A 72,089-nucleotide genomic window follows, 5' to 3' on the forward strand; every position below is an offset into this window, starting at 1 on the left:
ACACACACACACACACACACACACACACACACACACACACACACACACACACACACACACACACACACACACACACACACACACACTTCCACACACACACCACCGCACTGGAGAGGTGTTAAATAAAAGGTATACTGTACATGCATACCTTTTATGCCTACGGTGTTCCTCAGAGATGAGGCATAGTCGATGCCTCTCTCTCTCTCTCTCTCTCTCTCTCTCTCTCTCTCTCTCTCTCTCCCCTCTCTCCTCTCCTCTCTCCCCCTCTCTCTCTCTCTCTCTCTCTCTCTCTCTCTCTCCCTGCTCTCCCCCTCTCTCCTCTCTCTCTCTCCGCTCCCTCTCTCTCTCTCTCTCTCTCTCTCTCTCTCTCTCTCTCTCTCTCTCTCCGCTCCCTCTCTCTCTCTCTCTCTCTCTCTCTCTCTCTCTCTCTCTCTCTCTCTCCTGCTCTCCCCCTCTCTCCTCTCTCCCCCCTCTCTCTATCTCCCTCTTCCTCTCTTTCTTACCAGCTATCTATATTTGATATTATTTTCTTCTTTCTTCCCTTCTTCACCCCTCCGGTAGAATTATTCTCATTACCACTGAATAATAACTGCGTTCCTCCACTGCTGGGTATGTCCTTGTGCTGTAAGGACAGGGGACAAGCTAGTAGGGTGCACAGTCACCCACAGGTGGGTTACCAAGCGTTAGGGAGAGGTGGGAAGGGAGTAGTGGAGAGGGGAGGGAGGGTGGAATGGAGAGGAGTGGGTGAGTGCTACAGAGGGGATCCAGTGGCAGAGAGAGGGAGTACGGAGGATGTGGGGGATTCATTATTCCATACAGTACAGCAGGGCATATACTGTAAGGGCCCCACAGTACAGGTTCATCTCCCAATGTGGCCTGGTACTATATATCACCAGGTCGTTTTGCTGGTCGGCCACACAGTGCAAAGCCAGGAGAGGGATCAGAGCAGGCCAGGGGAAATCTATCAACACGGGGGAAATAAAGTGTTGACAGTCAAATACAGGAGTCAAGTGCAGAGACTTTACAGTAGCTGCACCATAGAGTACTGTGCCTCTGTAAAGCACATGGGAAAGGCATGAGCATGCATTCATTAGCTCTGATTACGTATTTTTGGTTTGCTTTATGCATCAACATGGGCTAAAACGGTCTCTCATAGCAGGATATGAATGCCCACGCCTGGCGAGACCGGTCAGAATGAGGGGGATCTAACTGTAAACAAAACAAAAATAAGGGCCGTCCTGCTCTCCTCCTCTCTGCCTATATTTCCCTCGCGGTCCCTTCAGTTTCCGTTGAGTCTCGTTAGTTTGGCTGTTCAGCCCTACCTTAGTTATCCCTCACCCATCGCAGCCCTTCCCAACCAATCACAGTACTTGGAAAGTCGGGAATAAACACCGCACCCACCCACTCAGGTCAGTGTTACCGTTGTCCAAAGAAAGAAGACACACATGTCTGAGGACTGTTATCGTGGACCACAATTCACTCAGAGTAACACAAGTACTCCCCCACCCATTCCATTCCACCCAGTCCACCCACTCCCAGTCAAAATGAATGTTACGTGACCAAAAGGGTGTGTGTGCATAATTAAGGTGTGTTGGTGAAGAGGAATTAAAAACCCTGAAAGGAGAAGCATCAGCATTGCTCTTACAGGATATCCTGTGGAGGGGCAGAACCCAAATCACAGTCAGCATAATTGTAATAGCGAGTGGGGGCATCCGACCGCTCAGACGGGGGAGGGCATACCAGCCAACTGTTTTTGTACCAACAGTATTGATGACTGAAGTATCTTACTGTTTAATGTGAACAGAGCAGGAGGTCATCTACAGCTCTATTACCTGTTGTGTGTGCACATTATTTAGGACTAACATATACACATGCGGGGGGGGGGATTGCATGTGTGTGTGTGTGTGTGTGTGTGTGTGTGTGTGTGTGTGTGTGTGCATACTCAAGTTGCGTGCACCTGTGTGTTGTATTTGTCAGGGGCAGGGTGATCTGATGTACTCGCTGAGCGATGTAATGGTGGCTGTTTTGCGGTTGTGTGCCCCTGTCATCCTACATTACCCATAATTACACCTAAACAAAGACAGCACTCAGACCGGGCTGAGTCTCTTGGGACATGGAGGCAGTGTTTAAAAATGCGGCCTGTGTAGATCTCCTAATTTCCCTTCTTCTCTTCCAGTCTCTCTCTCTCTCTCTCTCTCTCTGTCTCTCTCTCTCTTCTCTCTCATCTCTCCTCCATCTCTCTCTCCTCTCTCTCGTGCTCTCCCCTCTCTCTTTATCTCTCTCCTCTCTCTTCTCTCTCTCTCTCTCGTGCTCTCCCCTCTCTCTCCTCTCTCTCTGTCTGTCTCCTCTCTCTTTCGTGCTCCCCCCTCTCTCTCCCTTCTCTCTCTCTCTGTCTCCCTCCTCTCTCTCTCGTGCTCTCCCCTCTCTCTCTCTCGTGCTCTCCCCTCTCTCTCTCTCTCCACTCTCTCTCTCGTGCTCTCCCCTCTCTCTCCCCTCTCTCTCTCTCTCCTCTCTCTCTCGTGCTCTCCCCTCTCTCTCTGTCTCTCTCCACTCTCTCTCTCGTGCTCTCCCCTCTCTATCTCTCTCCTCTCTCTCTCTCTCTCTCTCTCTCTCTCGTGCTCTCCCCTCTCTCCCTCTCTCTCTCTCTCTGTCTCTCTCCTCTCTCTCTCTTGATCTCTCCCCTCTCTCTGCCTCTCTCCACTCTCTCTCTCGTGCTCTCCCCTCTCCCCTCTCTATCTCTCTCCTCTCTCTCGTGCTCTCCCCTCTCTCTCCCCTCTCTCTCTCTGTCTCTCTCTCTTCTCTCACTCTCGTGCTCTCCCCTCTCTCTCTGCCTCTCTCTCCTCTCTCTCTCGTGCTCTCTCCTCTCTCTCTCTCTCTCTGTATATCCATTTGGTGCTTTATCTTGTTCATTTTTTTGTATTAAGAAAATTGTAACAGTTTATTCCAACCTCAATTCCAAGGCAACCGAAGAGGTCTGTGTTTGTCCAGTGTTTGTGCAGACAGAAAGTGTTGGACACAAAGGTCTGTAATGTCCCATGGCAATACAAACACACTCTTATTTGTTGGTACTATAAAGAAAAAAAATACAGTCTTTTTTCTAGAAAAAGTTCTAGAAAAAAATTATGAATAACACGACATCATACAGATAGATGGTGATTATTCAACGATGATGTGCTTTACAAGACACCATACAGATTGTGACAACGATGATGTGCTGAAACAAATCCTCATACAGATTGTGCCGACGAGGATGTGCTTAACAAGACATCGTACAGATTGTGACAGCAAATGATGCGTTTCTTCAGAGTCTCATCCTCAGTCTGGCACTCTTGAGTTACTGCCTTGTCTGACCATGTGCCGTACGGTTGCTCCAGCGAACTGTGTCGCTAACCTCATTCGGTTGATAGTGGTCCAGCCACACATTCACGGGGCTCTTCGGAGGTGCTTATCGCATTTGCAAATATGATTACTATTACAGTATCCTTGTCCGTACGAGCGTATGTCGCTTTTAGACTTATTAAAAGGCGAGTCTAGGCAAGCCGCTGCCTCGTCATTTGAAATGAAATGTTGTAATAAATCCAACGCTTGTGTTTGAATCAGAGGGGCCAAATGTAAGTGAAAATGGCTATCCTTTGAGTGAAAGTATTTTTTTTGGCCCCTCTGTGATTCCGCATACAAATGATTGCTTAGCACGAACCGGAGCATAAACTCATACAACTCCCCCTTTCAACGTTGGAAATAGATTGCCGTGCAGTTGACAACAGCCAGAGAGGGGGGCCTAATCTCACACACCTGATGGATTCAATTTATTTAGGGCACTGCGTTTAATACACAGTCTTTTCTTTCATTCGGGGATTCAAAGGCACTTTACAATTACTGGGCGGGTTATTAAAAACTCACGGATATGCAGAACGCAGAATCCTACAGTATAGCTGGGTGACGAAAAGAGACCACATTGCACCATTATGCTCCATCATACAGTATTTTGGTACAGAGCAGAGGGTTCAGTGCCAATTTGGCCTGGCCTATTTTCGATACACGTCACAAGACCGCGGTGTCTCTGTGCACTCCGTTGGCCTCTATCAGAACCTTGGATATGCCTCAGTTTTTTTTGTTGGTCTGGCAGTCTGCACTCCTCAATTCAGCTTTTGATTTCAAAGAGGTGAACAAAGAAATACATGACAGTCAGGTCAGGGGCTAAGAAATCACCAGGGAGAAAAAACAGCTGAAAGCTGCAATGGTCGGCTGCGGCACTATCTCTCTCTCTCTGTCTATATCTCTCCAGTAGTGGTGTGTGGGAAACATAACAGAGGAAGCCAAGCCAGTAAAAAAAAATCCATATTGCAACCTACGATGTGATATACAGTATGGCCGTGACAACAAAAAGACAAGTCACGCGATGGGGGAATCATTTCCAACTGCACATACGTTTGTCTCATCAGAAACCATTGAGCAACGTCTGTCCGATTTGAAATCTATTGCATGTACCAAGCAGTTATAGGACCTGCTGCATGGTCGAGCAAGGTAATGTTTTCAACATTTTACTAAACAACTACTGATTTAGAACAGCAAGTCAACAACAGGAGCGCCGCCTCCGCTATTCCTGCGCCATTTCAACGTCGACCTTTGAACATCAGCGAATCAACAAGGCTATATACTGTATGCTTAATTTAATACACTGAAAGCATCGTTCGTGTTGGCAAAACAGTATATGGCTCTGTTTTTGTTGTCATAGGCAACCTAGCTAAAAGGCTTGCTAGCCTAACTTCCTCACATAAGGCAACAATTAACCAACTAAGTTAGCTAGCTAGTTAATGGGATCCTACCAGGCTACATCTAAGCTACATATTGAACTTTAATTGTCTCAGGCCAGTGGCACAAAATGTGAGTTTATAGTTAGATCAGAATCGCCTTCATAATCATTGGCACATATAGAGAATTAAGTCAAAACCACAAGTCCAAATCCCCATCTCCATCCATGGCTTAGGAAAGGGCTGATTTAGCAAGCTATCTACTGCTTGACATCAATACAAGCAGACCAGAAACAATGATGACGTTTTGCTTAGGATGTGATTTGATTGGTGTGAAGCCAAATCTAAACTGGCCTCCCTTGAGGACCGTTTTGCTGCGCCAGGACAAGCCTCAGGTGAGCTCAGGTCAACGCTGATTGGCTAATTACTTTCAAAAACATTTTATCAAGGGGGGACAAACGCTTGCTGGCATCAATCAATCAAATGCTACGGTGACAATATGTCATAATCTTTTGTTCCAGACAGCATCAGATGCATGGGCTTCACATACATAGACAGTGGGGCGTCCTCGTTCAGAGGATTTCTCCTGTGACATTCAGCCACTTGCAAATCGACGGAAAATTACGAAAACACATAGAGACGAAAGAGATATTATTTTCTAACAGTTATTTTTTTTTATTGGTTAAATATTTGGGGAAGCCCAGCTTCCCTTGGCATCCATGAATACACACCACAGTATCTCTCTCTCTCTCTCTCTCTCTCTCTCTCTCTCTCTCTCGTTATTACTCAAGGCCGGAGCACACCCTCTATTTCCCATTCTATCTCCTGCTACGACTTGTAGCCTGTTTCAAGAGAAGGGAAACATGCCCTGACACCAGCACTGTCCAGGATAAAGACGGCTTCTGCAAGGCGCCCTCATCATGGGGGAGGAAGGGAGGAAGGGGGGAGGATGGGCAGAGGAAAGGAGGAAGATGGATGAAAGGCTGGGTGTAATATGATGAAGAGTGGTGAGGGGAAGATAAGCGAGAGACAGAAGATAGTTCTTTCTCAGTTTGATGAACAGTAGCAGCGGGGGGCCTGGAGAAAAAGAGAAAGAATAGACAGAAGAGAACAATTGGATGGAGCGGAGGAGGAGAGGTGAAATGAACACCCCTCGTAGAACAACAAATGGGCTGTTGAAGGGATGGAGGTGAAGAAAGGGTTGAAATTTAAAAGGCAAAGGGGATCTGCAGTTGAAAAGGTCACATTGAGGTGGTTTGTTTATGTGGCAGGCAGCTTGAATGATGATGTACTCTGCAAACATGAGGAAATGTTGCGCCTTGAGGTGCTGCCTGAATTGATCAGCCCTCTGCAAATGTCTCTGATGGACCACAACTGTCGGACAGCACCTTCAGTCACTAGGAGTAAAGGACGGTCAAGTAAATAATGACTTATTCAGTGTATTATGTATCATAGATCCAGCCACTTTATTTGCCTGAGCCAGAATACCCTACAGTTGTTTGGACAGCACTACCACATATTGTCTGGTGTTTATACTTCTCACGCCTGTTGCTAATGGAACACATGTGGTCTATACACAATATTGCCAGTCAAACGACTGGCTTTATATCTGCATGTTGATTAAACAACTTCAGTTGATTTAAACTGCTCTGCACATAAAACCGACACCAGTGTGGTAGTTTAGCAGCATTAGCTTCCTCCCTCTCTGAGTACAACTCAAGGTAAACTGTCAACACCACGGCTTGAACCCGGGGCCCTCTGCCTTGCTATCATATGACCGCCCGCTTGATCCAATTCTGCATTTCGAGCTAACTGTGTCGTAATCTTACTGCACTTTCTTGTCTCCGTTACACACACTGTGACAGAGTTTGATCATCTACATCCATTATTATCCATGTGCCGTGCGTCATATCTATGTGCATAATAAACAGTCTTTCCAACATAGGCAATTATTCCCTTGGTTTTTCTCAGCGTACGACTGACAAAGACAAAAACAGGGATCTTGTATTTATGGTTTTGCATATAATTAATGAATTCAAGCTGTTCTGTGGTGACTGCGCTAAAACAGAACTTTGAATCATTCTGAATTGTGTCAAGATTTCCCGACAATACTTTCTGAATTGCATGTTTGGGTTAATTTAAGGTTCATTTGAGGTGGTGAAAATAGTTGTTGTTATGGTTACCACTGGTTTAGTTGATACTGGATTCGTCAATGTACTTTTTTTTTTTTTTTCCTGTAAGCGCCTGTCTCTTTGAGACTGTATCAATGTGTCAATACTGTGTAACATCACATTTTTCATTGGGAACATTCTGCAAATACGATTATTGCACTATAGATTCCTGGAGTGTTTAACTACTACCATTCCTCTATACCTCAGATTGTCTAGTCTGCTAAACAAAGGTTGATGAGTCCTATGGAATTCCATCAGTTGACAGAACCATACCGTTTTGGGGGGATTTTGATACGTCCCCCCCTCCTTGTTTTTTCTCTCCTTGTGTGTCGTGTCAAACAGAGAAGCAACCCACAAACTGGTTCAATCATTGTCGTTTCCACGTTGTAAAACATTTCAAAAGTCAACGTGGAAATCTGATTGGAGATACAAAAACCTAAATCCAATGACACGCTTCAAATTCCTGTTGATTTGATGTTGAATTCCCGTTAGTCGACAACTCAATCAAATGTAAATCGAAGCATGACGTTGAAATGACGTCAGTGCCTTGTGGGAAAACGCTTTCTCAAGATGCCCATTTTTGTGTGGTCTGGCTATTTATTAGGAAGATGTCTTGACAATGGAACTAATACTTTGTACAATTTAAAGGTCCTTTTCAACTATCGGCATGTCTACCCTTTCATTCTCCCTCAGCTCGTTAGCGTTTCCTCTCCCACGATGTAATGAACTTAAAGTTCTCTTCAAGCTGTTTTCCCCTATTCTTGATTTCTTCTTGGGCCATAATAACTTTGTTGAGAATAATAATAAGAACAGCATGAGCAGCACAATGTTCTGGAGCTCGAAGGGGGTCATCCTTATCCTTATTCTGCAACTGTCGCCTTCGGTCTACAGTGGCTTTCACTCATATGCTCAGAGCTCTGTAGGACTGGACCTAGATCACAGAGATTCAGGAAAAACAACCGATAAACAAACCTCTCCCTTTAAGCGTCGTTGGCAAATCAAGGAGATTCGGGTCTAATTAGGCAACTCTCTTTGTCTGTGATCTTGCAGCGTTACCCATTCGGTAGACACGCTTGTGAAAGCAGCCCAAGGGTTAGCCACAAGTAGCTGTGTGTTTTTAAGGGGTACGTACGCAAGTCCACGTGATGATTTCATAAGAGCCCTCTCTTGTGAGATCTGTTTGCGGTTCTCTCCCGGTTCTCTCGGTTCGCTGAACTGTACGGCAGGATTTTAAAAGTAGAGCATTGATAGTGTTTTGTTTTTCACTCTAGAAGGTTTAGCCTTATTACGAGCTTACAGTACAGTAAGTATGTGCAGAGCAGCTTACAGTACAGTAAGTATGTGCAGAGCAGCTTACAGTACAGTAAGTATGTGCAGAGCAGCTTACAGTACAGTAAGTATGTGCAGAGCAGCTTACAGTACAGAGCAGCTACAGTACAGTAAGTATGCAGAGCAGCTTACAGTACAGTAAGTATGTGCAGAGCAGCTTACAGTACAGTAAGTACAGTACAGTAAGTATGTGCAGAGCAGCTTACAGTACAGTAAGTATGTGCAGAGCAGCTTACAGTACAGTAAGTATGTGCAGAGCAGCTTACAGTACAGTAAGTATGTGCAGAGCAGCTTACAGTACAGTAAGTATGTGCAGAGCAGCTTACAGTACAGTAAGTATGTGCAGAGCAGCTTACAGTGCAGTACAGAGCAGCTTACAGTACAGTAAGTATGTGCAGAGCAGCTTACAGTACAAGTAAGTATGTGCAGAGCAGCTTACAGTACAGTAAGTATGTGCAGAGCAGCTGACAGTGTGTTACAGTAGTACAGTTGGCCAACTGTACTATTCACATGTACTCCTTTGGTCGTGGTTATCTGTGGGGAAAGCCATTCTGTCTGTGAGTAGCTACATGTGCAACCCTAATTGGGGCATTAGGACCGCTCTGTTCAGAATACCAGCATATTCCCTGTTTGTTTTGTAAGTGTCCAGAGCTCTCTGGCCTCTGCTGTAGAGACACACAAAGAGACACCCAGCCAGAGACCTAGAATCAGAACCATAAACCAGAAGCCCCCGCCAAAACCAATAGAACTAAGCCAAGTCTATCCTCTGTTTACGGTATTTGTTGCATACCAACGAGTTTAAATCAGCCAACACAATGAACACTCCCTCTGTGTTGTTACATCATTGGAATGAGACTTCTATTATAGAGAGGATAATGCCATGCAGTCCTTTATTTTCACTTAGGAGGGAGAGGGTGAGAGGAGAATAATTGTGTCTGAGATGCTTTTGTTGTCCAAAAGTTAGTTGGGTTGTGATAGATTGCTAACTAAATACTCTGTTTTTTTTTACATACTCTATATCCAACTGTTTCAGAAAAACGAAATCACATTGAAGAATGTGCAATGCAATGCATTTCATTCATGAGCTATTACTAAATCGTTTCTGACTGTCAAAGCCACGTGGTCATCGACTCGTACACCGAACGCCAACGATTTGTAGTCGCTGAGAATGGCCCGAACGCTAATCCAAGTCGAAGGCCTCATCTGCTCGAGCTCCCGGTTCCTGAAGATGCTCAACTCGAGTTGCTGGTGTGTCAGGCCCTGCACGGCATCCCACATCTGACCAGGAGGCAGCGGCATGGCCAGGTAAAGACCATCTGTGTGAATGACCTGCCAAACATGGCAGGTGTCAGCATCATCAGTCAGCTGGAGAGGAGAGAAGTCAGTGTGGGTGACACCTGACCACCATTCGTCTGTCCATCTGTTTTCTCCCAGGCCCAGCCCGGGCCCCTCTCTCTCACACTCTCTCTCTCTCTCACACTCTCGCTCTCTCTCTCTCACACTCTCTTGCTCTCTCTCTCTCACACTCTCGCTCTCTCTCTCTCACACTCTCGCTCTCTCTCTTTCTCACTCTCTCTCTCACTCTCACTCTCTCTCTCTCTCTCTCGCGCTCTCTTGCTCTCTCGCTCTCTCGTCTCGCTCTCTCTCTCACACTCTCGCTCTCTCTCTCTCTCTCACACACTCTCGCTCTCTCTCTCTCTCTCTCTCTCTCTGTCAGATGGCTGAGCTGATTCTCTCATCATGTCAGTGAGGCCTTGTAGCATTGCCTTCTACAGTACTTCTTCGTTTTGGCTTGAAAACGTAGGACTATGCTTCTGTACTACATGTCCTTGTTGTTGTCGTTAAATGGCAGAGGGAATGTTTATAATAGGTAGAGGAGCCTCTGACCTCATTGTAAGTACCATTTCAGTACATGTTCTTACTGAAGGGACTTCATAGTTATTTCATGAAAAAGACACTACCTAAAAACAAACATGCTCAGGAGTTCAACTACATTTACAAAAGGCTCAATCGCCTTGTTCCGATTAGTCCCTTGTGATATACGCCCTGGTCTTCTATTAGGGAAAAGCTCATGAAAAAAAACAACTTCCTCTCTTCCTTCCACTCGTCCAAAACAATATTTTGATTGATTAACATCAAAGCAAGGCGTCATCAGATTGGTAAAATCTCAGCACGTTTCCCTATAGTACGACTAGGAGGCAGTGAATTTAGCAGCGTCTTTAGCGAGACACAGATCTGCTCCCACAATCAGCTGATTCCTCTGCTTGGCTTGGGAGATGCATCATTAAGGAAGGAGGAGGGTCACAGAGGTTCATAGAGCTACACAGGTTTATCATCTTCGCCCATCGCCCCCATCTTGCCTGACAGTTAATTTGTATAATTTACCTCCGTTCGGTCTCTCCCTTAAAGCACCCGTTTGACCCCCCAATGCTGATGAGTCAAACATAGCATCTAAATTAAATGGCTGAGACTCGGGGAGAATACAAGCAGCCAAGTCAATCAATTGATGGGGAAATGATTCTCAGACGATGCCCGACACAGGGCTGTTTAGGCATGAACTGTAAGCAGGAGAAGAGCGAGAAGAAACGGAGTGAGAATGAGAAAGAGAGAATGAGGGAGAGAGAGGGGGAAGAAACGGAGAGAGAGAGAGAGAGAGAGAGAGAGAGAGGTAGAATGACGGGAAGAGAGAGACCGAGAGTAATGAGGAATGAGAAGTTTAAAGTTTGTCCTTCCAGAGGTGATTTGTGGAAGTGACCCCCAGAAGGAGAAAGATGCTGCTGAGCTCTGTGGTATGTTTTCCTCCCTCCCTATCCAACGGAGGGGGCTTTAGTTTATGTCTCATAGTCAATCATGAGCCAACCTGCTGAGGGGTGGAGGGATGGGAGAGGAGGAGAGGAGTGATGTTGCTATGGAGAAGAAGTGATTACCCTGCACCGAGCTGAGAGTAGAACAGGGATATTTTATTTTGTCAATTGAAGTGTGCAAATGGAAATGTCAGAGTGGCCTGAGAGTTAACGAATGTGACAGGGAGAGGAAGTGCCGCCGTCGAACACCTGGTCAATCGTCGCTGTCTTTTGAGTGTTGTTTATGTTTGTCACGCCCCAACCTTAGAGAGCCTTTTATTCTCTAATTTGGTTAGGTCGGGGTGTGACAAGGGTGGGTGCTCTAGTTTTAGTATTTCTATGTTGGCCTGGTATGGTTCCCAATCAGAGGCAGCTGTTTATCGTGGTCTCTGATTGGGGATCATATTTAGGCAGCCTTTTCCCACTGGGTTTTTGTGGGATCTTGTTTGTGTATAGTTGCCTTGAGCTTCACGTTCGTTTCTTTCTTCTTTATTGTTTTTTTTTGCCCGGTTCACGTTAAATAAAGATGATGAACCAAACCCACGCTGCATTTTGGTCCGATTCTTACAACAACGTTCGTGACAATGTTATCTTATTCGATGGTGCGCTCTGTTGTTGTGAGCTTTGCAGTCAAATGTTCTGCAGATGAAGTGTGGGCCAAGGAAAGGCAGAAAGGATTTGGTGTAAGAAATCCATAACTGTTTCATACAAACGTCTGCGCTCAACATTGGATTGGGCCAATCAAGAGAGAAGTCAATGGAAACAGAAAAGATGAATGAGTAAATGCTAGTCACTACACAGAATAATTGAAGAATATTAGGAATGAGGAATTCACTCAAAATTATTCCAACTATGGTCCCAACAATAACAAAAGCCTTACAGAATCCAAAACACATGTCAAACTAAAGTATTGTAAAAATGCTTATATTCCAATTACATCTGTAAAGAATTTCAAACACCTCAATGTTTTTATCAAACTTCAATGACAGTGAGACTTACGACAGATGTGCTTAGTTTAAATTTAGACCCATCCGCCACAATTTAATGGCTTAGAGCTTTGTGCTTGTGCAGTTACATTTCTTTGACTTGATGAGGAGTGTTGTTGATGCCGAATCGCTATGCGGGATACTAGCGTCTGCAGTATTCTATTTTGACAACCAGGCTAATTTCTGCTTTGGGTCATCAATATTTGTGACACTGCCGTGCTGGTGTAAATATAGCATGGTTCTTTGTTCTGTTTAGAAAGTGACATGTCTGATGACATAGACAGGAATTATTTGGATTTGTTTGTTAGTTTGTTCTGTGTAGGATGTAGGTTGTTCTGTATTTGCTTCCCTCTAGATTTCACACACACACACACACATGCGCACGCACACATGCACGCACACACACACACACACACACACACACACACACACACACACACACACACACACACACACACACACACACACACACACACACACACACACACACGGCATTCTCCGTGTGCAATATCCTTGGATATTGGTGCAATATCCTTGGACATGTGTACTGTAGATGGCAACTTAAGTTTATCTAACCATTCACTCGAGGCAGGTGTGCAAATATCAAATTGGAATGAAATTATTTGACTTCTAATTCATGTAGTTTCTGAGACATTCTGCAACGAATATATAGACTCCCTAGTGACAAGAACTATTGTAAAACAGAGACAACTGTGCAAAATGTTAATAAATTATAATATCTTTGCAATATATTTCATACTTAGAGTCAGTACTTCAGCTGTTGGCAATCGACAGATCTCTGTGATTCTCTGTGGATTTAAGCCCTCTTCATTCCGAGCTGTTTAGAGAGTGGACTTTCTCTCTCGCTCTCTAATTGACTACACTCATTAGTAGCATCCATTTCTGATTCTGAACAAGGCTTCATGCCCCTCTCTCTGCTTCTTCTTCTTCCTCTTCTTCTTCTTTGAGATTGTGTCGGTCGATCGCATCCAACTTTTAGGTGCATTCACCGCCAACTGCTGTACTGGAGTGTGAGGACAGTCACGGCCTACCTACAATACCATCTGGTAATAAATGACCCTGCTAGCTATTAGCCCTCACAAAAAAACACCATCCATTCAACTATTCAACCCTATCTAATCCTACTCCAGGGCATCAGTCTGGAAGGACAGAACACTACCACTTGCGTTGGCAAAAAAACAATTGATATTGAAGGGTCTATGTGGTGTGGACACAATAGAAAAACTCATGTGAATGCCCCTAGGGGCTCTGGGGGAGTGGTGTTGTGTAAGGTCTGATGTGATGAAAGCATATCAAATTGAAATGATCGATAAAGCCATGGAAGGAGATATTGACTTTTGCTTTGAACATAGGGAGTCCGATTATTGTTTTGTTGTGTCGTCATGCTGTTTGCTAGCTGAACAGTCCACAAGGGGTAGAGATGCATACTCCTTCTATAGTCATCTGTATAATTCAAGTGCACCTATATACAGAAGCAGATGCTATTTACATATGTGGGGATCTTAACAGTCGAATTGGGAGGTTAGATGACTATATCAATGATGTTGATGATATTCCATCGCGTGTTTCTTTGGATGGCTTTGTTAATCATCCTGGAGAAACCCGAAAGTAATTCCTTCAGGACTCTAGAATGTGTATCATTAATGGAAGGATATGCCCCTTAAGCGATAACTTTACATCCATATCTGGCAAAGGAAAATCTGTGGTGGACTATGTAGTTACCCTCCATGACTGTCTAGAAAGTTGTTAGGAATATAAGGTGTCACAACCTACACAGACGGTTGAAGAATGCGGATGGTTTGACTTGATTGATCTTTTATTTGTGATATTTTCTCAACCAGGTATTAGTACGCATCACTCAGGGCAAACGCTTACATACCTGTACCACGTATAGGCCTAAATGTAAAGAAAATAAGTGTGCAAAATGACATTCTACTGTTATGTTCTGATATTGGCATGTAGCGCTCTGGTAGAACTCATCACAACTCTGCAAAGTTGCCAAGCAGCAACATTTGATTTAGATGTGTGGTATGAAACATTTTGTGATTTCATATATTCTGAAATGGGGGAAAATGATCAAATAAAGAATACACGCCCCCAAGTCCAGGAAAGTTTACACGCCGAATGAGACTTATTGGAATGATGAGTTAACGGACCGAGGGTCTGTCATGCCGCAAGGCTGAGTATTTATTTTTACAGTGCAAATATAGGAATACAAGAGAACGTTTTAGGAGGGAATTTGATTAAAGACGATGCCTATTCAAACGGAGATACCAGAGAGGGCAGCTATTACACATTGAGGAGATACAGACAAGAAATTGGAGCCAAATAAACAAGTTAGGACCAAAAACAACATAAGAAAATTCCAATTGAAGTCTAAGGAGAGCAGGGGGGGGCTGAACTCTGATATTATACAGGTACTTAAGGAGTGGGAGAAGGGGTTTGTTAGTTTGTTCTTAGGTAACGAAAATGTTGCATATTTTGAGGAAGAGTTTTATAAAGACCTATGTTCCTTGAGAACTAAACTGGAAAATACAGTGTCAGAACCCTCTTATTTAAGTAACCCATATTTAAATGAGGAGCTGTCTGTGGCAGAAGTTAAGAAGGTGATTGACTCTGCAAAAAATGGGAACGGATTTGGCGTTGATGAACTGCCTAATGAAGTTTTAAAATCCCCTAAACGAATTGACGTCCTACATGATTTGCTCAACATTTGTTTCGAGTACAGTATACTGCCATCCACTTGGCATAAGTCTATAGTGAATTTCATTCCCAAATCTTCAAAAAAGAATAGGAAAAATGATGTAATTACCGCCCTTTCTACCACGATATATGCGTGCTCTTATTCTAGAAAGTACACCAGATATACCCTGGCGTTATGTGGCTGAGCCATGAGGAGAAACTGAAATAGTTTAATGTCCATTGTATATTTCCGTTTGAGGAATATTTAGATAAAGCCTGCAATAAAAGAAAAATGGCTTCCTGTTTCAGTCTATAATATTTAGCTTCCATGTGGTAAATGGCATGTGTGCACCGTGCATTCGGAAAGTATTCAGATCCCTTGACTTTTTCCACATTTTGTTACGTTACAACCTTATTCTAAAATGGATTAAATTGTTTTTTGTCCTCCTCAATCTACACATAATACCCCATAACGTCAAAGCAAAAACAGGTTTTTAGAATTGTTTGCAAATATATATATATATATATATATATATATATATATATATATATATATATATATATATATATATATATACAGTTAAAGTTGAAATTTTCATGCACTTAGGTTGGAGTCATTAAAACTACTCCACAAATTTCTTGTTAACAAACTATAGTTTTGGCAAGTTGGATAGGACATCTGCTTTGTGCAAGACACAAGTAATTTTTCCAACAATTGTTTACAGACAGATTATTTCACTTATTATTTACCGTATCACAATTCCAGTGGGTCAGAAGTTTACATACACTAAGATGACTGCGCCTTGGAAAATTCCAGAAAATCAGGTAATGGCTTTAGACGCTTCTGATAGGCTAATTTACATCATTTGAGTCAATTGGAGGTGTACCTGTGAATGTTTTTCAAGGCCTACCTTCAAACGCAGTGACTCTTTGCTTGACATCATGGGAAAATCAAAAGAAATCAGCCAAGATCTCAGAAAATATAATTGTAGACCTCCACAAGTCTGGTTCATCATTGGGAGCAATTTCCAAATTCCTGAAGGTACTAGGTTCATCTGTACAAACAATAGTACGCAAGTATAAACACCATGGGACCACGCAGCCGTCATACTGCTCAGGAAGGAGACGCCTTCTGTCTCTTAATGATGAATGTACTTTGGTCCGAAAAGTGCAAATCAATCCCAGAACAACAGCAAAGGACCTTGTAAAGATGCTGGAGGAAACCGGTACTAAAGTATCTATATCTACAGTAAAACGAGTCCTATATCGACATAACCTCAGCAAAGAAGAAGCCACTGCTCCAAAACTGCCATAAAAAAACCCAGACTAAGGTTTGCAATTGCACATGGGGACAAAGATTGTACTTTTTGGAGAAATGTCCTCTGGTCTGATGAAACAGAAATAGAACTGTTTGGCCTTAATGACTATTGTTATGTTTGGAGGAAAAAGGGGGAGGCTTGCAAGCCGAAGAATACCATCCCAACTGTGAAGCACGGGGGTGGCAGCATCATGTTGTGGGGGTGCTTTGCTGCAGGAGGGACTGGTGCACTTCACAAAATAGATAGCATCATGAGGTAGGAAAATTATGTGGATATATTGAAGCATCTCAAGACATCAGTCAGGAAGTTAAAGCTTGGTTGCAAATGGGTCTTCCAAATGTACATAGACCCCAAGAATACTTCCAAAGTTGTGGCAAAATGACTTAAGGAGAACAAATGAGGGTATTGGTGTGGCCATCACAAAGCCCTGACTTAAATTTGTGGGCAGAACTGAAAAAGCATGTGCGAGCAAGGAGGCCTACAAACCTGACTCAGTTACACCAGCTCTGTCAGAAGGAATGGGACAAAATTAACCCAACTTATTGTGGGAAGCTTGTGGAAGGCTACCCAAAACATTTGACCCAAGTTAAACAATCTAAAGGCAATGCTCTCAAATACTAATTGAGTGTATGCGAACTTCTGACCCACAGGGAATGTGATGAAATAAATAAAATAAAAAAATGAAATTAATCATTCTATTTACTATTATTCTGACATTTCAACTTCTTAAAATAAAGTGGTGATCCTAACTGATCTAAGACAGGGAATTTTTACTAGGATTAAATGTCAGGAATTGTGAAAACCTGAGTTTAAATGTATTTGGCTAAGGTGTATGTAAACTTCCGACTTCAACTGTATTTATAAAAAAAAGAAAAAATAGGACATATTACATTTACATACGCATTCAGACCCTTTGCTCAGTACTTTGTTGAAGCACCTTAAGTAGCGATTATAGCCTCAAGTCTTCTTGGGTATGACGCTACAAGCTTGGCACACCTGTTTTTTGGTAGTTTATCCCATTCTTCTCCGCAAATCCTCTCAAGCTCTGTCAGGTTGGATGGAGAGATGCGCTAAACAGCTAATTTCAGGCCTCTCCAGAAATGTGGCTGGGCCACTCAAGAGCATTCGGAGACTTGTCCCGAAGCCACTCCTGCATTGTCTTGGCTGTGTGCTTAGGGTCATTGTCTTGTTGGAAGGTAAACCTTCACCCCATTCTGAGGTCTTCAGCACTCTGGAGCAGGTCCTAATCAAGGATCTCTCTGTACTTTGCTCCGGTCATCTTTCCCTCGATCCTAACTAGTCTCTCTGTCCCTGCAGCTGAAAAACATCCACACAGCATGATGCTGCCACCCCCATGTTTCATTCCTTCGACCTCATGGCTTGGTTTTTGCTCTGACATGCACTGTCAACTGTGGGACCATATATAGATAGGTGTGTGTCTTTCCAAATCATGTCCAATCAATTGAATTTACCACAGGTGGACTCCAATCAAGTTTCAGAAACATCTCAAGGATGGTTAATGGACGCAGGATGCACCTGAGCTCAATTTTGTCACTGTAGACTTCCATGTGTTAAAAAAATACTGTATGCGGTGTTATTGCGTAACACTGAAAGTGTTAATTCACCAACACTGACAAAGTGTAACAGTGTGAACACTAAGCACAGTGTTAATTAATGGCTCTATTTAATCTGTAAAGCTGAAGTGTTGGAGATACTGAGATATAAATGTAAAGGTAATTTCTGATTGAGTCGACAAATGCAGCGTTTACCGTGAATACAGTCACCGCTAAAGCGGGAACATTGCCTTTCAATTTCAATCACGCTGTAAAGCTGATGTTCCACGTTTCAAATTGAATAGAGCACTTAACACTCAAAAGTGTGGACCCGTATAGACACCGGCCCAATAACCCTGTCATTGTTGATTTAACACTGGAGAATAGAGAGAAAGAGAGCTCTAACAAAGACCAGTGAAGTCCATGAAAATAGCCATTTCTGGTTTGATTTGAATGACTGGATCATGGGAATATAGGATTGACTGTTGAACTTTGCCTGGGAAAAGAGAGAGGTAGTGAGATACCGGAGCGCTGAGGCATGTGTCACACAGCATTTTACTTCGAAACAGTGGGTCGTTGCTTGTATCACTTTATCAGAAGCACAATGACGTCCAAAGGTTCATTTTGTCGAACAACCACCTGATTGGTTTGGTATCAGTTTTGGACAAAAGACTACTCTGTGCACACGCTATGGCGTGTGTGACGTCATCTATAATAATTGGTTTGTTTTAAATTATTTTGACCAGCAGGAGCCACTAATGTACACTGTTTTGATCAAAGCCTCTGGTATTTTTTTGACACAATTGGCTGGAAATGCTAAATACTTCAGGAATCTTTGTTGTCCAATCACTAGAGCGAGGGAGAGGTGCCGCTAATGGACTGAGGCTTCAGAGAGTGAGGATGATCCTCATTATCACCGTTTCTTTCAACTGGATTGAGAGAGTCTTAAAAATGGAGAGTTTAGGACTATAAGATTCTATCTGCAAAAAGATGATTATAAGAATATTGACTTTAAAGTTCCAAACCCTCATTGGTTTGAATGGTGTCAGCGATGTTTATTTTGTATTCTTTTGAACTGAACAACATGAATTGGGGGTATTTCGAGTACTTAATTAAAATATGCGGTGTATGAATTTAACATGAACAGGAATGGCATTTACTCTCACAGTTGGCCAAAAATAACTATCTGAAAGCCTCTCCCCCAATAGGCAATACTTTTTGATTACACAAACATGGGTTAATTTCACCATCAATTGGGGTTTTATTCACTTTCATTCTGGGTCTTTGTTAATATAATATATAATTACCGTTCAGGAGGTGTGGTCTATTGGGGGTGTGGCTTTCAGTGAGTTATTTTTGGCCACCACTAAGATTAAATGTCATTCCTGTTCATCATGTTAAGTTTGTACACTGCTTAAATGTGTATATTAACTTTGAGAAGCTGATTGTGGCGCCAATGTGTGTTGCTGTAGTCTCTCCTTTCTCATTTCAATTGCACCTAATCTGATGAAGTCATCGTCAATATAAAATTGCAGTTCGTTTTTGCAGTGATCTGGTTTAATTTGAAGGATTTGTATTATCCGGAATGAGAGGAGACAGCTGGAGAGAAAGGGAGGAAGAAATCAACTCGAAGGATGATGAACATAAAACACATGATTTATTTTTTGCTTGGGCAATTGTTATTTTAGTTTCTAAGGAACTGTGTAATGAACTGAAAGGATATGACATTTGCAATTTTACAGTGTGTCACAACTAGAATCCGTATATTCAGTCCCGCTCACCTATTATGGATAATACAGTATAGATATTTGTATGTAACAATGAGACAATGAGACCTGACTGAACACAGTCTCGATAGGCACCAGTGAGACTTGATATCAAAGCATGTTCCCTGATCAGTTTGAACCAGGTAGCAGTGTTGACAAGCATCAAAACAACAACCAAGGCAACCGAATGATGTGGTGAACAATGTGCCTTGCTTACATATTCTATAGATGGGTAATAATGGTATGGGATGTCGATAACATAACAAAAGAGAACAAAGGATTCCACAGAGAAGCTTTAGGAACGACTTAAAAGAAATCTATAAAAATCTAATTAGGCATCTATTTTTTGTCAACAAAGGGCCGATTCAAAGGGTTTTCAGTACATTTATCCAAAGCCATCCCTTTAAATTTGGTGTACCTTTAATTAGACATTTCTTGGCAGACTCACTAGAATACTGTATAAGGAGAGAACTGTTCAGAATATTAGGGATAGATGAAGAAAGCCATGTAAATTTAGACATATTCTCCTTTCCAGCACCAATTGGTAGATTAAAAAAATACTGTGTTCTTACTAAAGTTATTATGAATAACACAAACAAACTGGTTCGGAGAGCCTTTACACACACCATATATTATATAGTGGTTTGATTCATCCTGAATGCTGCCATTTTAAATAGTTTAATCCATGAAATATTGGAAGGTGATAAAATTGTACAATAAGGGGTTAACAGTCCTATAAATCTACCTCTGTAATCCTCACTAATCATGGAACTGTGATGACAACAGTCCAGTCATCGTGAACCTGTCATCTGCACCTGGCTACAGAAACCAGGTACAGACACATAGCTTGTGTCTCCAAATGTCATCCCAAGTTATGTCAGCATTTCATAAACTTCACTGTGGAAAAGGTTATATGTTGATATACTTCAGTTTGCTGCCATCTGACTGGTTTCACATTTGTCTCCAGCGATCTATCATAAGGTAAAATAGATCTAAAACACTTGTCATTTACAGTGCCTTCAGAAAGTATTCGTACCCCTTGACTTACTACAAGTTTTGTTGTGTTACAGCTGACATTGAAAATGGATTAAATTTGCGGGTTTTAGAAATCTTTGCAAATGTATAGAAAATGAAATATCTCATTTACATAAGTATTCCCACTCCTGAGTTAGTACTTTGTAGATGTACTTTTGGAGGAGTTTACAGCTTTGAGTCGTCTTGGGTATGTCTGTATCAGCTTTGCACATCTGAATTTCAGGATTTTCTCCCATTCTTCCTTGCAGATTTTCTCAAGCTCTGTTAAGTTGGATGAGGAGTGGCAGTGAACAGCAATCTTCAAGTTTTTCCTCAGATCTTCACTGGGATTCAAGTCTGGGCTTAGGCTGGGCCACTCAAATCCTTCTGTTCACCTGATTTAGAATTCCTCACAATCAAATGTCGACCGCATTATCTACCAAGAGAATTCTCTTCGATTATAATCACAGCCGTATATATTCCCCCCCAAGCAGACACATCGATGACTCTGAACGAACTTTATTTGACTCTTTGCAAACTGGAATCCATACATCCTGAGGCTGCATTCATTGTAGCTGGGGATTTTAACAAGGCTAATCTGAAAACAAGACTCCCTAAATTGCATCAGCATATCGATTGCGCAACCAGGGCTGGCAAAACCTTGGATCATTGTTTATTCTAACTTCCGCGACGCATATAAGGCCCTGCCCCGCCCTCCTTTCGGAAAAGCTGACCATGACTCCATTTTGCTGATCCCTGCATACAGACAGAAACTAAAACAAGAAGCTCCCATGCTGAGGTCTGTCCAACGCTGGTCCGACCAAGCTGATTCCACACTCCAAGACTGCTTCCATCACGTGGACTGGGATATGTTTCGTATTGCGTCAGACAACAACATTGACAAATACGCTGATTCGGTGTGCGAGTTCATTAGAATGTGCGTTGAAGATGTCGTTCCCATAGCAACGATTAGAACATTCCCAAACCAGAAACCGTGGATTGATGGCAGCATTCGCGTGAAACTGAAAGTGCGAACCACTGCTTTCAATCAGGGCAAGGTGACTGGAAACATGACCGAATACAAACAGTGCAGCTATTCCCTCCGCAAGGCTATCAAACAAGCTAAGCGTCAGTATAGAGACAAAGTAGAATCTCAATTCAACGGCTCAGACACAAGAGGTATGTGGCAGGGTCTACAGTCAATCACAGACTACAAAAAGAAAACCAGCCCAGTCACGGACCAGGATGTCTTGCTCCCAGGCAGACTAAATAACTTTTTTGCCCGCTTTGAGGACAATACAGTGCCACTGACACGGCCTGCAACAAAAACATGCGGACTCTCCTTCAATGCAGCCGAGGTGAGTAAAACATTTAAACGTGTTAATCCTCGCAAGGCTGCAGGCCCAGACGGCATCCGCAGCCGCGGCCTCAGAGCATGCGCAGACCAGCTGGCTGGTGTGTTTACGGACATATTCAATCAATCCCTATACCAGTCTGCTGTTCCCACATGCTTCAAGAGGGCCACCATTGTTCCTGTTCCCAAGAAAGCTAAGGTAACTGAGCTAAACGACTACCGCCCCGTAGAACTCACTTACGTCATCATGAAGTGCATTGAGAGACTAGTCAAGGACCATATCACCTCCACCCTACCTGACACCCTAGACCCACTCCAATTTGCTTACCGCCCAAATAGGTCCACAGACGATGCAATCTCAACCACACTGCACACTGCCCTAACCCATCTGGACAAGAGGAATACCTATGTGAGAATGCTGTTCATCGACTACAGCTCGGCATTTAACACCATAGTACCCTCCAAGCTCGTCATCAAGCTCGAGACCCTGGGTCTCGACCCGCCCTGTGCAACTGGGTACTGGACTTCCTGACGGGCCGCCCCCAGGTGGTGAGGGTAGGCAACAACATCTCCACCCCGCTGATCCTCAACACTGTGGCCCCACAAGGTGCGTTCTGAGCCCTCTCCTGTACTCCCTGTTCACCCACGACTGCGTGGCCACGCACGCCTCCAACTCAATCATCAAGTTTGCGGACGACACAACAGTGGTAGGCTTGATTACCAACAACGACGAGACGGCCTACAGGGAGGAGGTGAGGGCCCTCGGAGTGTGGTGTCAGGAAAATAACCTCACACTCAATGTCAACAAAACTAAGGAGATGATTGTGGACTTCAGGAAACAGCAGACGGAACACCCCCCTATCCACATCGATGGAACAGTAGTGGAGAGGGTAGTAAGTTTTAAGTTCCTCGGCATACACATCACAGACAAACTGAATTGGTCCACTCACACAGACAGCATCGTGAAGAAGGCGCAGCAGCGCCTCTTCATCCTCAGGAGGCTGAAGAAATTTGGCTTGTCACCAAAAGCACTCACAAACTTCTACAGTTGCACAATCGAGAGCATCCTGGTGGGCTGTATCACCGCCTGGTACGGCAACTGCTCCGCCCACAACCGTAAGGCTCTCCAGAGGGTAGTGAGGTCTGCACAACGCATCACCGGGGGCAAACTACCTGCCCTCCAAGACACCTACACCACCCGATGTTACCGGAAGGCCATAAAGATCATCACGGACAACAACCACCCGAGCCACTGCCTGTTCACCCCGCTATCATCCAGAAGGCGAGGTCAATACAGGTGCATCAAAGCTGGAACCGAGAGACTGAAAAACAGCTTCTATCTCAAGGCCATCAGACTGTTAAACAGCAACCACTAACATGAGTGGCTGCTGCCAACACACTGACACTGACTCAACTCCAGCCACTTTAATAATGGGAATTGATGGGAAATGATGTAAATATATCACTAGCCACTTTAAACAATGCATACGTATATACTGTACTCTATATCATCGACTGCATCCTTATGTAATACATGTATCACTAGCCACTTTAACTATGCAACTTTGTTCACATACTCATCTCATATGTATATACTGTACTCGATACCATCTACTGTATCTTGCCTATGCTGCTCTGTACCATCACTCATTCATATATCCTTATGTACATATTCTTTATCCCCTTACACTGTGTATAAGACAGTAGTTTAGGAATTGTTAGTTAGATTACTTGTTGGTTATTACTGCATTGCCGGAACTAGAAGCACAAGCATTTCGCTACACTCGCATTAACATCTGCTAAACATGTGTATGTGACAAATACATTTGATTTGATTTGATTTGATTCATGTCCTTATTATATATAAGGCCAGAAAACAATTTATGATCTGTAACGTTTTATTTAAAAAATATATATATTGTAATCACCATGGTCACAACCATAAAATGTCAACTCCATTATCCTTATAGATTACAATAGAATATTAATATTGGTTAAAATATGTTACATTTCAGCTGTACCATCAGAGACTGGGTTCGCGCCCAGGCTCTTTCGTAACCGGCCGCGACCGGGGGTCCGTGGGGCGATGTACAATTGGCCTAGCATCGCCCGGGTTAGGGAGGGGTTGGCCGGTAGGGATGTCCTTGTCTCATCACGCACCAGCGACTCCTGTGGCGGGCTGGGCGCAGTGCGCGCTAACCAAGGTTGCCAGGTGCACGGTGTTTCCTCCGACACATTGGTGCGACGGGCTTCCGGGTTGGATGCTCGCTGAAGCTGTGCGGCATGGTTGGGTTGTATATCGGAGACGCATGACTTTCAACCTTCGTCTCTCCCGTGCCCGTACGGGAGTTGTAGCAATGAGACAAGATAGTAGCTACTAAAACAATTGGATACCACAAAATTGGGGAGAAAATGGGGTCAAAAAAAAAATATATATGTTACATTTAATTACGTTGTTGAGTCATAAAGCAACTGAGTAAAATCAAAATTGCTGCAGTGTATACCACTTTAATGTAAAATAAAATGTTTATTTTGTCAACTCTGTAATACATTAACTCCGTCAGAGGGCTAAAAGATCTGATAGAATGGTTAAGTTTTAATTGGGGATTTTGAAAGTAATACTTTTCCATATTTTACAAATGTTTATACTGAACTTCTATTTTTAGAGGCAAAAATATGTCTGTTTTGAATATCAGTCGCTTGTCACTGATGGCTAACCCAATTAAAAAATATATTTTAATCACAATTCTGCAACCAGTTGAAATATTTGCTGCGCTCGACCTAAGGGATAATGTTTGCTTTATAAATGTTGTTTCATGTACTAAATCTAGAAAAACATGCCAAAAAGCTAAGGAAATTAGCATTGGAATTCACCACATAGAAAATAACTCATGAGAATGGAAGCATTCTAAGCACATGCTGGGCACATGCTCTATTTTTGATAGAATAAAATATACAAATGAATAAAGCATCAAGGTAGAAATGTATAATGAATGATGTACAGTGCCATCTGAAAGTATTCCCACTTTTTCACATTTTGTTGTGTTACAGCCTGAATTTAAAACGTATTACATTTTGATTTTTGACCACTGGCCTACACACAATACCCCATAATGGTATATCTTTAATAAAAAGTAACTTAAATAATCCCACAGACATTGAATATCCCTTTGAGCATTGTGAAGCTTTTAATTACATTTTAGAGATTGTGTATCAATACACCCAGTCGCTACAAAGATAAAGCCGTCCTTCTTAACTCAGTTGCCGGAGAGGAAGGAAACCATTCAGGGAATTCACCATGAAACCAATGGTGACTTTATTAAAACAGTCATGTAATTCTATGGCTGTGATAGGAGAAAACTGAGAATGGATCAACAAACTTGTAGTTACTCCACAATCTCAATTTAATTGACAGATTGAAAAGAATGAAGCCTGTACAGAATAAAAATACTCCTAAAAATGCATCCTGTTTGCAACAAGGCGGTAAAGTAATACTGCAAAAACATGTGGCAAAGCAACACATTTTTTGCCCTGAATACAAATTGTCACGTTTACGGAAAATCCAATAAATCACATTAATGAGAACCACTCTCTGTTTTTTCAAGCATGGTGGTGGCTGCTGCATGTTATGGGTATGCTTGTAATCGTGAAGGACTGGGGAGTTTTTTTGGGATAACAAATCTACGGAATGGAGCTAAGCACAGGCAAAATCTTAGAGGAAAGCCTGATTAAGTTTGCTTCCCACCAGACACTGGGAGAGGAATTCACCTTTCAGCAGGACAATAACCTTATACACAAGGTTAATTCTACACTGGAGATGTGTACTAAGAAGACAGTGAATGGTCTTGAGTGGCTGAGTTATAATTTTGACTTAACCCTCCTGCTGGGTTCTGGTTTTCTCTCTGAAAAATGTAGGTCCTTTAATCTGATTGTAATAAATTTCCATGACTTGTCTACACAGGGCATATGAACACACAAAGTACATTTTGATCATTTTTATTACATTTATTACATTTTAACTATTGTACACCTGTGTTGTTCCCTGTCAAAAATGACCTGTCATTAGAAATGAATGGGTGAGACTACAATTAGCGTATAAAGTTGAGTTCAAGCACATGCCCATTCATCAGATGGACACACTTCCTCTCCCAGACCCCCACATGCATGTGTGTTTGAGCACACACACACACACACACACACACACACACACACACACACACACACACACACACACACACACACACACACACACACACACACACACACCTCACTCCTCTTCTTGGCTTCCATGGCAACCCCCACAGGACCCTTTCCCCCATGGGAACCATACCTCCTGGCATTCTCACAAACAATTGCAACATTGTTTCAATATTTATACTATATACAAATAAAACATTGTATTTCAATGTTTTATTTGTGTAGAACTTTTCTCGCAGCTCTGGTATATAAAGCTTTTTTGAGGCCTTGCCCACAATTAATTCTGTGGCAGCACAATGACCAAACAATATACTGTATGTGAGGCTCTTGATCATATCTTTGATCATGACACTGGTGAGGAGAGAGTCCTTGTTAAACTTTGACACAAAGTAGTCTGTGATAAATAGCACAATATGTTTCATCTGAGTATTTGTTATAGTCAAAATAATCCATACATTATGCTTTTTTTTACTCAAAAACGAGTTGTATGAGCTCAGATCAATGAGGCCTGCAGGCCATAAATAGAAAATAGAAGTTCAAAACGTGTAATGTTCACAATAACTGAATTTGATTAAAAAAAAGATCTAACACAACATTAGCTGATAATATATGGATTATTATGGATTTATAATCAGCTATAATGGGGCGGTCATTCTGGACCGGGGAACACAGAATTAATTCAAATGAAACGAACACAACAGGAGGGTTACATTTACTTCTATGGCAAGACCTGAAAATGGTTGTCTTAGCAATGATCAACAACCATATTTGTCAGAGCTTGAAGAATGCTGAAAACAATAATGGGCAAAAGTTGCACAATCCAGGTGTGGAAAGCTCAGAAAGACTCACAGCTCTCATCGCTGCCAAGGGTGATCCTAACATGTATTGACTCAGTGGGTTGAATATTTATCTAATCAAGATGCTGTATGATGAGTGTTTTATTTGTATTTGTATTTTTTATTTTACAAGTGTTATAATATTTCTTCCACTTTGACTCTACATTATTTTTTGTCGGTGGTTGACAGAAAATGACAAATAAATAAATGTTCATCCGACTTCGTAACACAACAAAATGTCAAGGGGTGTGAATACTTTTGGAAGGCACTGTATGTATGTGGCCTTCCTTTTGAGGGTTGCCATTTGACATGCACAGTTTTTCCACAACACACGATTGTGTGGTAAATATAGCTATTCCGGTTTTTGCGAATGACGGGGAAATAATACGCTTGAGCAGTATAATCATGAATCTCTGACATGTCATTTATTTAGCATGTTATTTCTTCATGCTACTCTGAGCCCAAATGGGAAATACCATAATATATTATATGCCTGCTTCAGATGCGGGTATATCATTATCATAATGCCATATTGGGCTAGGTACCTGCTTTGAGGATATTTCTCGAAGCCAATTTGATAACATACTGAGAATGATCTCTCATAGATCATTAGAAGTACTGTAAATGAAAGGAAACCCCTGGATTCAATTAATACTCAGAGACACAGCAAGGACATTATAAAACAGAACATGTTAACTCTCACACCAGTAACAATGACCTAATAACGACCTTTTGTGAGACCTCAGTTAAATGAGAGCACATAGTATTTGCTGTGGATGTGGCTTTTGACTGTCTCTGCTCCTACATTGAACAGGCCTCCAGAGCCTTCCTTCCTCTCTCCATCCCCATCTACCAAAATTCATCTCTACTCTGTCATCATTACATCACCAGAATGAGGCCACCTCTCACGGAAAGCAGAACACACAGAGAGATGAGTTCCATCAAGGCCAGACATCTCATCTCTCCTACAGAGCAAAATAGCAAATGGCAATTGTGATGTATTCTTAGAGCAGGTTCTAATCTAGAACATGACCCTGGACAGCCAGGATTCTAGAACATTTAGAAAACAGCCCTCTAATCATGATCATGTTGCAGCTGACACACGCTCGGAACTCTTTCACTCTTTCTCCCCATCATTGCAAGCACATGCATGTGGAGGACAGCTCATTAGGTTTGCTGTTCATAACATTTGCATGCAGGCATAGCTCTGCTAGCTGAGGAAACAGCACAGAGACACGAGAGGAGTGTAGTCGATCCACCAATGATCAGGAAACCAATTATCCATTTGGCAATGGGAGGATGGGATGGGCAATTAGTACAAAAACCACCACATGGTGTCATATCCTTCCTCCATTCATTTTGAACCAGATTTTCTCATTGATGGGAAGATGTATAGGACACATTGTCAATAACGTCTCATAATGTTTACATCATAATGTGTATGTCTAACGGATACTATGCTTCCATTGTCTTCCTTCCTCCCTCCGACACGACCCTCGTCCCTCAACCGGCACTGCAGACGAAGGCACGGAGTCGTCACTCTATCTGACGTAAGACAATGCTACGTATATGATGCCTATAGGACGCTCTGATGTAAAGGGAATTTTGTTTACTTTTTGCAGGGTTGCTTTTTGTTATTTTAATGTCAAAGACACCCAAGTGTGCACGTGTGGTAACTTTACTGGCAGTGCCAGATTGGTAATCAAGTGAAACATGCAAATGTGATAACAGTCCTCTATGGATCAACGCTCTATTAGCCTCACAGCCGAGCTCCAATCAATTTGGCTCTGTAAGAAGAAAGCGACTGATGATTGCAGATGTGTTTTTGGAGACTGTGTGTGTGTGTGTGTGTGTGTGTGTGTGTGTGTGTGTGTGTGTGTGTGTGTGTGTGTGTGTGTGTGTGTGTGTGTGTGTGTGTGTGTGTGTGTGTGTGTGTGTGTGTGTGTGTGTGTGTGTGTGTGTGTGTGTGTGTGTGTGTGTGTGTGTGTGAGAGAGAGAGAGAAAGAGAGAGTCAGTGTCTTTCAGTCTTTGTGTGTCTGCATGTGGTGGTAGGTCGGACAGCGTCTCTTTATCTGAGAGGGAGCAGGAGGTAGGAGAAAGGATATGGGAGAGATGGTTGTTTAGATGGAAATGGAGAGGCCAGGCAGAACTGAAAGTTACAGACAAATGGTATTTGACCATTTTCCCTTTGACAAGCTATGGCAAATTCACCATGACGTCCTGTCTCTACTTTTCAGGAAATACATTGCAATGCATGTCAGGAATGGAGATTGTCTGGACCAATGCTAGGTTTGTGATAACAAAGGTGCTTAGTTTGGAGTACACAAAATGTCTATCTCTGTCATTTGATATTATTATCAGCTATTCCAGGTCAAGGTTTGTGGACTGGGTGGGTTATCTACAAACAATACAATTGAATTTGCATTTCTGTGATGCTAATTATTGATTTGTCATATAGGCTAAATGGAGAAATATAATATAATGCTGCCTGAGAATGTACGATTGGTTTTCTAATGTGACAAAGATGAAAAGTCATTGTTCTGTGTCACAGTAAATGGGCGAATGTCAACTTGGCTGTTCTTGTGATTGCTGGCTACTCAGGTAACCTCCAAGAGAAATAATCACATTTAATACATTGCAGGTGCTATAGCTGCACTGGGATTATAAATAAACGTTGACATTTCACTTTTATTGAAAATGTTGCCTGCAGCTGCACAGGCTGACCTATGTAGGTATGTCTAGCTGTAATAAGGTATATGGAGAGCTTATAGAGTTGTTTGACCTCTTTTATAGTACCTGCTACTGGCATATACAGCTAGCTGTGTGTGTTTTCCATACATGGCGTGAAATTATATGAAATGATTCAATTCAATAATCCCATTCAAGTCTTTTGACCTCTGGTGTGAATAAAGAAAATGGTTCAAACAATACTATTGATGTATACATTATTAGTATTCAAAATCATTTGAAAGGTTTGCACTTTGTATGTTGTGTAAATGTTATAGTGTGTAGTGTTCAAGTGGATCTACTAACAAAATAACAACTTGAGTATACATGAATCTTTCCGCTGAAGACTCGCTGGCTGGACTCCAAGCACACATGACTACGGACAGTGGAATTCGATATATTGCTACTTTCTACGGAGATGCCGAGAAAGATGAAGGAGAGTTTCCTTATTGCTTCCAATGGAGGATTTACTTATTTTACTGAATAGTACACAGTAGTACACACTGACTGTCACCACTACATTACATATGGCATTACGCATACTTTGATTTATACATTCACATGAATAATTATAAAACAATGTTATACTTATGAAATCCTCTTTCATCACCCACAGCACACGCAATAAATATAAATAAAGAAAAGACTGAAGGAAACAAATATAAACTAACCATTATTACTGCATTTGTCTTAAAATGTTAGATACATTTGTTTTATTACATAAGAGCTCTTTAATAATAGCTTCTACCACCATGGAGATTGACATTGGTAGTGATGATCCTTGCATAATTAAATGGAACTGTATAACTGGCAGAAATACCTTAATATACACATAGACAACAAAAGAAAATGTGCACAGAGAGAATGCTTTAATATCTCAGCATTGCAGATGGGGATTTTTTTTTTTGAAATAGTAGCAAGTGATTCAAAGAAAATATTTGAAGATTCATCAGAAACTCTCTCTCTTTTTACGCCCTCTGTGGATTAAATGGCTGCACCTCACTGGCTCTTTTCATGTAGGATTTAAGTTAAATCCCGATGTCTCTCATATAGGTGGCTGTGAATGTACAATTACAGGGAAAAAGCTATCACCTGAGTTCTTACCCGCTTTGAGAGAGAGAGAGAGAGAGAGAGAGAGAGAGAGAGAGAGAGAGAGAGAGAGAGAGAGAGGTGTAGACAGAGGGGAGAAACAAATTTGTGGATAAGTCTTGAGTCTGTTCATCCAAGGATGTAATCAAATCATGGGTTCGTGATAAAAAATAATAATATCCCACGAGCTGTTGGTTCTTCTAAGAACACACTGTTCTCCTTGTGGGCACATAGAGCACACAGCTTTTAGCCACAGTAGCACCTCATGATGTCTTCAGGGTAAAGATATCACAAGGTGTGTGTGTATTTATGTGTGTGTGTGTGTGTGTGTGTGTGTGTGTGTGTGTGTGTGTGTGTGTGTGTGTGTGTGTGTGTGTGTGTGTGTGTGTGTGCGTGTGTGCGTGCGTGCGTGCGTGCGTGTGTGTGCTGCTTGCTTGCTTGCGTGTATGTACACTACTGTTCAAAAGTTTGGGGTCACTTAGAAATGTACTTGTTTTTGAAAGAAAAGCACATTTTTTTGTCCATTAAAATAACATCAAGTTGATCAGAAATACAGTGTAGACATTGTTAATGTTGTAAATGACTATTGTAGCTGTAAACGGCTGATTTTTATGGAATATCTACATAGACGTACACAGGCCCATTATCAGCAACCATCACTCCTGTGTTCCAATGGCACATTGTGTTAGCTAATCCAAGTTCATCGTTTTAAAAGGCTAGAAAACCCTTTTGCAATTATGTTAGCACAGCGGAAAACTGTTTTTCTGATTAAAGAAGCAATGAAATAAACTGGCCTTCTTTAGACTAGTTGAGTATCTGGAGCATCAGCATTTGTGGGTTCGATTACAAGCTCAAAATGGCCAGAAACAAATAACTTTCTTCTGAAACTCGTCAGTCGATTCTTGTTCTGAGAAATGAAGGCTATTCCATGCGAGAAATTGCCAAGAAACTGAAGATCTCATACAACGCTGTGTACTACTCCCTTCAAAGAACAGCGCAAACTGTCTCTAACCAGAATAGAAAGAGGAGTGGGAGGCCCCGGTGCACAACTGAGTAAGAGGACAAGTACATTAGAGTGTCTAGTTTGAGAAACAGACGCCTCACAAGTCCTCAACCGGCAGCATCATTAAAGAGAGAGCAAGAATTTCTCAGAGCAAGAATAGACTGATGAGTTTCAGAAGAAAGTTCTTTGTTTCTGGCCATTTTGAGCCTGTAATCGAACCCACAAATGCTGATGCTCCACGTACTCAACTAGTCTAAAGAAGGCCAGTTTCATTGCTTATTTAATCAGTACAACAGTTTTCAGCTGTGCTTACATAATTGCACAAGGGTTTAATAATGATCAATTAGCCTTATAATGATAAACTTGGATTAGCTAACACAACATGACATTGGAACACAGGAGTGATGGCTGTTGATAATGGGCCTGTGTACGCCTATGTAGCTATTCAATAAAACATTATTTACAACGTTAACACTGTCTACACCGTATTTCTGAAAAATTTGATGTTATTTTAATGGACAAAAAAATGTGCTTTTCTTTCAAAAACAAGGACATTTCTAAGTGACCCCAAACATTTGAACGGTAGTGTATGTACAGTCTGTGTGTGCCTCTGTGTGCGTCAGACTCGGGCAGACTGGCAACGTTCAGCTCAGTCTGACCTGAGCCCCTACCTGAGCGGAGAGGCTCTGCTCATATTTTAGCTCCCTTTGTCTGTGACAAATGGCTGAGCTCTAAAAGCCCTGTCCATGGTGCTGAAGGCTGCAGTGATGTATGAGGCAGGTCCTGTCTGATAAATCCTCCATGTCACTCGGTCCCTGACAGACATTCATCATGTCTGGTATTTTTATGTTCGGGACCCCAGCATCGGCTGCTTAATGAAACAAATATAATGCGATTTTCCGATTCCGACTGCTTTGGAGCGAGCTTTAACCGGCTGGCTTCCCTTGCAGAGCGTTGTCATTGGGACATTGTGTCTTTCCGCTCTACATGACTGTGACACTGACTTTGCTGGGTTTGTTCAGACCACGGACCTCTGTCTAAAGAATGAACATGTTCCTAATGAGCCAGTTAATGAGGCTGTATTGGGTTGTATCTGGGAATAACAATGTAGGTTAAAATACATACAAACTCGTAAGATACAGTATATTTACATTGTGTTACAACAGGCATTTTTGCTCTTATATGAAATGCTGGGTGATCATTATCAAGGTTTCCTGGCAATATAAAGGTCAGGAACACAAAAGGTTGTATAGTGTTTTCATCAAGTGTGATGATTGTCATGTAGTGAGATAATAAAATTATTTCAGCACTCTGAAGAAAGGGGAGAGAGGGACTAACCCTATGATTGCAAAGAAACGTTGATGTTTATTACATTGTTTTCCTCAGCACAGATTCTTATCTCAGTCCCAGTTGTGCCCAGATATCACAGACAGTACAGTCAATATAAAAATGGCTTTTAGAACTTTACACCCAAAGCAAGAACGCAACGTTTTTAAAATGTTTATATGCCAAAAATACTAAGAATGTATTTTCACTAAAAGTACTTGAGATTAGCTTGTGAGTCTGCAGATATGACATGGCCTTGTTGTTATTTCTCTGTAGTAGTTCTTGTGTACTTCCTGTGTACTTCTTGTGTAGTTCTTGTGGTAGGCACTTACCGGGGCATAACAACCCACTGAGCACAGACGTCAGTTCAACGTCTAGTTTTGATTTTCATTTGGTTGAGTTGTCAACTTGAATTAAACGTGAAATCAACAACAAATTCCATCATGTCATTGGATTTAGGTTGAAAGTTGGGGGGGGGGGGGCGAAATACCCTTTTATGTTGATGACATTTTCCCAGTCCAATCAGTTTTCCACGTTGATTCAACGTCATCACATTTCATTTTTTGTTGTTGAAATTATGTGGAAACAATGTTGATTTAACCAGTTTTTGCCCAGTGGGAAACCACAATCATTACTCTCTGGGAGATGTCAGGACAGACAATCACATTCAGACCATGAACTCACCATCAACTCAAGGTCTGCCTTTGTCAAGATTCTTAGATCCTTCTTTGAACACTTGCAAACAACCATTTCTTTAACACCCTATCTATATACTGTACCCATATGCAGTATAATTTTATTTAGCATAATGATGTTGTTATTAATGAGAGTCACTTGTTTCTGTCATTATTAATATCACACCAGTTTACTGTCCAGATATTACACCAGAGGATTTATGTTTACATTAGCAGATAGAATATATAACAATTTATCAATGAAAAAACAAAAATCCTCTCTTTCTAAATAGAAAAAGGGTAATATTCATCAAACTTTTTACACCATAGTCATTATTATTGTCTATTCTACTACATAATTCCTCCGTTATAGACAGTTGTCATCTCTATCTCACCTATGGATGTTGTACAGCACAGACGCTATTGCTTGGGGACCACAAGGACAGTTCCACTATTCTTAGCACATTTAACAGTCAATTACAAGAGAGAGAACACCATCGTCATCATATTCTCTTATTCTATCTGTACTCTGTGAAGAACCCAAGGATGTCGAACTGTGTGTTTTAGCAGGGAAAACGATCTCCCTGGTGATGTTAGCTTGATAAAGCAATTGAATAGTTATAAAGCCGCCACGTCAGATATTATGTTGTAACCAAGAGAGGGGGTCTGTCTCCCTCCTACCGGTTACTCCTCAATTCAATGATGGTGTATATTTTTCCAGAATGTCAGAGTCAAAGCTAAAAGGAAGCCGATGCACATTTTTAAACAGTTACTGCAGGTTTCTCCTTTTTGTACGCTTTGTCCATTCTTTGCGATTGTGTGGTAAGCTCCACGGGGGTTTAGTTCTTTAAAAGGCATTGTCAGATACATTTATGACTGTGGGTTTCACTTCCACTGCAGTTGGCAGTCCGTTCCCTGAGACCCACAGCCTCGTAAAAGGAGAGTGCAGGCCGGCCACCTGCGTCAAAGACACTTTGGAGTGGCATTTCCTTAAATCCCCACAAAGGTGGTGGTTCCTCAGAGACACATAAATAAGCAGACAGGCCACTGAAATCACAGTGAGAAGCACACCAAAGACAGCAATTACTGCAGCGTGCCACTTTTCAGTGTCCTTGGCCGCCAGCTCTAATCCCTTTGTGGTGACATTGACACATTTGGTGTCGTGTTTGTAGAGGATGCCGCGGATGTCCACACACACCTTGTACTGGGTGGCAGGAGTCAGATGTGTGAGATTGTACACTTTCACATCAGACGGTACACGTGCAGTGAATGCCATGGTCGGGTGGTTGGGGTCGGAAGCCTTGTACCACTTTATGTTAGGAGCCAGACCACCATGGGCGGCTTTCCAGGCCACCAGGACCGAGTTGGACTGCACTGATTTGATGTTGACGTCCAAAGAGCCGTTGGCAGGTCGGGGGAAGTATCCATCCACCTCCACCGAGACTGACTTTAGGTCTGCGCCGACCAGATTGTGGGCAACGCAGGTGTACAGTCCAGCCTCGTTCTCTGTTACATCGTAGATGTCAAACGTTCCCTCTGAGTGCATGTAGTATTTATCTGAAACAGTATTGGGCAGGACCCTGGTACCAGAAGGTGTAATCCAGTAGATGTCCGGTTCGGGTTCGGCAAAGGCCCGGCAGTGGAGCGATACAGAACTCCCGTTGTCGACGCTGATGTGCCCGGGCATGCTCTCAGGAGAGATGAGAGGCAGACAGATCTCTGTCATCTCCCTGAAGTGGACCTGACGGACATGCTGGCCCTCGTACTCGGGAGGCTCGACGCAGAAGAGTGAATCCGGTTCCATGAAGCGTATGTTGGTCTTGTTCATGTTCATCCAGCGGACCACACAGTCGCAGCGGATGGGGTTGCTGTGCATGCTCACCTCCCGCAGGTTGGGGAGGGACTCCACAGTAATCCTGTGCAGGGCGCTGAGCGCGTTCCCATTCAGCATCAATGTCTCCAGCCTGGGCAGTTTGTAGAAAGCATTGGGATGGATGTAAGAGAGCCTGGGGTTGTTGGTGGCCTCGATCTTAGTCAGTTCGGGGAGGTTGTTGAGGGCGAAGCTGTCGATAGAGACCAGTTCCGGCATGCTGTTAATGCCCAGCTCTTTGAGGTGGAGCATGTCTGCAAAATCTCCACGCTGTATCCTCCCTATGGGATTCTTGTTTAGATCCAGAAACTTGAGGTTCTTTAAGTTCCTCAGAGCTGCATGGGGAACTTCGGGGAAGGTGTTGTCGTAGAATGAGATGCTCTCCAAGTTGTCGAGGCCAGATAGAGCGCCGTCGGGTAACTGTGATAGGTTCATCCTGGTCAGAACTAGACTTCGGAGATTACGAAGTGGCTTGAAGTTCATGTCTTGAACGGAGGTGATCGGATTCTCCCCAATCATGAGTATTTCCAGATTGGGTATGGTGTCGAACCACTCACTACTGATCGTCTGCAGCTTGTTGGAGTTGAGGTGGAGCCGGAGGAGGTTGTGGAGACCCTGGAACGCCGTGGGGGAGATGGAGGAGATCAGGTTGTGGTTCATGTAAAGCTCCTGAAGGTTGGCCAGCTCTGCCAGACAGCTATCTGGCAGCTGGCGTATCCAGTTCTCCTCCATGTGCAAGGACAACAGCTGAGGCAGCCGCCCGAGGTGGATGTCACTCATTGAGGATAAGTTGTTTTGCGACAAGTCAATCTCTGTGATGTTGGCCAGGTAATCCAAAGGTCTCTCAATCTTTGCAATGTTGTTGGTCTGCAGCAATAGCACTTGTGTGTCCGTTGGTAATCTCCCAGACAGAGTGAAAAGTCCCAAGTCATTACAGTCAACAATTGGGGCCTCCATGTACACGGAGCTGGGAGAGAACCAGGGTCTGATCTCACACACACATAGCTGAGGGCAATCGACTCTCTCCTCAGAGGCCAGAACAAAGGCAGTCATGGCAAGGCCCACGAAGAAACAATCTACAAATGACACGTCCTTCATATTGGCCCGATTCCCTCCAGTAAGTAATTGGTCTTTGTAGATTAAGTGGTCTGAGCTGTTAACTTCACAAATAATGAATAATTTGTTACTGTTGCTATAGCGACTGACTACCCCCCACTGGTAGGGAGGGTTTCCCAGGGGGCTTTTGTTTTGCTGTGGTTGTACTGGCGTCCAACCGCTCAATTTTCCCTCCTGGGCGTAAGGGTTGGAATCAAGACTTCAGTCATACAGGCCCAAGTAAATAACAATGACCATATACCTCAGGAAGCTACAGTCCTGCTAAGCACATCTGGGTTAGCCTCCATTAACGCTCTGCTTTCTTTTGAAGATGAATCACATCCATCTCTCGACGTTGTTACTAGCTGCCAGCATCGTCAAATGAGTCCATTCCCACCTGTAAAAGAAGAGAGGGGAATGTGAATACATTGACAGAAAACCTGGGTGCATCATACAAAGGGGATTTAGACATATTGACATTTGTATTAGAGGCACAAGGATGCATGTTGACATTTACATTGCACGGCCCTTCAAGACACATCAGCATGGATTTAGATCTGCTTGACCTATTTCATATAATTTGGGGGCATTTCTGTGCCCTCCTGATATGGCATTAAAGGATAAATATAGGAGGATAGTGCCTTTAGAGTTAAAGCGAGAAGTATTTATTAAATTCTTAAATGGCAGATTGCATAGGCTTAAAGGGATCCTTTAGGATTTTGGCAATGAAGTCCTTTATCTCCTTCCCCAGAGTCAGATGAACTCGTGGATACCATTTTTTATGTCTCAGCTTGCATCTTGAAAAAAGGTTCCTAACTACCACTGATATTGGGCGATTAGGCCTAGCTCGCAGTCTGCAAGTGCGATGGGGTTAAGGTCAGGGCTCTGTGCAAGCCAGTCAAGTTCTTCCACACCAAACTCTACAAACCATTTCTGTATGGACCTCGCTTTGTGCACGGGGGAATTGTCATGCTGAAACAGGAAAAAGCCTTCCCCAAACTGTTGCCACAAAGTTGGAAGCACAGAATTGTCTACAATGTCATTGTCTGCTGGAGCGTTAAGACTTCCCTTCACTGGAACTAAGGGGCCTAGCCTGAACCATGAAAACAGCCGCAGACCATTATTCCTCCTCCGCCAAACTTTACAGTTGGCACTATGCATTGGGGCAGGTAGCGTTCTCCTGGCAACCACCAAACCCAGATTCGTCCACCGGACTGGCAGATGGTGATGATTGATTCATCAATCCAGAGAACGTGTTTCCACTGCTCCAGAGTCCAACGGCGGCAAGCTTTACACCACTCCAGCCGACGCTTGGCATTGAGCATGGTGATCTTAGACTTGTGCACGGCTGCTTGGCCATGGAAACCCATTTCATGAAGCTCCCGACAAACAGTTATTGTGCTGACGTTGCTTCCAGAGGCAGTTTGGAACTCGGTAGTGAGTGCTGCAACTGAGAACAGATTACTTTACGCGCTACGTGTTTCAGCACTCGGCGGTCCCGTTCTGTGAGCTTGTGTGACCTACCACATCGCGGTTGAGCCATTGTGGCTCCTTTTTTTTAAACATGAAACAAATGAAGTAAAAAGTACAATTTTCATTTAAAAGTACTGACTGTTTATCAGCATGTACTTTTGCTGCGTTTCTGTTTCCTGCTTACCTCTCTATGCTCACCTCACCACAGTTAGGCTGCTGCTCTTTATCATTTGTCATACATAAACACTTTTTACTGAACGGATGGGTTTGATGGTGCTTGTCATAACCTGGGCTGCAGAGCAACAAAACGCCAGACAGAGCCACAAGACGGAGAGAAGAAAAAGGGAACGGGGAGAAAGAGAGAGAGAAAGAGAGGTGCACTGCACCGGAGACATTCCATCATCCTCATTTCTGTTTCCACCCCAGTGCTCCGAGACGACGACGGAGATGAGAAAGTCCGAACGGTGCTACAAAAACACTGCAGTCAGCCCCAATGGCAAAACAGGCCAAGAGTTCATTTCTCAAGCCACTGTTGGAGTGTGTGGCCGAGAATGTGGTTTTGGATGAGGTAGGGAGGGAGAAAGAGAGAGGGAAAGCGACCAGAGAGGGTGGGGGGTAATTCTTTTTCAAATCACCTGGCACTTTAATAAGTGGAATACCCAGATCATTCTGAAAAACATGGTTACCCTCTCTTTCCCTCAGGGAGCATTGACTCTCATTGTATAGCTCTGTGCTTAATATTCACTGGGGAAAGAACACAGGGCCTTCCTTTCTCTTAAAACTGTAATTTTCTTCTATGGTGTTTCAGTTCCTACACCCTGCTTACTCTTGTTCCTGTGTTTACTAATCACAATTAGAGACACCTTAATGTGTTTGGGCTAAATGTTATTGCATCCTCCGCATGTTCCATCACAGTGGGTAGCCGTTGTCGGTCCCTTAGGGTCTGGTGCCTTGTTATGCTGTTAATCACCCACCCTGCCTGCTAATTGGCTAAATGAGACATTATTTGGATATGACTTCCAACGGGTGATCAATATCTTTGTGAGCCCTTCACAGCGGTCACAAAATGGAGGCTGGAAAATACCGGTAGCAGCCTGAACGAGGAATCGGGGGTCTGTAAAAAATAAGTCGAAAAAAGAGCTTCCGCACATTATATTAAATGGAGCATTACCTTCTTCCTGGACTCCTTCAGATTTGGCAAGGTGATATGGAATCCGAATGTCGGAACGGTTAGCAAGGTAGCCTACAGTACTGAGGTGTTGATTGTACAATGGAACAAAGGGCTATTTCCATATCCATTTAATGTCCGTGCTTAAAATCCCTCCTACACAGTGTATGATTATATTGAGGTTAGTTGTTGATTCAAATGGCGTGGTGTGCCTGGATAACATAACAGCGTTGCTCAGTACTTACTCACGTGTGAGTAAATCTGAGTTATGATAATCACAACTTGATTCATGAAAATTGATGTTTTGCCCTACAATTTATTCCTGGTTGTGTTCACACCATGCATAATATTGTCTTAGCCTCTCCCGTTGTGTAATGACAAGAGGGTTAGAATTATTACACACGCTGCAGCACTATTGCATTACCTCCACATATAATCATAGATCATAAAGGCTTTTACCCTTCACTTTTGGACAAGGTTCAGCTACCCGAGGACCAGCACTTTAGGGATGCCAGATTGTCTGTTGAATGAGTGTGCATTGAGCATCCTACTTAATAAATGAATTGAAACATCCCAAAGAATGACGAGAGATTGCCGTTATTGGTGATGTGCTCTTTTCTGATACTGTTTAATCAACAATAAGCTTAAACATTTAAAGACAGCTCTTATGAACTGAACCTAATTCAACTCCCATGGCCTCTGATTTTATGCTGATGGTGACAACTTTCATATTATCACCTAAATACATGAATTACTTCAACATTATGTCTGTAACTTAACAACGTTAAGTAAGTTCACTTATTAATGTTTCATTCATGACCCAACGGTGAGGAGACTGTCTCCGTGCTCGGATGCTCTACTATTCAAGAGAACATTAAGAGACATTAGTCTGGGGACAGAGAAATGGGGAATTGGAGGTGACACCGAGAGAACTTTTAAGCTAGGCTAGAGTATTTTAAATGTTTAGGACACTGCCAGTTTCATAAGACAATAGTGTAAAAGATATGATTATACAAAATCCATCGCTAGGTTTAAATAGCCTATTCAGAGGTATTCAGTCTCCTAGCCTTATAATCCAAACGTGAAAAAGTAAACATGTTGTAAATACTACACCACGCAGTGTGTAAGGTAAGAATATACAGTGCCTTGCAAAAGTATCCAACCCCTTGGCAATTTTCCTATTTGGTTGCATTACAATCTGTATTTTAAATAGATTTTTATTTGGATTTCATGTAATGGACAATGGAATGTAATGGACAAAAAAATGGAAAAGTGGTGCGTGCATATGTATTCACCCCCTTTGCTATGAAGCCCCTAAATAAGATCTGGTGCAACCAATTCCATTCAGAAGTCACATAATTAGTTAAATAAAGTCCACCTGTGTGCAATCTAAGTGTCACATGATCTGTCACATGATCTCAGTATATATACACCTGTTCTGAAAGGCCTCAGAGTCTGCAACATCACGAAGCAAAGGGCATCACCAAGCAAACAGTACTATGAAGACCAATGAGCTCTCAAAAGGAGCTCTCCAAACAGTTGTGGAGAAGTACAGATCAGGGTTGGGTTATAAAAGAATATATCCGGAACTTTGAACATCCCACAGAGCACCATTAAATCAATTATTAAAAATTTGAAAGTATATGTCACCACAACAAACTTGCCAAAACGCCCACCAAAACTCACGAACCAGGCAAGGACGGCATTAATCAGAGAGACCAAAGATAACCCTAAAGGAGCTGTTCCACAGCGGATATTGGAGGATTTGTCCATAGGACCACTTTAAGCCATACACTCCACAGAGCTGGGCTTTACGAAAGAGTGGCCAGAAAAAAAAGCAAACATGTTTGGTGTTCGCCAAAAGGCATGTGGGAGACTCCCCAAACATATTGAAGAAGGTACTCTGGTCAGATGAGACTAAAATTGAGCTTTTTGGCCATCAAGGATAACGCTATGTCTGGCGCAAACCCAACACCTCTCATCACCCCGAGAATATCATCCCCACAGTGAAGCATGGTGGCAGCATCATGCTGTGCTGATGTTTTTCATCGGCAGGGACTATGAAACTGGTTAGAATTGAAGAAATGAGGGATTGCGCTAAATACAGGGAAATTCTTGAGGGACACCTGTTTCAGTCTTCCAGAGATTTGAGACTGGGATGGAGGTTCACCTTCAGCAGGACAATGACCCTAAGCATACTGCTAAATCAACACTTGAATGGTTTAAGGGGAAACATTTAAATGTATTGGAATGGCCTAGTCAAAGCCCATACCTCAATCCAATTGAGAATCTGTGGTATGACGTAAAGATTGCTGTACATCAGTGGAACCCATCCAACTTGAAGGAGCTGGAGCAGTTTTGCCTTAAAGAATGGGCAAAAATCCCAGTGGCTAAATGTGCCAAGCTTATAGAGACATACCCCAAGAGACCCCAAGAGAGTTGTAATTGCTGCAAAAGGTGGCTCTACAAAGTATTGACTTTGGGGGGGTGAATAGTTATGCACGCTCAAGTTCTCTGTTTTTTTTGGTCCTATTTCTTGTTTGTTTCACAATGAAACATATATTCTTCAAAGTGGTCGAAACCAACCCCCCAAAAATCAATTTTAATTCCAGGTTGTAAGGCAACAAAGTAGGAAAAATGCCAAGGGGGTGAATACTTTCGCAAGCCAATGTACTCTAGCTACTGTAAACTACAAACAGTATAGCCTGCAATAGCATATGTGGCAAAGGGCTCGTACACTTAACTACTGGCCTAGTCCAGGATTCAAGAGTTTACTGCACTGTACTAACATGTCAGTGTGAAATCAGGTCAAGCTGGGTTTTCCCCCGTTCAATACGGAGTTAATTTCCCCCCACAATACAGTTCATTTCCCCCACAATACACTGTTCAATTACCAGTAGTCAACAGGAAGCAATGGAGGAAATATCTAGGAAAAAAAATGACTGCCAGGGTATCAATACCATCACATTAACCTCCAGTGACCCGAGGAAGTCGTAATGACATTAAAAACCTTAGTACAAGACAGATGAGGGAAATCAGCCATAACCCATTTAAGCTGAGGTGAAAACAAGAGTTCCAAGGAACAAAGAGGGGAGGAGGGAAAACTGGAGCTTGTTTGGCGTTAAGTGGCAATAACTTGCATAACGCCTGCGGTTCTCAGACAAAGAGGAATGCGGTTAATACCGAAGCCAAATGGAATTATAAGATGGATGCTCCTAATCAGAGTCCTGATGCAGTGCAGCATCAACAGAACGATACGGCAAAGGGAGAGAGAAATATAAATCTGGATTTGTCCCTACTGCTTCCAATGTGTCCAGGCCAGTGGCACATATACTCCCCTATGTACTAAAACTTTTCATTTGGCTCTTCGCTCCAGCATTTTGGATTTGAAATGTTTTATATGAGGGGATAGTACATAATGTCACCTTTTATTTTAGGGTATCTTCATACATATCTGTTTGATCGTTTAGAAATGAAATCCCTTCATGTATCTAGTCCACTTTATCATTGTAGTTTTTTGCAGAAATGTTTGGTGATCGATTAGGAATCCCTTGTCAAATGCCTCGGTGACCGTTGCGCTACACCATGCCAACAGATGATAGCCTCCTTTCCAGCGTACATCCCCAATGATTTCTAGAACACAAAAACACATGTTCTGATTCTGACAACCGTTCTGATGGGCCCTAGAAACCGTTGAGTTGGACCAGAGCCAGAACCCATATGGGTAATGTGGCATTTTTTACATTTTTTATTCGTCATTGGCTTTGATACTCTGATTGGTTAGAGATGATCCAATTAATGAGGACTGTTTTGTGCAACAACCCTCGTTCTCACGTCACCACAAGCGACTTCAACGACAGCAGTCTCAGAACTGAAGTATGTCGCGAACATAGAGCAGAGGAAGAATTCAGTTCAGACGAGCAGAGAGCTGGGCTCCTCCTGACTCATGCCGCTGTGGCTCATCTCATCATCAAGCAGCCAGCCTGCACTGTTGGTAGCTCGGTAGCTAGCTGCTTGTTTGAAGTGAATTCTAACCCCTAGCCTGCGGAGGTCGTGTGGGGTCAAGTGGAGATGAGGGGGGATCTGGAGATGATTACTTTGGAACATGTACCCGTCACTTGTTTATGCCAATCTACAGTATTTGTAAGTATGGAGGTAGAAAGGGGATGTTGCAGTACATTAACAAAATGTTCTGTACTGACATTAAGTTGGGGTAAATTAGGCTGGGGTCGAGAGGCAAGGAGTATTGAGATCATTATTTTGGTAGTGTGCAGTCGCTCGTTGACATGTTGTAAGAAATGAAAGGTGCTGTCTTACGTATGAAATAAACATCACATTCTGTTCTGATCACGGGTTAGAAAAACTCCCTGAATGTACAGTAGATTCCCAGAAGGAAACAATGGATGTGCTGCATCTATTGTAGGTGTTGAAAGGGAACATACTGGCCCTCAGGGATGTGATTATGTAGCCTATACCGTTTAGCCGGTAACAAGGAAGTATAGTATCTGCTGAAAGGTAGACATTACCCTGGCAGGGCTAAAACTGTTTCCCCGACATAAAGGTCATACGTAATTGCAAAGTAGGGCATCAGAGGAATTGCCTCTTTTTTTGCAGGAGAAATGGCCTGTGTATTTAAGAAATGGTTCACAGGAATTCTGATCCATTGGTTATAATCATCAAAGGCTCTCTCTTCACCCCTCCTCTCTCTCTCTCTTCCTCTCCGCGCTCGCTCTCTCTAATATCTCCCTTCCCTTCTCTCTTCTCATCCTACTTCCCGCGTTTCTTCTCCCCCCTCCTCTCTCTCTCTCTCTCTCTCTCTCTCTCTCTCTCTCTCACACACACACACACTCTCCCTCTCTCTTTCTCTCACCTGCTCTTGCCTTTCCCTATATTGCCCATTTTCTTCTCTCTTCTCATCCTGCTTTCTTTCATTCTTCTCTTCCCCAGATGAACCCCTATAGTGGGTTCCTCTCCTCTCCATCTCCACTCCTTCCCTCTTTTCCATTCAACCCATTAGCATCATTATCTCCAATAGAGAAAAGTTCATGTGTCCCCCCCCCCCCCTGCCCCTGATTCCCTCCCGGTCTCCATGTCTGTCTGCCTGGCTGGCTAAGTGCTGCATGGATAAGCCGCTTGGTGGGTGGCTTTGTGAGTCTCCTGTCCCTTCCCCTGCCCTTCAACTCATTGATTTGCCATTACACATTTTTTTCTAAGGTACGGGGAGAGTCCATTAAACGCTGTCTACTATGCAGTGTGTGTGCGTAATTAAGTTTTGTGTGGTGGTGTGAAAAGGGGAAAACGTTTCCCCTTTACACCTGCTCTTGCATGGCCGCAAATCAGCAGTGAGTCAACAGTTAATGCGGAATCAATGTTCCAAATTAACCACAGGACACCCCAGGTCTGAGCTCAGCCTAGCTCAGCCACGTGCCTCTCTTGCTCTACAGCCAGTGCCCTTGGGCTGAGTAAGGGAGAACAGAGAACACACAAACAAAATCATATGCACACAAACATTTTCCTACAGGCAACTACAGACCACACACGAACGGACACATGCATGCATGCAAAGGCAGGCACACACACACACATGCACGTGTATAACCACACGTGCACAATAAAGTTAGCCCATCTGAATGACAGAATAAGGCATCCTTTTATAATCCCGCTAAATCAGCCATTGATAAGTTCCAAAGCATGGCGAACACGGCAAACACTTGTTTATCTCCCTAATAGATAACCGTACTCTCCCTGTCACTCATCTGCATTATTCTCCTCGTAGTTGTTAGCCAGAATAAAAGGAGCCCGAGATTTCACTCAAAGTCAGAAGGAAATTGAATCTGCAGGTGCAAATGTGGCATGTTTCCTCCCTTGGAGATAGATGCACAGCTATCTATATTTATATGAATAATATATCTATCTGGTCAAGAGGCCATGAGTCTGCAGGGACGAGGTTTCCTTCAGCAGACAGAATCAATCTTTATACACCACTGAAATGAATTTAATTTCAGCCCGGCCTTCTTTACTATGATTTTATGGCTCTGATAGGCTGTGTAGGCCTTCGCTGTAAATAAGAATTAGTTCTTAACTAACTTGCCTAGTTAAATGAAAGTTAAATAAAAAAAACATTATAAGGTATTCTGGGGTACCTACTGTTTCCATTCACCTTGGCTCAGAAGAGGCCTGAACAGGCCTGGGGCTCCTGAGTGGCGCACTGGTCTAAGGCATCTCAGTGCAAGAGGTGGCACTACAGTACCTGGTTTAAATCCAGGCTGTATCACATCAAGCTGTGATTGGGAATCCCATAAGGCGGTGCACAATTGGCCCAGCATCGTCCGGGGTAGGCCGTTGTCTTAAATAAGAATTTGTTCTTTAACTGGCTAGTTAAAGAAAAGAATTGGCACCTGGAAATGCAAAATGGTTTGCTACATCATGTATGCCCATGGGCTCGGTAGAGGTATGTCTTTACTGATGTTGGGTACGGTGCACATTTACACCCCTCCGTATATATTTGGACAGTCAAGCTCAAATTACAAAGGTATATACTCCAGCATGTTGGATTTGAAATCAAGTGTTTGATTTAAGGCGACCGTATAGACTGTCACCTTTAATTTGAGGGTATTTTCATACATATCTGTCCTACCATTGAGAAATTAAAGCACTTTATGTTGTTAGTCGTCCCCCCCCCCCTGTGTGAAGAAGTCAGAAGTATTTGGACAAATTCACTCTTTTTTTTACTAGGAACAAGTTTTTATTTACAATGCCAGCCTACCAGGGAACAGTTAGTTAACTGCCTTGTTCAGGAGCAGAACGACAGATTTTTGACCTTTCAGGTTACTGGCCCAACACTCTAACCACTAGGCTACCTGCCATAGTGGTTATGGTGTATCAAAGTAGTGAAAAGTTTAGTATTTGGTCCTGTATTTCTTGAACGCAATGACTACATCAAGCTTGTGACTCTACAAAATCAGATGCAACATTGTACATTTTGGCTTCACTAGCCAAACACATACAGAGGGGAGTGTATGTGTCTGTGTGTGCGTAATTGTGCATGCATGTCGACTGTACGCGTGTGTCTGGGTGGGTGTGCAAGTCTATGATTGATTTTTTACCTTTATTTAACCAGGCAAGTCAGTTAAGAACAAATTCTTATGTGCAATGACGGCCTAGGAACAGTGGGTTAACTGCCTGTTCAGGGGCAGTACGACAGATTTGCACCTTGTCAGCTCGGGAGTTTGAACTTGCAACCTTCCGGTTACTAGTCCAACGCTCTAACCACTAGGCTACCCTGCCGCCCCATGATGCATGTGTCCGCGTCTCCATACATCCATCACTCTGTCTGTGTAGCTCACGATTGCGCGACTGCCTGGATTTTAGCCCATCCAGTCTCAGTGGTATCGTGTCACTCCTAAGCAATAGCTTCTCATTAGTGTATCCAGGACTACACATATTAATCTTGAATATTACGGGACAGATCGAAAGCACAGCAGCAATCCTCAGATGTCTCTCCTCTATTTGAAAATGCTATTTGCATATGTCCCTCTTACCATGCTCCCTCTGATTAAAATCTATATTCCCTGAGACTTCAGGAGTTACCTTTGAACGGATGAAAGGGTATTGCTTCATTTCAAACATTTTCAGACTAGATTAGAAAAGCTGAAATGTCATTGATGCGGGTAAACAACAATACTTTGATTTTGAATTAATACCTGCTTTTCTTAATGTGTGCCCAACCCAAATATGTTTGTAAAAAGAAGGCTATCAGCTATGGAAGGCCTACTTACTGTACTGTATGCTTGAATGCTCTGAACTCTTCCCTGTAGCTGTCTGTTTGCACCACTGTTTCCATGCTGTGTATTCAGGTATCAAACCAGGGGCTTCTTGTAATACATCATTATGCAACTAACAATTAATTAGGCGCTGTGTATTTTGACATTGAGTATAGGACTGAGAGTTAAACCCACACATCTTTGCTCCTCCTCATAGATAGATAGCCTGTAAGTTATCCTCTAAATACATACACCCACACACTGGCACTCATCACTGTATTAAGCTATTGTATGAGGAAAAACCTATTTAAATCCTGTTTCACATAGGCCCAATGTAATGTAGCCCTAACAAGATCAATAGACCTGTTTACACTGTACTCTACTGCAAGAGTTATTGGGTAAAAAGCAATGATCTATTTTGAACTAAATGAAATCACCATTTGACTCGAGGATTGTTATTCCCACCTGAAAGGGAGAAGTAGTTGCATGTTCAGGGCTCTGATTCTTCAAATCCCAGGCTAGACACCTAGCATTGCAGCTGAACTCTGTAACGTGAATAGAAATGCCTGTTTAAAGAGAAGGTGAATATAGACGGGTTTGCGGACAGCATCACAAAAATGATGCGCGGGCATTCAATGTGGACGGAGTGTGTTGTTATGACTCTTACTGGTCAGATAGCCAGCAACAATGACAAGAAGCTGCCGTGTGGGGAATTGTAGGTGGCTCCTTTCAGCTTGTTGTATCTATGCTAATATGACTCAAATCAAATCCGCTTATGAGCTAACCAACAAAGGTAACGATATATTTGAGAAACAACAAGTGCTCATTGTGAAAATGCATTTATGTTTCCAATAAACTTTTGGAGACTAAATACAGTTTAAATGTTGTTAACAGTCTAAGCCAACGCCGTCTGGTTTGTCCCTTGTTGCTAAACAACCAACCCGTCTACAGACAGACACAGAGCTCCGATGACATCAAAATGTAAAGTGAACGGTATTGTATGTAATGTACAGTAGACTAGGCTAAATATGAATTGTGCTACATGGAGACAGGCTACTGTGCTACACTGTGCTATACAGAGCTACAGGGTGAGTTGGCCTTGGATAGGCGTGCCAAGCACCGTTTGGTCTGCCATTCTCTCACCACAGGATGAAGATGGTCTCCATCAGAGTCACATTACAATGATGAAAGGGTGGTTAGATTTCATGGTGAGTATTGAGCAATGCTATATCATTTCATATTGAATGGCTGTTGGTTGGGCTTCTGGTTGGAAGCCAAACCAATGGGTTCTCGACCCATTGTGCCCATGTTCAATATAAGCAGCATTAGCTTTCAGAAGCAACAAGGTAGACTGTTTCACTGTTACAGCAACAAGGTAAACACTGTCAATGGACAACTGTGCCTCATATATAAGAAACATTATAGTAAGCCTTACATGTTGACTTCTCATTTGAATATTCCATGAGCGTTGGAGAGGTTATAGTTTGGAGAGAGAGAAAGAGAGAGAGAGAGAGAGAAACGCCCCAATGCAGTTAAAGGATTAGAGACTCGCTGCTTCTCTCTCCAAATCCTGCAAGGTGTAGGAGGTCAGGCTCCGGGAATCGGGGATATGTGGTTCTGTGATTGTGTTCAATGTGGACTATGCTCTGCACATAAGATGCCTCGCCGTGACAAGTGTCATTACTCAAAAGCTCCGGATGCAACATGCAGATATGGTGCTGAAGCCTATGGATCTGATGCACGATGCATGGTGGGAGTGTGTGTGTGTGTGTGTGTGTGTGTGTGTGTGTGTGTGTGTGTGTGTGTGTGTGTGTGTGTGTGTGTGTGTGTGTGTGTGTGTGTGTGTGTGTGTGTGTGTGTGTGTGTAGCCCGGGGATAGGCCTATTAGTGCTTTCGTGGCAGGTAGCTACTGAGAACGGGTTCTCTTTGATTGCAACAGGATGATTCAACCGAGAGCAAAGCGAGAGGGGAGGGAGAGTTAGCCACCATTCTGAGAGTTTCTAGACGTGTCTTGTGTGCGCGCTCTCTAAATGCATCAGCAACAGGACCCGCATCATAGCATACATTTATGCACAAATCCACCTGCTTTACAAAAATATATATATTCGACGTCGTATCTTTTTGGTGTGATTTCATTCATAATCCATTTCCATCCTAAAGCACATTCTGCATAGTTGCGCAAAAGCTTTCCTGCGTCTGAAGGTTCGAGAACAATCAGTAGCCTTCCAAGCTGTCATGCATGTCCGATTGTTACATTTGCAGTAAAACATAACGATAACCATTTTCATACATAATGTTTTATATACCTTAGCAACACCTTTCTTGTTATGCTAGTATTTACTGTGTCGCGTCAAAGCCTTTCAGCAAACCAGATATTTCCCGTTAACTTCTTGGAAATCCGTACTGCAATAGTGGCGATATAGAATATGAACACATATCTGCTGTCTAGATGACATAAAAAATATTGAGGAAAGGGGGGAACTCACCCGCAATAGTCATCTTCTCCCATCGACCGATAAGTATTCCCTATAACCCCATCTAGCGCACTGGTCCAGAGACGGAGGAGAGAGAGCGCGCAACACAGAAAAGCCTAGACGGCGGCTTATTATTTTTACACAGTTGGAGAGAGACCAGCTCCAGATTTTCCTTCTTCCCAGTTTTGTTCCCTATCAGAAAACCGAAAGTCCACAAGCAGAGATAGCTGTTTGGTTGGTAGAAGAGCCTCTATCCCCCGTGTCCTTTTCCACGGTGGTTAACGGCGCATCTCCCCCTCGATCAGCTGTCACAGAGACATGGTGCTTTCTGCTCAACACTCATTAATATCAGAACTACCTCCGCTCTCCAGAGAACAGCCAATAGCGTTGGAGATCCAGGCACGGCACTCGCAGCATCCCGAGTCTGGTTGGCTGAATTCACCCGTCTGTCCTTTCTTCGACCCTCTCTCCCAGGGAGTCTTGAAGCAATAAGGAGGGAAATGAGATGAGGGTGCAGGAAGAATATGGATATCTGTTCCTATTAGAGCTCGCGCTCGGTTGAGTCCCAGGGGGGTTTGAACACATTGTTCTACAAAAGGATGGTCCTGCTGGGTCAGAGGAAGCTCCATTACTGTATGGTTCACCAGTGGTTTGGAACAGGTTTGGAACCCTCTGTGCATCAAGGCCTAGATACACTTAGGACATGTTGCTATCCATTTGGTGCCATCTTATCATAACATGCAGTTATTAAACAGTTACTGTTTTATATTAACTCCTGGAATTAATAATGTAAAACATAATTAAGTTTCTCATAATGAGAAGTTCATGACTTCTAAAGTGCCCTTACTCTGTATAGGCTTCAGTGGCCACAATCCCCCTAGCTTTTAGAAAGGAGCCAACTCAATTTTCAGGGATGAATAAATTGTGAAGGAAGTTGTCCTTAAGCTGGCTTCGCACTTTTACCGCCCATGCTCAGACCTTCAACGTTGACCCAGGGGACTGCACACACACACACACACACACGCACGCACACACGCACACACGCACACACGCACACACACACACACACACACACACACACACACACACACACACACACACACACACACACACACACACACACACACACACACACACACACACACACACACACACACACACACACACACACAGTAAAACTCTCAATGGGGTGAATGGCAGTCACTTTTTTGTGGTGCATGACTGATAGGGGAGAGTGAGGTAAATTGAGCCAAAGTGTTAGTTGAGCCACCCCTTGTTTCTAAACCATACACAAAATGAAACATGTGACCAAATACACTACCGGTCAAAAGTTTTAGAACACCTACTCATTCAAGGGTTTATCTTTATTTATTTTTTACTATTTTCTACATTGTAGAATAATAGTGAAGACATCAAAACTATGAAATAACACATGTGGAATCATGTAGTAGCCAAGAAAAGTGTTAAACAAATCAAATATATTTTAAATATTAGAGATTTGTCAAATAGCCACCCTTTGCCTTGGTGACAGCTTTGCACACTCTTGGCATTCTCTCAACCAGCTTCTTGAGGTAGTCACCAGGAATGCATTTCAACTAACAGGTGTGCCTTCTTAAAAGTTAATTACAGTTTTTTTCAATTGCTAACAAGCATCGGTCAATACTGAAGACACTTTTTCAAAACTCTTCACATTCTGCATTACCAACATGCGTCTTGGCCAAACAGTTAATCTCACCTCCAAAACTCACTCAAACCACCAGAACACTTCATACATGTCTCAAAATAAGCTCGTTCGACCATAACACTGGCAACAATTCTCAATCAGAAAGCAAGCATTGTCACTCATAACACACTGACCTAAAAAACTTTTATCTTTGAAGTTTGAATGATTTTTCACATAAATCAGTGTTTCATTATTTAATTAGAATAACACCTTTTCACTTTATTGACTGTACTAAAGTATATGTAACAAGAATCAATCAGAAATACAGCAATTTGTTTCAATAGCCTTTATTTTCTTCTGTATCTTTGCATATAGAAATTTTACTTGTGAAAATAAAAAGTTTAAACAAAAAAACAAATTCCTGAAATTTCAGGGCTGCAGGAACAATTACAAAAAAAAACATATATAGTAAAATCACTCATACTGCAAAGTACTGTTAGGGTTCTAGTTCTCATCAACATGTATAGTATAATCACTCATACTGCACAGGACTGTGAGGGTCCTAGTTCTCATCAACATGTATAGTAAAATAATTCATACTGCACAGTACTGTGAGGGTTCTAGTTCTCATCAACATGTATAGTATAATCACTCATACTGTACAGTACTGTGAGGGTTCTAGTTCTCATCAACATGTATAGTATAATCCCTCATACTGCACAGTACTGTGAGGGTTCTTGTTCTCATCAACATGTATAGTATAATCACTCATACTGCACAGTACTGTGAGGGTTCTAGTTCTCATCAACATGTATAGTATAATCACTTATACTGTACAGTACTGTGAGGGTTCTAGTTCTCATCAACATGTATAGTATAATCACTCATACTGTACAGTACTGTGAGGGTTCTAGTTCTCATCAACATGTATAGTATAATCACTCATACTGCACAGTACTGTGAGGGTTCTAGTTCTCATCAACATGTATAGTATAATCACTCATACTGTACAGTACTGTGAGGGTCCTAGTTCTCATCAACATGTATAGTATAATCATTCATACTGCACAGTACTGTGAGGGTTCTAGTTCTCATCAACATGTATAGTATAATCACTCATACTGTACAGTACTGTGAGGGTTCTTGTTCTCATCAACATGTATAGTATAATCACTCATACTGTACAGTACTGTGAGGGTCCTAGTTCTCATCAACATGTATAGTAAAATCATTCATACTGCACAGTACTGTGAGGGTTCTAGTTCTCATCAACATGGGGCAGGGTAGCCTAGTGGTTAGAGCGTTGGACTAGTAACCGAAACGTTGCAAGTTCAAATCCCCGAGCTGACAAGGTACAAATCTGTCGTTATGCCCCGGAACAGGCAGTTAACCCACTGTTCCTAGGCCGTCATTGAAAATAAGAATTTGTTCTTAACTGACTTGCCTAGTTAAATAAAGTTAAAATAAAAAACTCATACTGTGAGGGTTCTAGTTCTCATCAACATGTATAGTATAATCACTCGTACAGTACTGTGAGAGTTCTAGTTCTCATCAACATGTATAGTATAATACTCATACTGCACAGTACTGTGAGGGTTCTAGTTCTCATCAACATGTATAGTATAATCACTTATACTGTACAGCACTGTGAGGGTTCTAGTTCTCATCAACATGTATAGTATAATCACTTATACTGTAGAGTACTGTGAGGTTCTCGTTCTCATCAACATGTATAGTATAATCACTCATACTGCACAGTACTGTGAGGGTTCTAGTTCTCATCAACATGTATAGTATAATACTCATACTGCACAGTACTGTGAGGGTTCTAGTTCTCATCAACATGTGTAGTATAATCACTCATACTGTACAGTACTGTGAGGGTTCTAGTTCTCATCAACATGTCTAGTATAATCACTCATACAGTACTGTGCGGTTCCTAGTTCTCATCAACATGTATAGTATAATCACTCATACAGTACTGTGAGGGTTCTAGTTCTCATCAACATGTATAGTATAATCACTCATACTGTAGAGTACTGTGAGGGTTCTCGTTCTCATCAACATGTATAGTATAATCACTCATACTGCACAGTACTGTGAGGGTTCTAGTTCTCATCAACATGTATAGTATAATCTCTTATACTGTACAGTACAGTGAGGGTTCTAGTTCTCATCAACATGTATAGTATAATCACTCATACAGTACTGTGAGGGTTCTAGTTCTCATCAACATGTATTGTATAATCACTCGTACAGTACTGTGAGAGTTCTAGTTCTCATCAACATGTATAGTATAATACTCATACTGCACAGTACTGTGAGGGTTCTAGTTCTCATCAACATGTATAGTATAATCACTTATACTGTACAGCACTGTGAGGGTTCTAGTTCTCATCAACATGTATAGTATAATCACTTATGCTGTAGAGTACTGTGAGGGTTCTCGTTCTCATCAACATGTATAGTATAATCACTCATACTGTACAGTACTGTGAGGGTTCTAGTTCTCATCAACATGTATAGTATAATACTCATACTGCACAGTACTGTGAGGGTTCTAGTTCTCATCAACATGTCTAGTATAATCACTCATACAGTACTGTGCGGTTCCTAGTTCTCATCAACATGTATAGTATAATCACTCATACAGTACTGTGAGGGTTCTAGTTCTCATCAACATGTATAGTATAATCACTCATACTGTAGAGTACTGTGAGGGTTCTCGTTCTCATCAACATGTATAGTATAATCACTCATACTGCACAGTACTGTGAGGGTTCTAGTTCTCATCAACATGTATAGTATAATCTCTTATACTGTACAGTACTGTGTGGGTTCTAGTTCTCATCAACATGTATAGTATAATCACTCATACTGTAGAGTACTGTGAGGGTTCTCGTTCTCATCAACATGTATAGTATAATACTCATACTGCACAGTACTGTGAGGGTTCTAGTTCTCATCAACATGTATAGTATAATCACTCATACTGCACAGTACTGTGAGGGTTCTAGTTCTCATCAACATGTATAGTATAATCACTTATACTGTACAGTACTGTGAGGGTTCTAGTTCTCATCAACATGTATAGTATAATCACTTATACTGTACAGTACTGTGTTGGTTCTAGTTCTCATCAACATGTATAGTATAATCACTCATACTGTACAGCACTGTGAGCGTCCTAGTTTTCATCAACATGTATAGTAAAATCATTCATACTGCACAGTACTGTGAGGGTTCTAGTTCTCATCAACATGTATAGTATAATCACTCATACTGTACAGCACTGTGAGGGTCCTAGTTTTCATCAACATGTATAGTAAAATCATTCATACTGCACAGTACTGTGAGGGTTCTAGTTCTCATCAACATGTATAGTTTAATCACTCATACTGTACAGTACTGTGAGGGTTCTAGTTCTCATCAACATGTATAGTATAATCACTCATACTGCACAGTACTGTGAGGGTTCTTGTTCTCATCAACATGTATAGTATAATCACTCATACTGCACAGTACTGTGAGGGTTCTAGTTCTCATCAACATGTATAGTATAATCACTCATACTGTACAGTACTGTGAGGGTCCTAGTTCTCATCAACATGTATAGTATAATCACTCATACTGCACAGTACTGTGAGGGTTCTTGTTCTCATCAACATGTATAGTATAATCATTCATACTGCACAGTACTGTGAGGGTTCTAGTTCTCATCAACATGTATAGTATAATCACTCATACTGTACAGTACTGTGAGGGTTCTAGTTCTCATCAACATGTATAGTATAATCACTCATACTGCACAGTACTGTGAGGGTTCTAGTTCTCATCAACATGTATAGTATAATCACTCATACTGTACAGTACTGTGAGGGTCCTAGTTCTCATCAACATGTATAGTAAAATCATTCATACTGCACAGTACTGTGAGGGTTCTAGTTCTCATCAACATGGGGCAGGGTAGCCTAGTGGTTAGAGCGTTGGACTAGTAACCGAAAGGTTGCAAGTTCAAATCCCCGAGCTGACAAGGTATAAGGTACAAATCTGTCGTTATGCCCCTGAACAGGCAGTTAACCCACTGTTCCTAGGCCGTCATTGAAAATAAGAATTTGTTCTTAACTGACTTGCCTAGTTAAATAAAGTTAAAATAAAAAACTCATACTGCACAGTACTGTGAGGGTTCTAGTTCTCATCAACATGTCTAGTATAATCACTCATACAGTACTGTGCAGGTCCTAGTGATTATACTATACATGTTGATGAGAACAAGAACCCTCACAGTACTGTGCAGTATGAGTGATTATACTATACATGTTGATGAGAACGAGAATAATATAATCACTCATAATGCACAGTACTGTGAGGGTTCTTGTTCTCATCAACATGTATAGTATAATCACTAGGACCCACACAGTACTGTATGAGTGATTATACTAGACATGTTGATGAGAACTAGAACCCTCACAGTACTGTACAGTATGAGTGATTATACTATACATATTGATGAGAACTAGAACCATCACAGTACTGTGCAGTATGAGTTCTAGTTCTCATCAACATGTATAGTATAATCACTTATACTGTACAGCACTGTGAGGGTTCTAGTTCTCATCAACATGCATAGTACAATACTCATACTGCACAGTACTGTGAGGGTTCTAGTTCTCATCAACATGTATAGTATAATCACTCATACTGCACAGTACTGTGAGGGTTCTAGTTCTCATCAACATGTATAGTATAATCTCTTATACTGTAGAGTACTGTGTGGGTTCTAGTTCTCATCAACATGTATAGTATAATCACTCATACTGTAGAGTACTGTGAGGGTTCTCGTTCTCATCAACATGTCTAGTATAATCACTCATACAGTACTGTGCAGGTCCTAGTGATTATACTATACATGTTGATGAGAATAATCCCTCACAGTACTGTGCAGTTCTGAGTGATTATAATCACTATACATGTACTGATGAGAATCAAAAATATATAATCACTCATACTGCACAGTACTGTGAGGGTTCTAGTTCTCATCAACATGTATAGTATAATCACTCAGGACCCACACACAGTACTGTATGAGTGATTATTCTCATCAACATGTTGATGAATCACTCAACCCTACAGTACTGTACTAGTTCTCATCAACATGTGATATACTCATACATATTGATGAGGTTCTAGTTCCCATCAACATGTACTGTGCAGTATGAGTTCTAGTTCTCATCAACATGTATAGTATAATCACTTATACTGTACAGCACTGTGAGGGTTCTAGTTCTCATCAACATGCATAGTACAATACTCATACTGCACAGTACTGTGAGGGTTCTAGTTCTCATCAACATGTATAGTATAATCACTCATACTGCACAGTACTGTGAGGGTTCTAGTACTCATCAACATGTATAGTATAATCTCTTATACTGTACAGTACTGTGTGGGTTCTAGTTCTCATCAACATGTATAGTATAATCACTCATACTGTAGAGTACTGTGAGGGTTCTCGTTCTCATCAACATGTCTAGTATAATCACTCATACAGTACTGTGCTGTGAGGTCCTAGTGATTATACTATACATGTTGATGAGAACAAGAACCCTCACAGTACTGTGCAGTATGAGTGATTATACATACATGTTGATGATCAACATGTAAAATATAATCACTCATACTGCACAGTACTGTGAGGGTTCTTGTTCTCATCAACATGTATAGTATAATCACTATACCCGCACAGTACTGTGAGTGATTATACTCATCAACATGTTGATGAAACTATACTGTACAGTAACCCTCATCAGTATGTATAGTATAATGATTATACTATACATATTGATGAGAACTAGAACCCTCACAGTACTGTGCAGTATGAGTTCTAGTTCTCATCAACATGTATAGTATAATCACTTATACTGTACAGCACTGTGAGGGTTCTAGTTCTCATCAACATGCATAGTACAATACTCATACTGCACAGTACTGTGAGGGTTCTAGTTCTCATCAACATGTCTAGTATAATCACTCATACAGTACTGTGCAGGTCCATCAGTGATTATACTATACATGTTGATGAGAACAAGAACCCTCACAGTACTGTGCAGTATGAGTGATTATACTATACATGTTGATGAGAATGTAATAATATAATCACTCATAATGCACAGTACTGTGAGGGTTCTTGTTCTCATCAACATGTATAGTATAATCACTAGGACCCACACAGTACTGTATGAGTGATTATACTAGACATGTTGATGAGAACTAGAACCCTCACAGTACTGTACAGTATGAGTGATTATACTATACATATTGATGAGAACTAGAACCCTCACAGTACTGTGCAGTATGAGTTCTAGTTCTCATCAACATGTATAGTATAATCACTTATACTGTACAGCACTGTGAGGGTTCTAGTTCTCATCAACATGCATAGTACAATACTCATACTGCACAGTACTGTGAGGGTTCTAGTTCTCATCAACATGTATAGTATAATCACTTATACTGTACAGTACTGTGAGGGTTGTTCTAGTTCTCATCAACATGTATAGTATAATCACTCATACTGTAGAGTACTGTGAGGGTTCTAGTTCTCATCAACATGTATAGTATAATCACTCATACTGCACAGTACTGTGAGGGTTCTAGTTCTCATCAACATGTATAGTATAATCTCTTATACTGTACAGTACTGTGTGGGTTCTAGTTCTCATCAACATGTATAGTATAATCACTCATACTGTAGAGTACTGTGAGGGTTCTCGTTCTCATCAACATGTCTAGTATAATCACTCATACAGTACTGTGCAGGTCCTAGTGATTATACTATACATGTTGATGAGAACAAGAACCCTCACAGTACTGTGCAGTATGAGTGATTATACTATACATGTTGATGAGAACGAGAATAATATAATCACTCATACTGCACAGTACTGTGAGGGTTCTTGTTCTCATCAACATGTATAGTATAATCACTAGGACCCGCACAGTACTGTATGAGTGATTATACTAGACATGTTGATGAGAACTAGAACCCTCATACTGTACAGTATAATTATACTATACATATTGATGAGATCAACTAGATAACCCTCACAGTACTGTGCAGTATGAGTTCTAGTTCTCATCAACATGTATAGTATAATCACTTATACTGTACAGCACTGTGAGGGTTCTAGTTCTCATCAACATGCATAGTACAATACTCATACTGCACAGTACTGTGAGGGTTCTAGTTCTCATCAACATGTATAGTATAATCACTTATACTGTACAGTACTGTGAGGGTTGTTCTAGTTCTCATCAACATGTATAGTATAATCACTCATACTGTAGAGTACTGTGAGGGTTCTCGTTCTCATCAACATGTATAGTATAATCACTCATACTGCACAGTACTGTGAGGGTTCTAGTTCTCATCAACATGTATAGTATAATCTCTTATACTGTACAGTACTGTGTGGGTTCTAGTTCTCATCAACATGTATAGTATAATCACTCATACTGTAGAGTACTGTGAGGGTTCTCGTTCTCATCAACATGTCTAGTATAATCACTCATACAGTACTGTGCAGGTCCTAGTGATTATACTATACATGTTGATGAGAACAAGAACCCTCACAGTACTGTGCAGTATGAGTGATTATACTATACATGTTGATGAGTTCTCATCAACATGAATATATAATCACTCATACTGCACAGTACTGTGAGGGTTCTTGTTCTCATCAACATGTATAGTATAATCACTATACCCGCACAGTACTGTATGAGTGATTATACTAGACATGTTGATGAGAACTAGAACCCTCACAGTATGTATAGTATAGTGATTATACTATACATATTGATGAGAACTAGAACCCTCACAGTACTGTGCAGTATGAGTTCTAGTTCTCATCAACATGTATAGTATAATCACTTATACTGTACAGCACTGTGAGGGTTCTAGTTCTCATCAACATGCATAGTACAATACTCATACTGCACAGTACTGTGAGGGTTCTAGTTCTCATCAACATGTCTAGTATAATCACTCATACAGTACTGTGCAGGTCCTAGTGATTATACTATACATGTTGATGAGAACAAGAACCCTCACAGTACTGTGCAGTATGAGTGATTATACTATACATGTTGATGAGAACGAGAATAATATAATCACTCATAATGCACAGTACTGTGAGGGTTCTTGTTCTCATCAACATGTATAGTATAATCACTAGGACCTGTACAGTACTGTATGAGTGATTATTCATGTTCTCATCAACATGTATAGAACCCTCACAGTACTGTACAGTATGTGTGATTATCACATGTATACATATTGATGAGAACTACCCTCACAGTACTGTGCAGTATGAGTTCTAGTTCTCATCAACATGTATAGTATAATCACTTATACTGTACAGTACTGTGAGGGTTCTAGTTCTCATCAACATGCATAGTACAATACTCATACTGCACAGTACTGTGAGGGTTCTAGTTCTCATCAACATGTATAGTATAATCACTTATACTGTACAGTACTGTGAGGGTTGTTCTAGTTCTCATCAACATGTATAGTATAATCACTCATACTGTAGAGTACTGTGAGGGTTCTAGTTCTCATCAACATGTATAGTATAATCACTCATACTGCACAGTACTGTGAGGGTTCTAGTTCTCATCAACATGTATAGTATAATCTCTTATACTGTACAGTACTGTGTGGGTTCTAGTTCTCATCAACATGTATAGTATAATCACTCATACTGTAGAGTACTGTGAGGGTTCTCGTTCTCATCAACATGTCTAGTATAATCACTCATACAGTACTGTGCAGGTCTAGTTTATACATACATGTATAGTATAATCCTCTCACAGTACTGTGCAGTATGAGTGTTAATCACTCATACACAGTTGATGAGAACTAGTTCTCATCAATAATATAATCACTCATACTGCACAGTACTGTGAGGGTTCTTGTTCTCATCAACATGTATAGTATAATCACTATACCCGCACAGTACTGTATGAGTGATTATACTATCAACATGTTGATAATCACTAGAACCCTCACAGTACTGTACAGAATGAGTGATTATACTATACATATTGATGAGAACTAGAACCCTCACAGTACTGTGCAGTATGAGTTCTAGTTCTCATCAACATGTATAGTATAATCACTCATACAGTACTGTGCGGGTCCTAGTTCTCATCAACATGTATAGTATAATCACTCATACAGTACTGTGAGGGTTCTAGTTCTCATCAACATGTATAGTATAATCACTTATACTGTACAGTACTGTGAGTGTTGTTCTAGTTCTCATCAACATGTATAGTATAATCACTCATACTGTAGAGTACTGTGAGGGTTCTCGTTCTCATCAACATGTATAGTATAATCACTCATACTGCACAGTACTGTGAGGGTTCTAGTTCTCATCAACATGTATAGTATAATCTCTTATACTGTACAGTACTGTGTGGGTTCTAGTTCTCATCAACATGTATAGTATAATCACTCATACTGTAGAGTACTGTGAGGGTTCTCGTTCTCATCAACATGTCTAGTATAATCACTCATACAGTACTGTGCAGGTCCTAGTGATCATCAACATGTTTCTAGTTCTCATAGTATAATCACAGTACTGTACAGTACTGAGTGATTCTAGTTCTCATCAACATGTATAGTATAATCACTCATACTGCACAGTACTGTGAGGGTTCTTGTTCTCATCAACATGTATAGTATAATCACTATACCCGTACAGTACTGTGAGTGATTCTCATCAGACATGTTGATGAGAACTAGAACCCTCACAGTACTGTACAGTACTGTGAGGGTTCTATTCTCATCAACATGTATAGTATAATCACTATACTGAACTGTCACAGTACTGTGCAGTATGAGTTCTAGTTCTCATCAACATGTATAGTATAATCACTTATACTGTACAGTACTGTGAGGGTTCTAGTTCTCATCAACATGTATAGTATAATCACTCATACTGCACAGTACTGTGAGGGTTCTAGTTCTCATCAACATGTATAGTATAATCACTTATACTGTACAGTACTGTGAGGGTTCTAGTTCTCATCAACATGTATAGTATAATCACTCATACTGTACAGTACTGTGAGGGTTCTAGTTCTCATCAACATGTATAGTATAATCACTCATACTGTACAGTACTGTGAGGGTTCTAGTTCTCATCAACATGTATAGTATAATCTCTTATACTGTACAGTACTGTGTGGGTTCTAGTTCTCATCAACATGTATAGTATAATCACTCATACTGTAGAGTACTGTGAGGGTTCTCGTTCTCATCAACATGTATAGTATAATACTCATACTGTACAGTACTGTGAGGGTTCTAGTTCTCATCAACATGTATAGTATAATCACTCATACTGCACAGTACTGTGAGGGTTCTTGTTCTCATCAACATGTATAGTATAATCATTCATACTGCACAGTACTGTGAGGGTTCTAGTTCTCATCAACATGTATAGTATAATCACTCATACTGTACAGTACTGTGAGGGTCCTAGTTCTCATCAACATGTATAGTAAAATCATTCATACTGCACAGTACTGTGAGGGTTCTAGTTCTCATCAACATGGGGCAGGGTATAGTGGTTAGACGTTGGACTAGTAACTGAAAGGTTGCAAGTTCAAATCCCCGAGCTGACAAGGTACAAGGTACAAATCTGTCGTTATGCCCCTGAACAGGCAGTTAACCCACTGTTCCTAGGCCGTCATTGAAAATAAGAATTTGTTCTTAACTGACTTGCCTAGTTAAATAAAGTTAAAATAAAAAACTCATACTGCACAGTACTGTGAGGGTTCTAGTTCTCATCAATATGTATAGTATAATCACTCGTACAGTACTGTGAGGGTTCTAGTTCTCATCAACATGTCTAGTATAATCACTCATACAGTACTGTGCGGGTCCTAGTTCTCATCAACATGTATAGTATAATCACTCATACAGTACTGTGAGGGTTCTAGTTCTCATCAACATGTATAGTATAATCACTCATACAGTACTGTGAGGGTTCTAGTTCTCATCAACATGTATAGTATAATCACTTATACTGTACAGTACTGTGAGGGTTCTCGTTCTCATCAACATGTATAGTATAATCACTCATACTGTACAGTACTGTGAGGGTTCTAGTTCTCATCAACATGTATAGTATAATACTCATACTGCACAGTACTGTGAGGGTTCTAGTTCTCATCAACATGTATAGTATAATCACTCATACTGTACAGTACTGTGCGGGTCCTAGTTCTCATCAACATGTATAGTATAATCACTCATACAGTACTGTGAGGGTTCTAGTTCTCATCAACATGTATAGTATAATCACTCATACTGCACAGTACTGTGAGGGTTCTAGTTCTCATCAACATGTATAGTATAATCACGTATACTGTACAGTACTGTGAGGGTTCTAGTTCTCATCAACATGTATAGTATAATCACTCATACAGTACTGTGCGGGTCCTAGTTCTCATCAACATGTATAGTATAATCACTCATACAGTACTGTGAGGGTTCTAGTTCTCATCAACATGTATAGTATAATCACTCATACTGCACAGTACTGTGAGGGTTCTAGTTCTCATCAACATGTATAGTATAATCACGTATACTGTACAGTACTGTGAGGGTTCTAGTTCTCATGAACATGTATAGTATAATCACTTATACTGTAGAGTACTGTGAGGGTTCACGTTCTCATCAACATGTATAGTATAATACTCATACTGCACAGTACTGTGAGGGTTCTAGTTCTCATCAACATGTATAGTATAATCACTTATACTGTACAGTACTGTGAGGGTTCTAGTTCTCATCAACATGTATAGTATAATCACTTATACTGTACAGTACTGTGAGGGTTCTAGTTCTCATCAACATGTATAGTATAATCACTTATACTGTACAGTACTGTGTGGGTTCTAGTTCTCATCAACATGTATAGTATAATCACTCATACTGTAGAGTACTGTGAGGGTTCTCGTTCTCATCAACATGTATAGTATAATCACTTATACTGTACAGTACTGTGTGGGTTCTAGTTCTCATCAACATGTATAGTATAATCACTCATACTGTAGAGTACTGTGAGGGTTCTCGTTCTCATCAACATGTATAGTATAATCACTCATACTGCACAGTACTGTGAGGGTTCTTGTTCTCATCAACATGTATAGTATAATCACTCATACTGCACAGTACTGTGAGGGTTCTAGTTCTCATCAACATGTATAGTATAATCACTCATACTGTACAGTACTGTGAGGGTTCTAGTTCTCATCAACATGTATAATATAATCACTCATACTGCACAGTACTGTGAGGGTTCTAGTTCTCCCTCTCTCCTGCATTTGGCCACAAGTTCTCATCAACATTACATCTTATGTCTTCTCTGCCGATGCATCTTGGAAAGTATCTTCTGGAATGTCTAATCTAACCCTGGCAGTCTTCAGGAGGAGTGTCTGGTCATGTGGATGGTGGTCATAAACCTTCCACCTCCACGCAGAGAGAAACTCCTCTATGGTTTAGGAAGAGGGAGTATGGAGGCAGGAATAGTACTGACATCCTGGGATGTGCAGCAAACCAGCCTGACTGCAGCAGAGTGGTGGAATGCTGCATTATCCCACACAACAACGAAGGTAGGGGAGTTTCTGGCCCCTCTCTCCTCCGCTGGCACAAGTCCATTACGCAGGTCATCCAGAAAATAAATGAGCCTCTGTATTGTAGGGGCCAATGAGTGGTTTGTGTAACAGCAAACCATCATTGGACAGTGCTACATACATTGTGATGTTAGCTCCTCTCTGGCCTGGGACATCCAGGGTTGCTCTCTGTCCAGGGACATCAGGGTTGCTCTCTGTCCAATCACATTTCTTCCCCTGGGGTGTGTTTTTGCCAGGTTGAATCCAGCTTCATCCACAAAGATGGATGTATGTGCAGTTTGCCTGGCTTCCATCTCCATTACTCTCTAAAATAGAGTAAAGCCACAGATTTACAGTACTTTACATTATGCTTAGTTGTGTATGTACCCTGTCTGGTTATTGAACAGACATCTTACCTGGACATATTGATACCGGAGTTCTTTCACACGTTCACCATTTCTCCCAAAGGGTACAGTGCTTCATCCTTTTTTTATTTTTCTCTAGGACTCTGGCAATTTTCGTTGTGCTGACCGTATTCACATTCCCAAAAGGGATATTGTCTGCCAGCACTCTGTCCCGAATTCCCCACAGTTTTATTGCATTGTTGCCAATTACCATGTCAACAATGGCAATTTCCTGCGTATCTGATAATATTCTGCCTCTCCCTCCTGTGGGAGGCAACCTTTGGATCCTACTGATAAACACAAAACAATCAATATATTTCAAAATGTCAGTACATGTAAAAATGTGAACATACTGTATTGTACTGTAATATGAAGTTCAATTATCATTGAAGGATGCACATCTCACCTGTTGTTTTGCCGGAAAATTCATACTATTGATGCAACTGTTGAACGCTGCAGATTTGGTTGCAGACTTGGTTGCCTCTCTCAAAGACAGACCATGGTTTACAACATGGTCAATAATTGTGGCCCTTATCTCATCAGAGACCACCGCTCTTGGTCTTCCTCTCCTTTGTCCTCCACACATTCTCCCTCTCCCTGACACTCTTCTTTCCCCACCAACCTGTCTTCCTTGAGCCAGGTTTCCGAACTAAATCATTCCAAAGCCGCCCTCTTTTGTCTGTTTGGTAACGAGACTAAAAACAGGACACTTGGGTAGGCTTCAGGCTGAAATTGCAATCAGCTGCGTTTGGAATGATGAAATAGTCTTCTGAGATTTTCTATATGTTTCAATCTGGTTACTGCAGAAATGCACAACATTTTTCATCATTCTGTTTTGAATGTGTTTGTAACAGTTTTGGAAACAGTGTGTTAGCATTTGAAAACGTGCTGCAAATATATAGTTTTGCAGGTGGTGGAGTATGAATGAGAAAAGAGTTTGTGGATTTCGGAGAATGTGGTCATATAATGCATTTTGTGTGAAAACAATGAAAAATGACTCCCAGTTTGGTCCACATACACTTCTGTTTCGCTGACTGTGAAGAGTTTTGACAATGTGACTTTGGTTTTGACCATATATTTTGATTTGTTTAACACTTTTTTGGTTACCGCATGATTCGATATATGTTATTTTACAGTTTTGATGTCTTCACTATTATCCTACAATGTAGAAAAGAGTAAAAAATAAAGAAAAAGAAAAACCCTTGAGTGAGTAGGTGTTCTAAAACTTTCGACTGGTAATCTGTGGAGTCTGTGAAGGTCCAAAACACAGATTTTCACAAAGTCAAATTAATGTATTGTATTATAGGTTTTATGATGCCTGTATCTAGATCATTTTAAGGTTGTTCTATACATCAGTTGTTGTCTCTATAAGCTACAATATAAGGTTCTTAACCTAGCATGAAAGTGCATCATTGTAGCTGTGTGGGCTAACACACAGGTTAAGACAACGGCCACCATACCCCATACATATTATGATTACATTTACTACCAGCTTTATGCATAATATGCATAGTATCTTTGCAATGTGTCATGCATATGAACTCCATTTCTATTGTTATAGAGCAGACTCCATCACGCCCCGTGTATACAAACATTTACATTTTACATTACATTTAAGTCATTTAGCAGACGCTCTTATCCAGAGTGACTTACACATTGGTGAATTCACCTTCTGACATCCAGTGGAACAGCCACTTTACAATAGTGCATCTAAATCATTAAGGGGGGTGAGAAGGATTACTTATCCTATCCTAGGTATTCCTTGAAGAGGTGGGGTTTCAGGTGTCTCCGGAAGGTGGTGATTGACTCCGCTGTCCTGGCGTCGTGAGGGAGTTTGTTCCACCATTGGGAGGCCAGAGCAGCGAACAGTTTTGACTGGGCTGAGCGGGAACTGTACTTCCTCAGTGGTAGGGAGGCGAGCAGGCCAGAGGTGGATGAACGCAGTGCCCTTGCTTGGGTGTAGGGCCTGATCAGAGCCTGGAGGTACTGCGGTGCCGTTCCCCTCACAGCTCCGTAGGCAAGCACCATGAGGTTCTTGAAAGAGCAGCCAAGGAAGTGAGAGAAGGGAAGAAGTCCAATCGAGCAGCAGCGATGGATGGATAAATAGACTGAATGACAAGAGGTATTTTGACATTAAAAAGACAACGAACATGTACCTGTGCGAAAGAGAGGCTATGATAGAGTAGCAGAGGTAAACAAGGTCTTATCTGAGGACATGGAGTCTGAGCTGGCTTAACAAATGAAGAAGCTCGTGGTCCAGTTTCATGGGCTTTAAATGCAGACAACTTCTGTACGAATTGACGCATCAAAACAACATCCCTGTCCCAGACAACTGGCCAAGAAATGGAAGGGTAAGTGATGTGGAACAGAGAGATCTATAGCTGAATATAGGCATACATTTAAGATATACAACATACCACACCCCCATTCCATGAATTAAACTTTGACCTACCATCACCATCACCCACTGTCACAGTGTCACAGATATGTTACCCATATCTGTGGTAAGTTGTGTGACTTTTTTAGACAAGTTATGTTTTCAAAACTGTTATGTTTACATTAATTCTGATTATTTCCAGGGATACACAACATCCTGAAATATATGTAGAAATCTTTGTTAGAAAGAATACTTCATTTCCCTTGACACTGTGATGCTGAATATAAAAACTAGCTCAAAATACCCCACTCTCCCCTACTGCCATGGCGTAACAAAATGTACACAGTGTACAAAACCTTCCTTATATTGAGATGCACACCCTTTAGCCCTCAGAACAGCCTCAATTTGTTGTGCATGGACTCTACAAGGTGTTGAAAGCATTCCACAGGGATGCTGGATCGTGTCGACTCCAATGCTTCCCACAGCTGTGTCAAGTTGGCCGGATGTCCTTTACGTGGTGGACCATTCTTGAAACACATGGGAAACTGTTGAGCATGAAAACACCAGCACCGTTGCAGTTCTTGACACATTCAAACCGGTATGCCTGGCACCTACTACTACCATAACCCATTCAAAGACACTTAAATCTTTAGTCTTGCCCATTAACCCTCTGAATGGCACACATAAACAATCCATGTCTCAATTATCTGAAGGCTTAAAATATCTGTCTTTAACCCATCTTCTCCCCTTCATCTACACTGATTGAAGTGGATTTAACTGGTGACATCAATAAGGTATAATAGCTTTCACCTGGATTACCTGGTCAGTCTATGTCATGGAAAGAGCAGATGTTCCTAATGTTTTTTTACACTCAGTGTATATCATATAAGAAGCTATAAATCGGTTTCCGGGGTGGTACAATGTTTATGATTTGAATTATTTATTCCTTCCCGGACCCTGTTTATCAAAGAATTCTGCAAATATTCTGGGAGTGTTTCATGGTGACATTTTAGACGCCCTCTTTGCTGGGGGAAAGGGTTTGAAAGGGCAGCGGAATTTATTGAGTGAATTTCACATAATAAACAGATTTACTGGGAACATAACAAAACCTGATCTGCTCAGCTGAGCTATGCAATGGAAATCTGTAAAAGTATTTAATGTACAGTTAGATTATTTGTGTTGTGTTGTAGCCCTGTGTAGTTGTATTGAATAATGAACAGGTCTAGTTTAAAAACTATATGGGAAACTTTCTCTTCAACGCCCTGTCTTCTAGCATTTGCTTCAAGCCTACAGACATGATAGATAACCGAGAAGCATTCCCTGACTGTTCTATAGGAAGCTCGCTATGCCTCTCTGTCCCTGGAGGAAACTGACATTCAGGGAGACACACCACAGTCTAATTCATCATTAACTCAATGTCACACGAACGCAAACAAACCCCGTGTCACACCTCATAGTAAATACCGCACAGCACAGATGTAAAAATGTGTGAGAAATACTGTAACTAATAAGCCGGACAACGTCTCATTTTCGAAGGAAAGCGTTTTAAGCTTGGTGACAGAGTTTGACATTTAGCTAGATGCCTACCGCCCGCATGAGTCTTGGCTACAGCACCATACGAGCTAGCTCAAATAGCAGCATCTCAGATGGTAGATGTACTCTCCAAGCCGGTGTTTGGGCTCCAGCAGGTTCACTGAAGCAGTCATTAAGACGGCACAGGTGGAGGGTGTTTCGGGAAAAGCCCATTAAGAAAATACCAACCTGGAACCTGGAAGACTCCAGCCAGCCAGGCTGCTAATTATACTGTTATACCCCTGATATTAGCTTCTTCAGTGCCCCTAAAAAGAAAAAAGAAAAATGTTTTATTATTTTATTTACCAGCATCAGGCAAGGCACGCAGGCAGGCAGTCAACGAGCGAGTGTTCCCGTCTGTGTAAATTAAACCCATTACCCTTCATAAACCCATTAAAGGAAACGCTATTTCTCCCCCCATAATTATGCTAATGTGATACAGTAGATGATATAAAACATATCCCTGCAGATAATGTCCTTGGGTGTGACTATAAATAACCTAATGTACTTATGTATTTATATACTGTGTGTGAGGTAGCCACTCTACAGTGTGATAGCAGGGTTTAAACAAAAGACAAGCCATATCATTTGCATGTCGCGTTCGGTAAATGTCATATGAAAAACATGTTATTTTCCCCCCTATACACATTTATGGTTCTCGTATAGTTTTAGAACAGAGAAATAGACATGCTCCAACGTGGAAATGGACGAAAGCAGTGAGTCAGCACTGTGAGGGAGTCATTAAACTACTACAGCATGTGTCGGGTTTCACATTAAAACACTATTTCATCTTTGTGTACCGAGCTGATTTATTCTATAAATATAGAGACTGCAGGCAGAGCAATGTGCTCTATGACCAGCCAACATGCCTTAAATAAAGACTACGCATCCCAACTCACACCCCGCACCTTGCCTGCGCGCACACACACACACACACGCACACGCACACGCACACACACACACACACACACACACGATTTATAGCCCCCAGCACAATATGCTGGTGTTTTAAAAACCCAACGAGTACTTCAAGGCGTAATCAATACGCTGTAGATGGTATGATTATAAAATACCTTTCTTCAAAAACTCAATAATGTGGTCAGTTACACAGCTAATTTACATTGGCTTATTAAAGGATGGCCCACGCTGGCAATGTTAAAAGTATAATTTTTTTTAAACAGGAGATCTATTAGGCAGTATTATACTGTAATGAAAGAGTGACTTGTGTCAGCACCTTCACTGGCTCTGGAGTTCATTCAGCTCAACCCACAGGCCTCTTTCGGTGCCTCCTCCGCTGTCCTTGTCAAAAGAGCTCACAAGAAACAACCTAATGCCCCCCCACAACAATCCCCTGTTCCCCCCCCCCCCCAGTCAAAGGCGTCCAACATTTGTATTCCTCGTCCCTCTCGGCAGCAGTAGCAGCAGCAGCACACCTACTCCTAAGACCTGTCTGAAATGCAACAGAAGTTTAAGACATAAAAGAGGGGGCTTTCTTTTTTTCTTCCTCCACCGTGAGAGAACTGAGGCTGAGGAATATAGCCTGAGAATGTTTGATATCCCCTCTGTGGAGAAGAGGAGGCACAGCCCTGATGCTCCCTCTCCCTCTCCCTAGTTGTGAGAGGAAGGCTTGCTGTGCTTTTGGGGGTTTCGGAACCTCTCTATCACTCCAAGAGGATGCAGGGGAGAGACGGGGACACTGTCACCGAGGACATGTTCCAGGGAAGAAAGACGAGGTAAAACAAGTGAAATCTCACCAACCCAGAGCAGAGAGAGAGAAGGAGAAGGAGAAGGAGGAGAGAGAGAGAGAGAGAGAGAGAGCGAGAGAGAGGGATGAAGAGAGGAAGAGTAAGGGAAGGGAGCGAGAGAGAGGGGGATGAATGGAGGAAGAGTAGGGGAAGGGAAGGGAGAGAGGGATGAAGGGAGGAAGAGTAAGGGAAGGGAGCGAGAGAGAGAGGGATGAAGGGAGGAAGAGTAAGGGAAGGGAAGGGAGAGGAGGACATAAAGTTGGAAGGAGGTGTACTGTAGAGATGACAGGTCCTTTCATAGGGGAAGCTTGTGAAGTGAAGGAAGTGTAAGAGAGAGAACCACAGAGACCGACAGACTGAGAGAGAGCATGATAACTAGGACAGCTGAGGGATAGGACAGCACTCAGTTTCCTTCCTTCTTGTCCCCACAGCAGGTTTGCTCTTGACTGAACTGATTTGTTGATGAGGTTAGTCTCTCAATGTACACTGACTACATTACATGGCAGAGGCTTAGTAAGGGGGAACGGGTGAATGGCTGATTTTCTTGTTGATTATATAAATGATGCGTCACCCGTCAAAGGACATGCAGCTTGATGTAGTGTAACATGCATTTACCAACCTCCAAAACAAGGACCACATACTGTAGTACGTTCAGTTTACATCCAGTGTGGCTTGTAGTTTGCTGTGGTTTGGATGTGTTTTTCACTGTTGTTTTTTCCCAGGCTTGTATGTGGAGTAGCTGTGTTCAGTGAGTTTTTCGCATTGCTCTGTCAGTACACATATTTCCTGATATACGAGGCAAGGCATGGATCCATTATTGATAGAAGGGGCCTCTGGTTCTGGGCTGTGTTTTTATGTGTGCAATATTACTGAGCCTGTGTGGCTGTATGGGGTCGTCATGATTCATTTATCTGGAATATTTTTGACACATTTTCAACTTTTTCCCCTGATCCTGATTTCCCCTGTTTGTCAGTTCGGTCTTCACACCTCCAATACATCAGTGACATCAAAGCCAATGTATGTATTGTGAATGATTTGGCGTGGGAGGAAATGGGATTGGGGCCTGTTGATCAATGCTTGTGTCATTCCCTTTGATGTGTGCAGAGAAGTTTTTTAGTTAAGTGATCCCCAACTGTGAATAACAGAGCTATAAAGCAACTATTCATGTCATGTAGCCACAGGCGGATAGATCGGGAAGATCATCTGTTACTCTCAGTTTTACATTCAAACACGAGGTTTCGCATCTGCAGGAAAAAAAAACTACAGTCCCACGTCCGTGTGTCTAAGTCGTGTGGCTTGACCCATGACCCGTAGTCTGCAGTTGAGCGTGCGCGTTTATGCCACGTACGAGACACCGCAGCCACGCTTGTTTGAGTCATGTGTAACACGCTCACGTACGGGGCGTCCACAAAGCCGTTGACCAAACCTACATTCCGTCTGTGATTCTCCCTGCACAAACATCCATCCACACAGTTTCAATTTATCTTTGTGGTGGGCCTACACTGCTACACGAGACGTGCTAAAGCCTAAGACAAAATATGCCCAGATGTACGTTGCGTTGTCAACGGATTCTGAAATGTTTCTTGGTTCTCTGTTTCCTCATTATGTTCCTTTGTGTTGCTCCGTGAATGAGTGCTGATGATTATGCAAATACGGCAGTGGAGCAGCATGGGTAATTATCTCAGCGGAGAATAGGCTTTTGGATATTCTCTGACTGCCACCGGGAGAGAGAGGCTGCCTCCTATCTCCAAAATGCCATCCTATTCCCTATAAAGGGCACTACTTCTGACCAGGGCCATAAGCCTGATCAAAAGTAATGCACTATAGGATGCAATTTGGGACGCAGAAGGAGAAACCAAACCAAGGGTCAAGGAGTAGAGACTGCGTTTGAGACTGTTCATGGCCGTGGTGTTGGTTACAAAATCCTCCGGGGAAGCTTTGTAGAAGAAAAGCATGTAGGCTAGTGTCGGATCTGTTAATTCACTATAGAAGCTGCTCTTTTGCGCTGTGAAGGTGTTTAGTGGTGAAATCATGATTTTTGCATTCTTGGCTACATGCTGATGTTGTTCGATTGTCATTTTGAGAATTTCTCTTCACATTTCACTTACGTTTTGTCTCCGTCTCAAGCTTCTGTACAAGTTGTCTATCAAT

General features: G+C 41.9%; 1 protein-coding gene across 1 annotated transcript; it reads right to left on the reverse strand.

Annotated features, from left to right (window-relative positions):
- Positions 1-32,149: 32,149 nt before the first annotated feature.
- LOC135515993 (leucine-rich repeat neuronal protein 3-like) lies at positions 32,150-50,247 on the reverse strand. The gene is made up of 2 exons (XM_064939914.1): positions 49,497-50,247; positions 32,150-37,003 (listed from the first exon to the last, which is right to left on the reverse strand). Exon 2 carries the CDS (start codon positions 36,607-36,609, stop codon positions 34,489-34,491), a length of 2,121 nt encoding a protein of 706 aa, XP_064795986.1. The 5' UTR covers positions 36,610-37,003; positions 49,497-50,247; the 3' UTR covers positions 32,150-34,488.
- Positions 50,248-72,089: the final 21,842 nt, after the last annotated feature.

This window comes from Oncorhynchus masou, chromosome 27 (assembly GCF_036934945.1).
Source record: "Oncorhynchus masou masou isolate Uvic2021 chromosome 27, UVic_Omas_1.1, whole genome shotgun sequence".
Taxonomy (NCBI): Eukaryota; Metazoa; Chordata; class Actinopteri; order Salmoniformes; family Salmonidae; genus Oncorhynchus; species Oncorhynchus masou.

Coding starts and splice junctions, on each gene's coding strand:
- LOC135515993 (XM_064939914.1), bottom strand. CDS start 36,609: ATGAAGGACGTGTCATTTGTAGATTGTTTCTTCGTGGGCCTTGCCATG.